This window comes from Rana temporaria, chromosome 7 (genome assembly GCF_905171775.1).
Source record: "Rana temporaria chromosome 7, aRanTem1.1, whole genome shotgun sequence".
Taxonomy (NCBI): domain Eukaryota; kingdom Metazoa; phylum Chordata; class Amphibia; order Anura; family Ranidae; genus Rana; species Rana temporaria.
The window spans coordinates 107,403,345-107,475,433 of record NC_053495.1 but is presented as its reverse complement, the minus strand read 5'-3'; positions in this window follow the sequence as shown (position 1 = coordinate 107,475,433).

Genomic DNA, 72,089 nt, shown 5'->3' with positions numbered 1-72,089 from the left:
GGGCACATGCATGACTAATATCCTCCTGTCTTTTCCCTTACAGGTGACTCAGGATATGCATTGGGACCCCACCTGATGACCCCCTTTAGGAACCCCCAAACACCCGGAGAACGAAAATTCAATGAGGTGCACATCCAGACCCGGGCTATAGTAGAGCGGACTTTTGGTATGCTAAAGTCAAGATTCAGATGCCTGGACAAGACTGGGGGTACACTATTGTATTCCCCAGACTTTGTATGCAAAATTATTGGGGCATGTTGCATACTGCACAATTTTGCATTAAGAAGGGGCATGCATGTGGAGATATCTCCTGACCTAACCCCCCACCCAGGCAATCCCCCCCCCCCAAACCCCTCTACCCGGTCTGCTGAGGGCCAGGCAATCAGGAGACAACTGTCTGAAGGCATCTTTGCCCAGTAAATGCATCCTAATTATATTTTTGTTTTTGATTTGCCAAGACCAAATCACAGAGATTATGTGACCTTTAAATCTTTATTTTGCTAAATAAATGCACATTACTTATATGCCAAAGAGAATGTTTATTTTTATTTACAAAACGCACATTAATTATCTCACAATGAGAATGCATGAATGCACGTCACTGTGGTCCCTAGCACAGACACATCACATGCACATCGAATTGGATTAGATCCAAGTACCCCCCCCCCCCCTTTGGTACTTGGGAGCAGTAACGCCCCGCCACGGCTCCAATTATGTCACTGTGCATTCATACACCATTCAGGAACCTAGGATGACTTCTCCCTGGTCCTGGGGATCCCTACTCCACCAAAACTGAGGGTGACACCCTTATGTTTTCAGGAATGCCATCCCCCCACATTCACACATCATTCACACACATAAACCAAATCATAAGTACAGTGTAAAAAAAAAAAAAAAAAAGTACCCCTGCAAATTAGGGATGTTGCCGAGTGCTCCTTCTGGGCTGCCCACGGGCACGGGCACGGGCACGGGGACGGCCACGGGGACGGCCACGGGGACGGCCACGGCCGACTGGGGGATCTTCACGGGGGGGGGGTCTGTGCAGGGGAGGGAGTATTTTCAGGGGGGGGGGACTGTGCAGGGGAGGGAGTATTTTCAGGGGGGGGGGACTGTGCAGGGGAGGGAGTATTTTCAGGGCGGGGGGACTGTACAGGGGAGGAAGCAGCCTCCCCTGGTGTCTGTCCTCCTGCTGGCCTTCCCTCCAAGGCAACGGCTATCCTTGTCAGACAGGAAGTTATGTCAGCCGTATTGGCCTGCACAGCCCGGGTATTGGCCTGCACAGCCTGGGTGAGGGCAGTCACCTCCTGGGCCACACCTGTTGTGGCGTTCCTCAGGTCCCACAAACAGGTGATGACCCCCACGGAGTTGGTGGCCACGTCACCCAGTGACTCCCTCATTGCACCCAGGCTGCGCTCCACCTTGCTCATAGTTTTTTGTATTGCAGACAGACTGCGGGTCTGCCGGACATTGTCCCTCAACAGACTGACCGGCAGACGCACCAACCCCCCCCTGTTTTCAGGGGTTGGCATCCTACTTGCCCCTGAGGCTTGTGGCCTTGGAGGAGGAGTTGGAGTGAGCCATGGGTGCTGCTGCATGTTGGAGGAGGGTTGGAAGGGGCGACCCATGATGGTGGCCTGACTTCTGGGCGCCTGTGGGGTTCCCTCAGGGGATGATTCAAAGGTCATATCTTGGCCCATCATTATTTCCTGCCCAATCAGAATATTGTCATCTTCCTCCCCCTCATCCTCCTCCCACTCAACATCCAAATTAGGGGAGTTGTGGGCACTCCCCTCCCATGGCGAATCCTGCCCTTCTTGGGACTCTGCATGAGCCTGTCTTGGGGGTGGTGCAGCAGCCTGCCCTGATGGGCCTGCAACCTCCTGACCTGATGGGCCAGCAACCTCGTGACCTGATGGGCCAGCAACCTCCTGACCTGATGGGGCTGCCACCTCCTGGGCTGATGGGGCTGCCACCTCCTGGGCTGATGGGGCTGCCACCTCCTGGGCTGATGGGGCTGCCACCTCCTGGGCTGATGGGGCTGCCACCTCCTGTGCTGATGGGGCTGCAACCTCCTGGCCATCTGGGGAGGACACAAAACAATCACAGGTTGTTTGATCCATACACTTGGCACATCTTCCCTTCCCCCACCCACACATGCTAATCACCAGATAGAAATTCCAAAAAATTACCTGTCCTCATAAGAGGATCATTGTCAAAGCCAGGCAGGCCCACCACCTGCTGTGGGTGGAAACACTGGGCCACTGCCCATTCCTCCTCACTCATCCTGACTGGGCAGGGTCCCCCTCCTCCAGTGCCCCTGGTATGGGCATGCAGCGTTGCCAGCTTGTTCCGGGACACGCTCCTCAAGTCATTTTTTTTTTTTGAACTCCAGCGATGGTCCTGGTCTCCCCCCCCCCGCCGCATTGATCCGATCGGTGATCTTTTGAAGGATCTCCTTCCTCCTGGCCGGGGTGGTGGTGTGGCTCTCAGGGCCATGGAGAAATCGCCCAAATTTAATGACGCCCTGAGCAAGTATATGCTTCTCTGCCAGGGTAAAATTAAGCTTCCTGCGCTTGGGAGCCATGACAGACAACACCCAGCAACAGGGAACTCACCCAAAAAACAAACAACAATACACACACACACCAAAGAAAATACAAACAAGCCAAAATAAAAAATAGACAGACAGCTACTATTAATTCGAAAACAAACAGGCAAAAAAGGAAAACAAAAAATATAAACAAAACCCCAAAAAAAATATTATGAAAAACAAACAGGCAAACAATCAAAACAAAAAACAAATTAGCAAAAACAAACACCAACTATACCCTCCAACTCCACAAACACTTTTCTCACAAAACAATCTTACCAACAAACACTGACAAACGTTCAAAGCAGAAGCAACTTGCTTTAGGAAGGGAACACAGGGAAATACTTTTGCAATTGAAGTGTTTGACTGGGGCTATTTAGACACAGGGCGATCTTCAAACTAAGTACGCTTGGCCTTTTACCTATCTCACTGATTGCGCTGACCAAAGTTCTGCACATGCGCATTGAGGTCCAGATTCGTGCGCGCATGCGCAGTACGGCCGGCACTTCATTTGCATGGGGTCACGGCTCATTACAATGAAGCACGCCCACTTCATTCCCACTTGCCATAACCACGCCTTACGCATTGAAACTTAAGTTAAGGATGGCGCAGTTTTGTGCGCAAATGCACTGAGAATACGGTAGTTACGACACCAACTTAGGGCGCCGTAACTTAAATGACATAAGTTAGATAATCCTAAATTTACACATGGTTTTGAGAATTTGGCCCCATATATATATATACACACAATAAATATAAATGATGGTGAAAGTGAAGGTGAAAAAAGTCCCAATACGTGATAAAATGAATCAGAAGAGTGGAGCTAAAAAATGAGTGAAATAAATGAATAAATAAAAAAATGAGGTGATACGGATGCAATGGATAAATATAATGAAAAAATGAGTGAAAGATGAGTATGAAAGTGTCCCAATAATGATGTGTCAAGCTGTCATATGGTAGCCGCAATGTAGCTGAACTTCCACTAGGTGGATGATTGACAGGTGTATGGTCCACTCCGGCGGAGAGAGGCGGCCTCCGATGCTGTGCTCTGGAGCTCTGGATGCCGGATGATCTTCTCATCGCTGGACCGGAGTGGAGATCACCCGTCGCTGGATACAGACAACGTTGGAGCAGGAAGCCCGGGACCGAGTGGATTACCACTGCTGGATTTTTTTATTTATTTTTTAATAATAAAGGACTTTTTTATATGGTGTGTGTGTGTGTGTTTTTTCCAACTATTTACACTTCCTTCGTGAAATGGTAGGGGTACAATGTACCCCATTACCAATTCACATAGGGGGGGCAGGATCTGGGGGTCCCCTTTGTTAGATTCTGATAAGCCCCCTGCCCGCAGACCCCCACAACCACCGGGCAAGGGTTGTGGGGATGAGGCCCTTGTCCCCATCAACATGGGGACATTCTCCCCATGTTGAGGGCATGTGGCCTGGTACAGTTCAGGAGAGGGGGAGGGCCGCACTCTGTCCCCCCTCTTTTCTGTGGCCGGCCAGGTTAACGTGCTCGGATAAGGGGTTTGGTGTGAATTTTTGGGGGAACTCCACGCCATTTTTTTTTATTTGGGGTGGAGTTCCCCTTAAAATCCACACCAGACCTGAAGGGCCTGGTAATTGAATTTGGGGGGACCCCCACGCTATTTTTGAATGAATCCTCTCTGAATTGCCAGAGCCGACAATTCATTATAGCCGCAAGTCCGGTTTTAAATGTCTTTTTTTTCTTTCAGAAATGACACTTTGTGCAGGGACAGTTCTAAGTACAGGAAACATGCAATATTTCACACGCTAACTTTACACCCCCCCTAGGTACGAAATGTAAAGGAATATTTCACTTTTATTGTTTCACTTTTAGCATTATTAACCACTTGCCGCCCGCCAATGACAAATTGACGTCGGCAAAGTGGTTGTAGAATCCTGACTGGACGTCATATGACGTCCTCAGGATTCTTAGCCGCTGCGCGCCCCCGGGGGAGCGCATCGCGGCGATCGTTGTTTTTGCGGGGTGTCAGTCTGACACCCCGCAACACCGATCTCGGTAAAGAGTCTCTCACGGAGACTCTTTACCATGTGATCAGCCGTGTCCAACCACGGCTGATCACGATGTAAACAGGAAGAGCCGTTGATGGCTCTTCCTCACTCGCGTCTGACAGACGCGAGTAGAGGAGAGCCGATCGGCGGCTCTCCTGACAGGGGGGTTCGCACTGATTGTTTATCAGCGCAGCCCCCCCTCGGATCGCCACATGGACCACCAGGGATGCCCACTAGGGAAGGGCAAAACTAAAAAAAAGGGGCAAAAAAAAAGTAAAAAAAAAAAAAGTCTGAAAAAAAAAAAAAAAAAAAAGTCTGGGGGAAAAAAAAAAATAGATGCAAAAAAAAAAGATGCCAATCAGTGCCCACAAATGGGCACTGACTGGCAACAAGTAAATCAGTGCCGCGCCACAGTGTCCATCAGTGCCACCCCACAGTGTCCATCAGTGCCACCCCACAGTGTCCATCAGTGCCACCCCACAGTGCCCATCTGTGCCGCCCATGAGTGCCCATCTGTGCCGCCTATGAGTGCCCAGTGCCGCCCATGAGTGCCCATCAGTGCCACCCATGAGTGCCCATCAGTGCTGCCCATGAGTGCCCATCAGTGCCGCCTATGTGTGCCCATGAGTGCCGCCTATGTGTGCCCATCAGTGCCGCATACCAGCGCCGCCAATCAGTGCCACCTCATCTGTGCCCGTCAGTACTACCTCGTCAATGTCCATCAGTGCCATCTCATCTGTGCCCATCAGTGCCACCATATCAGTGCCCGTAATTGAAAGAGAAAACGTACTTATTTACAAAAAAAATTACAGAAAAAAATAAAAACATATTTTTTTTCAAGATTTTCGGTCTTTTTTTAGTTGTTGCGCAAAAAAAAAAAAATCGCAGAGGTGATCAAATACCACCAAAAGAAAGCTCTATTTGTGGGTAAAAAAGGACGCCAATTTTGTTTGTGTATAGCATGACCGCGCAATTGCCAATCAAAGTGCGACAGTGCTGAAAGCTGAAAATTGGCTTGGGCGGGAAGGTGTATACGTGCCCTGTATGGAAGTGGTTAAAATCACTGCTCCTGAAAAAACAGCCGTTTTTAAAACTTTTTTTTGCATTGATACATGTCCCCTGGGACAGGACCCAGGTCCCCAAACACTTTTTAGGACAATAACTTGCATATTAGCCTTTAAAATTAGAACTTTAGATTTCAAACGTTCGAGTCCTATAGACTTTAATAGGGTTCTAAAGTTCACATGAACGTTTGGTGTGTTCGCAAGTTCTGGTGCTAACCGAACAGGGGGGTGTTCAGCTCATCCCTAACCAACACCCCTTTCAAGTCCAGGGCCTCCGCTACACCCCCAGTCCAGGGCCTCTGGTGTACTCCACTCCTAGTCCAGGGCCTCCTCTGCATCACCCAGTCCAGGACCTCCACTGCACCCCCCCCCCCCAGTCCAGGGCCTCCTGTGTACTCCCCTCCTAATCCAGGGCCTCATCTGCATCCCCTAGTTCATAGCCTCTTCTGCACTACCCTGCTAGTCCAGGGCCTTCTCTGCACCTCCCAGTCCAGGGCCTCCTGAGTATTCCTATCCTAGTCCAGGGACTCCTCTCCTAATCCAGGGTCTTGGGTTTTGCGCTATAAACAAAAATAGAGCGACAATTTTGAAAAAAAAATCTATATTTTTCACTTTTTGCTATAATAAATATCCCCCAAAAATATATATAAAAAAACTTTTTTTTCTCAGTTTAGGCCGATACGTATTCTTCTACCTATTTTTGGTAAAAAAAACGCAATAAGCGTTTATCGATTGATTTGCGCCAAATTTATAGCGTTTACAAAATAGGGGATAGTTTTATTGCATCTTTATAAAAAAAAATTTTTTACTACTAATGACTGCGACATTATGGCGGATACATCGGACAATTTTGACACATTTTTGGGACCATTGTCATTTTCACAGCAAAAAATGCTATAAAAATGCATTGTTTACTGTGAAAATGACAATTGCAGTTTGGGAGTTAACCACTAGGGGGCGCTGAAGGGATTAAGTGTGACCTCATATGTGTTTCTAACTGTAGGGGGGCGGGGCTGGACGTGTGACGTCATTGATCGCCTTTCCCTATATCAGGGAACAGACGATCAATGACAGCGCCACTGTGAAGAACGGGTTTGCACACACCTCTACCCGTTCTTCAGCTCCGGGGACCGATTGCAGGACTCCGGTGGCGATCGGGTCCGCGGGTCCCACGGTCACGGAGCTTTGGACCAGGTCGCGGGCGCGCACCCGCGACCCACGGCTGGGCGTTTAACAATCATGTACAGGTGTATAAGTGCCCTGTATGGAAGAGGTTAAAAAAATATATTGCATTGATACTTTTTATGTCCCACAGGGCAGTATCCAGACCCTCATACCTGTTTTATGGCCAATTACTTGCATATAAGATTTCAAAATGGACACTTTTTATGTTTCATGTTTGGCTCCCATAGACATCAATGGGGTTCGACGTTCGGGTTAAAACTTTTCCCCTGTTCGGGAGTTCTGCTGTGAACTGAACAGGGGGTGTTTGGTCCTTCTCTACTCCTCACTCTTGAAGGCCCTGGTACTCTCCTCTGCTCCTGTTTGTAGACGGCCTTCACTGTCCTCACCAGTGTTACCAATCCCTCGGAGTGAAATTTACTGGCAGAACGCCAACATTTACAAACAAAAAAATTTTTTTTACTGGCAAAAAAAAACCATGAAATTTGCTGGCAAAGCCACATTCTTTACTGGCACCTAAAATGACTTTTTTTTAGTGCTAAACAGTGCAAATATCAATATTTGAACTACAAACGCATAGAGAGTGCTATTAGCAATGTGTTTAAGTTAAACACAAGTCATAAACCATATTTCTACATTGACATGAAGCTCAGGTTACTATAACTCAGCCAGCACAGAGTTCCCCCTATACATAAGAGTCTGCAGGATCCCCCCTTACAGTGTAATGAAACTCTTATGTAAAGGGAAACGCTGCAGATCATGATGTAAGGGGATACTCTGATGTGGGATGGCTATGGTGAATAGAGACCACCTTCCGCAGAGTGAATACATTATGGTAAGGAGGGTTACTAATATAGGGGGGAACCTTTATATCAGTGCCCCCTTGTATTCACTCCCCTCCTTACATCAGTGACCCCCCTCAGACTGGCCTGGCGGCTCTGTCACTAACCTCCTCTCAGGTGCACTGTGCAGGGCTCAATCAGACATCTCCAGCTTGGCAGCTTTGGTTTTATTCTATAGTCTCTTCTCCACAGTCCACACATGTCTGTCTATTCCCGTAACCCACATCCCGGCGGCTCTCCCACTCTTGACTCCTTTCTAGGATCCTCCCAGAGACTGCAGACATGATAAAAGACAAGAGATGTTTAGAGGCTGCAGACATACTACAGGAGGTTGGCAGAGGCTGTGGACAGACATATTACATGAGGTTGGCAGAGGCTATGGACATACTACAGGGGGTTGGCAGAGGCTGTGGACATACTACATGAGGCTGGCAGAGGCTGCGGACACACTACAGAAGGTGGACAGAGGATTTGAACCGACTACAGGAGGTTAAGAGAGGCTGTGGGCATACTACAGGAGGTTGAGAGAGGCTGCGGACATACTACAGGAGGTTGGCAGAGGCTGCAGTCATACTACAGGAGGTTGGCAGAGGCTGCAAACACACTACAGGAGGTTGGTAGAGGCTGCGGACATACTACAGGAGGTAGACAGAGGCTGCGGATATGATAGTACCCTCCTCCTCTTTCCACCATCATATTACTAACTTCTCCACATCATCAGTGTGCTGTGTTCTCCTCCTGTGCCCCCGGCTTCGGAACGCCACATGCACAGTTGCATGGTCGGCTCATGGCCATCTTTTTTTACGGGCACCGATGCCTGTAACGGACTCTAACGGCAGCCCAAAAAAGGGGTTAAATTTACGGGCTGCCTGTAAATATATGGGCGGTTGCCAACACTGGTCCTCACATACAATGCAAGGATATCAACACTGCACTGTACTTGATGATGTCTTCTTGCAATCATGGCCCAGGACCAGGGCTCGAGTCCTGCGGGAACGCGTGGGAACGACGTCCCTGCACTATTTTTACAGCAGGAACGCGCGTTCCCTTTGCAGGACTAGCCGAGCCGCCCGAGCCGATCAGAGTCCAGCCTGGCCTGTATGAGGTATGCGACACCCTCCTCCTCTGTGGCGTTGCTAGCGAGGGGGGGGGTTGTTGCACCCGGGTGACACCAAGGCAGAGGGGGGGGGGGGGCGTGAAGAGATAACAGTGCGTGCAGTGCAGGCTTAACTGTGCCCGATGGCAGATCAACATGGCATGCACATCCGTACACAGTAACAGATCACTGCCGAAGTCAAACCCTGCACAGAGCTGCAGCGAGGTGCCGAGTGCTGGAACGATCCCTGCACTCCTACATTCAGCAAAGTAGATTTCCATTCCACCGCACCCGACAGATTATTTCTAGTCCCCGCCTCTGACATGATGTCATTCAGAGGCTGGACAGGAAGAGAGAGAGAGGTACCGCGCGGGAACATGCATGTTGCTGGCATTGGGTAAGTGAGCAATGGCAGACTGAGAAAAATATATGTTGCAGTGACTCTTTTCCAGTGCACAGGACTTGTTAATGTTTAATTCAGCACAAGGAGTTAATGAATACTGATATAATGGGGTGATAAGCGCAGTAAAAGTGAGTCTGCTGTGAAATAAGGCAATGATCAGTGAACCAGACCAATCATGACCTGCATAAATCACAGTGACTGAATAAACCAAAAAACAAGAACTAACTAGCAGGTGGCCAGTGAAAAAATGCACACATAAGTAAATGACATTGCTGTGAAATAAACCAGTAAACAGTGAAAAAATGTCTCAAACATTAATACTGGTGCAAATAATGTGCAACCACAGCTAACAGCTATGGTAAAAGAACATAATTAATGCAAGTGAATAAAGTCCCAAATAAAATATTAAATGGCTGAAAATAAATGATGACGATCCTTCAGGAATCTTCCAATATAGTCTTGAATGAGGTGGGCTCACAGAGAGCTTACATTTCCAAAATAATAATTAAGCCTTGTTAACCTGGACATCCATGAGAGGTGCTGTTAAATCCACATCTAGGGTCTGGCTATGGATAGCGTCCTGTGTGATCCTCTGTGGTCAGCTTCAAAACCTCCTGGTGGACATCGATGGTACTCAGCTGACCACAGAGGATCACACAGGACGCTATCCATAGCCAGACCCTAGATGTGGATTTAACAGCACCTCTCATGGATGTCCAGGTTAACAAGGCTTAATTATTATTTTGGAAATGTAAGCTCTCTGTGAGCCCACCTCATTCAAGACTATATTGGAAGATTCCTGAAGGATCGTCATCATTTATTTTCAGCCATTTAATATTTTATTTGGGACTTTATTCACTTGCATTAATTATGTTCTTTTACCATAGCTGTTAGCTGTGGTTGCACATTATTTGCACCAGTATTAATGTTTGAGACAATTTTTCACTGTTTACTGGTTTATTTCACAGCAATGTCATTTACTTATGTGTGCATTTTTTCACTGGCCACCTGCTAGTTAGTTCTTGTTTTTTGGTTTATTCAGTCACTGTGATTTATGCAGGTCATGATTGGTCTGGTTCACTGATCATTGCCTTGTTTCACAGCAGACTCACTTTTACTGCGCTTATCACCCCATTATATCAACACTTTCAGTTATTCATATTCGCATATGTATACACTATTAGATTGAGCAGCAGTACATTATCTTTATATATTCACTCTTTTTATTCTAAGTTTATTGGGTAGGCGCGAGAGTTCCTCCCACACTTTAGTTAATGAATACTGCCATTGATCTCGAATGCAGTAGTGCCCAGTAGAAGTTAATTAAACCCCTTGTGCTGTATTAGTGGTCAGTGTCAGTGTTAATGAACCCATTCATGTTTCAATAAAAAGGGGTAACTAACACTGACCACTAATACAGCACAAGGGAGTTCATTAACACAGCCACTGGCCACTACTGCATTAGTGATCCATTGCAGTGTAAATTAACTCCTTGTGCTGCAGGGCTTTAAAAAAGCATTAATGCCACTGACCATCAATGCCAGGGCTATTATTGTAGTTACTGCACCAATGCTTTGAATCATTGTAGAAATGGACACCAATGTTGACAATTATTTTTGCAGAAACTGACACTGTACTGGCAGCTATTATTGCTGAAACGGGTACTGATCCGGATGGGGGGTAGTTATTTCCTGGGGAGTTCAATTTTTTTTCATATCATATTGTTAGTTAAATGTGCTAATTGCTTTATAGTTGTTAACGGCACTACTATTGGCATTATATGCAGTGTGATATGGGAAAAAATACAATGGGGGGGGGGGGGTGACACCATTTCTTACCGCACCAGGTGACACCAACCCTAGTGACGCCCCACCCTTGGCTGTGTACAACCCCCTACCACCCCTGCCTGTGTCTAACTCCTCTACCACCCCTGCCTGTGTCTAACCCTCTACCACCCCTGCCTGTGTCTAACCCCCTCCCTACCACCCCTGCCTGTGTTTAACGCCCCTCAATACCACTCCTGGCTGTGTTTAACCCCCCACCCTACCACCCGTGGCTGTGTATAAACCCCCACCACCCCTGGCTGTGTCTGAACCCCACCATCACTGTTGCATGTAAATCTGACTTACTGATAAATTTAATTTGGGTTTTAATTGCAATGATATAAAATAATTAATGTGGGGGCCTTTTGGTGGGCAATATTTTTTTTTTTGGAGGGGGGGGGCAGCACTTCATTCCTGGGCCCAGGCAGCACAATGTCTTGGGCCGTTCCTGATATATATATATATATATATATATATATATATATATATATATATATATATATACACAGTATATGTATTTTTGAGGTGGGGAATTTCGGGTGAGTTCCCACACTTTTTTTCCCAGGACTTGACCCCTGCCCAGGACATCTTATAGAAAAGGCTTTGGGGCACCAGTCACATTGATGGAGGGAACCTTTCAGAGTGAGGAGTAAGGTAAGAATTACATCATATTCTTCATTCCTTTGCATTAAGGAGTATTTAACACTTGCATCGGGAGTGCCTTGCTGCAAGGGCAGTTTTTCTGTAATTGTCATAGTTGGGCTTTAAAGCGGAGCTCCACCCAAAAGTGGAACTCCCGCTGATCGGAACCCTCCCCCCTCCGGTGTCACATTTGACACCTTTCAGGGGGAGGGTGGTGCAGTCTCGGGCAGACTGCAGGCAGGACGTCACCTCCCTTCCTCCCCCCGTTGTGCTCTGGGAACACTCGGCTCCCAGAGCACAGCGGGAGCCAATCAGCAGGTGCAGCGCAACTTGCGCATGCGCCGTAGGGAACCAGGTAGTGAAGCCGGAGCGCTTCATATCCTGGTTCCCTCACTGAGGATGGCGGGGGGGTAGCAGAGTGATGAGCGATCGCTCGTCCTCTGCTGCGGACGGCGCTGGACTCCAGGACAGGTAAGTGTCCTAATATTAAAAGTCAGCAGCTGCAGTATTTGTAGCTGCTGGCTTTTAATTTTTTTTTCATGGCACCTCAGCTTTAACAAAGAACTATTTTTATAACTTGTGAGGATCATAAGTATCATCTACAATGGCATTCATCACCTAGGCTTTAAAATAATCCTTACCATCTGCAATGTTCCAGAAAGAGTGTTTTTTTTTTTTTTTTTATATTCTCTGTCCATGTCTCAAAAGAACTACATGTACACATAGGCTAATTGAAAATTAATGGCTTATGGATCTAATGGTTTAACATTATGCAAATCTGACTGTAAAATAATATAGGACATGAAGGGGGTATTTTAACAGATTTTTGCTGGTAACCTTGCATTAAAAAGCTTAAGGTGATTAATTGGTTGGCAGTTCAGCCTTATTTAAAAAGGTCACTGCATAATATGACATTTTAGTTGGATTTAATTTGCTGTCATATAGGTCAGATTGTAAGTTATAAAATAGAAGGGCAAAAGAGGAATGTGCATTTCTGTCCTCAAATGCTATTCTGTTTTAGGTAGGCTGATAATTAATTGCCTAGGAAGTATGATTCATTACTGTAATCCACAGAAACACACACAAACTTTTAACATCTGTTGTTTCATTGTAAAATGCTTCTTTGCAGAGATTTGCAGGAATGCTTATTATGCATATGTAATATGATTTTGATAAAAAGTGTTCACACACACCTCTAAAGCTTTATGAAATATGCAGGCCTTTCAAAAGTTAGAGGGCAACATATAAATTGTAGTACCCTACAGCAACAAAGCAGCAATCATCTTTCATTGTTCTGTTACTATAATATTAAACACCTAATTAGATGCTATAGGATAATTAACTTTGCAGACTTTACAATCTTCATGAAGTAAGTCCATTGTGAGAGATTTTAAAAATGAATACCAGAAAAGTTTAATATGGCTGAATAAGTTCATACTTATTTAAAATGGTTGAAAACCTAGTTACACCACTTTTACCTATAATTAGGCTTTCCTGTAGGTACTGCAAATATCTCCTAAACCTGCATGGTTTAGCAGATCTTTACCATATACTAGGGATGAGCTTTGAGTTCGAGTCGAACTCATGTTCGACTCGAACATTGCCTGTTCGCCTGACATCCTCCCCATGTTGAGGGCATGTGGCCTGGTACGGTTCAGGAGAGGGGGGGCCGCACTCTGTCCCCCCCCCTTTTCTGCGGCCGGCCAGGTTAACGTGCTCGGATAAGGGGTCTGGTGTGGATTTTTGGGGGAACTCCACGCCATTTTTTTTTTAAATTTGGGGTGGAGTTCCCCTTAAAATCAACACCAGACCTGAAGGGTCTGGAATGGATATTTGGGGGGAACCCCACATATTTTTTTTTTAAATTGACGTTGGGGTTCCCCTTAATATCCATTCCAGCGCAAATGGCCCGGCGTAACCCTGCCTAATTCAAAATAGGCAGGTAGGGGGGCGTGTTGTATGTTAATGATTCGTGACCCCATGAAAACGAGGGCTGTTGGTACGGCGCATGCGCGCGCATGCTCAGAATCCTTGCTTTCGACGTGAACGTAACCTACGCCCAGCCACATTCACATACGACTTACGCAAACGACGTAAACAACGTGAAATTCGACGGCTGTTTCGACGTCCATACTTAACATTGGCTGTGCCATCTTTTTGGTGGTTTATCTTTACGCCTAAAAAACACCTTACGTAAACAGCGTATCGGGCGCAAGTACGTTCGTGAATAGGCGTATCTTGCTCATTTACATATTCTAGGCGTAAATCAGCGTACACGCCCCTAGCGGCCAGCATAAATATGCAGCTAAGATACGACGGCGTAGGAGACTTACGCCGGTCGTATCTTAGCAACATTTAAGCGTATCTCAGTTTGAGAATACACTTAAAGATACGACAGCGCAGATTCGGACTTACGACGGCGTATCTACTGATACGCCGTCGTAAGTGATACTGAATCTGGCTAAAAAATTTTAGAAAGGAAGAACGGCCATCATTTTTTTCAGTAGCAGAAATATGATGTACTCATTTTGATTTTGTTTTCAAATTCAAATTGATTTGAATTAGTAACAATTTGAATATTGGATTGTTATTTCTGTCAGCTCAGGTAGCACTTGTACAATGCACATAAGGATGGACGAACAGTTTGGCGAGAGCATTAGTTCTGGCCGAACATTTGCCTGTTCGGCTTCTCGCCGAACATCCAAATTTACAGGGTGTTCACTAGGTGTATGCCCCAAACACTGCACAGTGCATTATGCTCCCTAATTGGGCAAAGCTTTGCCCATTTAGGGTGCAGTGTAAGCTGATTGTTAAGGAGAGACACCAGGAAGCCGGCCCCCACATTCACAACTGATATGTCATCAGCTGTCAGTGGGTTTCTCCACTGACAGCTGAATAAAAAAAAGTGAAGATAAAAAATATAAAGACAAAAAAGACGTAGGGTCGCCCCCCAGTCCATACCAGGCCCTTCGGGTCTGGCATGGATTTGGTGGGAAACCACACGTCATATATATTTTTTTGAAATGGCGTGGGGTCGCCCCAAAATCCATGCCATATGAGTGATTCCCCCTGGAACCATATCGGGCCACATGCCCTCAACATGGGGGGTGAGGACTTTGGGGCAGGGGGACTCTTCCCCCCAAAGTACCTTGTCCCTATGTTGATGGGGACAAGGGCCTTTTCCCAACAACCCTAAGCTGTGGTTGTTGGGGTCTGCGCCCCCATGTGAACGAGTATTGGGTACATAGTACCCCTACCCATTCACCAAAAAAGTGAATGGGTAGGCGTTGCCCACTGAACCTGAAAAAAAAAAAAAAACATGCATCTTTCTCCTCCTGGAAGGCCTCACACCGTATGCCTGCTCCGCGATTTGACATTTCTTATATGGGCGGGGGGCACCCGGCTACGTCACCCAGTGGCACTGCCCCCTTCTGACGTCACGTGGCTTAAAGGGACTGTTATGGACTGGGGAGGGACCCCACACAGTTTTTTTCATTATTTTTTCAATAGCTGATGCTGGACTCTTTTTTGACTTTTTTTTCCTTTAAAAATTTCATTTTTGCTGTAGCATGTTTTATGCATGCAACAAATGCTCCACTTTACATGCACATTAAGGGGGTAATCCACAAAGATCCTGCCTAACTTAATTTTTTCCATTTAAGTTACACTGCCTTAAAATTTCTACCTAAGTGCCCGATCCACAAAGCACTTACCTAGAAATTTTGGGCTGTGTAACTTAAATTCCGCCGGCGCAAGGCGTTCCTATTTTCATGGGGGCGATTCCCATTTAAATTAGGCACGCTCCCGCGCCGGCCGTACTGCGCATGCTCGTGATGTCATTTTCCCGACGCGCATAGCGCGAAATTACGTTACGCCAAGCTTTGTGGATTGCGACGGGTCAATAAAGTTGCGTCGGGAAAAAAAAAAGATACGGAGCGAATTTTTTTTTTAAAAATTAAAAAAAAAATTGCGTCGCTGGACAGAAAGGTCTGTTTTTACAAGGTGTAAACAGTTTACACCTTGTAAAAGCAGCCCTAATTTTGCGTTTTCAAACTAAAACTTACGGAGAAAAAACAAAGCTGAAAAGCTTTGTGGATCTCCGTAAGTGCTAATCTGCATACCCGAGGCGGCATTTCGACACGAAATGCCCCCAGCGGCGGATGCGGTACTGCATCCTAAGATCCGGCAGTGTAAGTCCCTTACACATGCCGGATCTTCTGCCTAACTATGGAAAACTGATTCTGTGGATCAGTTCCATAGTTAGGAACAGGGATACGACGGCGTAACAGGGCAAGAAAAAGCTCTCTGTTTCCACTCACCATGCCTGACATGCGGTCTCCACCATGCAACACAAGAGTCCTTCCTTGTAGATAAAGTTGACAACCAGGACTTGTTTGAAAAACGCCTCCTTGCTGTTGACCGTAACACACTGACATGCAATATTGATCCCTTGAGGGTCGCCTAGTTCTGGATTAGGGTCAGTGTGTCTTTATGGTGGTGGTGCTCCAGCTTTTCTTCACAGTGTCTGTCAATACTAGTCACCGGGAGTTAGCCAGAGTGTTTGTTCACCATACGTTTTTGCACTATTTTTTTCTGTTTTCTCTTTTTCTACTGGGCTGAGTCCACTGAAGTAAGAGCTTCTACACCATTCCATGTTGGATCTCCTGTTGGCTACACCATGGATGGCTCATTTTGATCCTTGGGGATCTATACTTCTGGTAAGGGTCAGCCTGAACGTTTTCACTCGGATATTGTTCCAGCACTAACCACAGAATTGGATTCATTACTTATTTTTTGGACTATTGGGATAAAAATTTTTTTTTTTAATTTCGCATGTGCACACTTATTGGGACTTCTTACATTGTTGATCCTTTGGTCATCCCTACGAGGTGTCTCTAGTACAACTCCTTTTTATTTTTATTTTATATGGTCACTTATATATAATTTTTAGCGCAACTCCCACCTTTTACCATTCGTTTTTATGTTGTATAACATTTTGAGTTTGCTGCTGTTTTAGAGGTTTTTTTTTTTTTTTTTTTTTTGGTATGCGCATTTTTTCACTTCTTACATAAAATACAGCTTAAAATAATATCAGGCATATTTTGTGATAATTCAAATACAAATTGATATACTTTTAAATATCAAAGAATTATGATGATACAGATGCTATTCACATTTCTACGCAAGCTCTTATTGCAAAATACCACATTGGTAAATTTTAAGACTTGGTAACTCTTCAGTGATTAGCTTGCCTTGGCTTCACAGACTTAAACAATAGGGCCCTTGAGCAATCATGAACTCTGATTCAACTTTAGCGGGAAAATGGCTTCCCTCATGTTCATAGCATATATATATATATATATATATATATATATATATATATATATATATATATATATATATATATATATATATATATATATATATATATATATATATGAAAAATATACAATATACAGGCCTTATATATATTCTTTTAACCCCAATAGTTCCGACATGACCTAGATACAACATTTTTAGAAAGGAAGAATGACCAAAATTGTTTTTCATCAGCAGGAATATAATGTACTCATTTCTATTTTGTTTTGAAATACAAATCGATTGGAATTGGTAACAATTCAAATATTGCATTATTATTTCTGTCAGCCACCCTACCCATACATGAAATTTGCCAATCTCTGCTGAATTTAAATCTATTTATGTCTGGCTTTAGTTTATTAATACACACAACACCAGTGGACCAGAAGCAAAGCAAAACGTGAAAAATAAATGTGACAGTGAAGCAATATTGAACCAATAATCTAACTGTAATACACTATATACAAATTAGGGTTGTTCCGATACCGATACTAGTATCGGTATCTGGCCTGATACCGAGCATTTGTGCGAGTACTTGTACTCACACAAATGCTCCCGATGCCTGAGCCGATACCAGGAAGTTGGCGGACGGAGAGGGGGCAGAGCCAGTGGGGTAGCGTGGGAAGCACCATCGCACCGGGTGCAACATTCAAGGGGACGCCAGTCAGTGTGTGTCACTGCCGGATCCGTCCCCCTGTTTACTTCCTGTGTCCCTGGCTGGTGCCCTGTGAATGGTCAGGTATGGCGGCGGGGCGGGGCTATTACAGCGTTGCTGGCAACAAGATAAAAGTGTGCAACGCGAGTGCTGGAAATTGAAATGTTTTGCCGCTCACCGGGAACGTTATCACAGCGTGAGACAAGCAATCAGCCGGCAGAGCTAGGTGTGCCCGATACAATGGATGGAGCCATTCATAGCGGTCAAAGTCATCAGAGGAGAAATGGTGAGGATGGAGATGATAGTGCATACTGATATTGTGTTTTTTATTCAAAGATTGTTTCATGGTGAAAACATATTAATTATCAGAAATTAGTAAATGTGTTTTTACCCGAGGAGACAAGTGAAGAAATGCCATTCTCACTGCCTAACTAGTGTTTGTTTAACGGTACTGCTTTTATTAAAGTCAAATATGTTTCATAGGAAGCTATGAGAGCCTTTAGCAAGAAATATTAATTACATAAATTTTTTCACCCTTACTTACAAATTTTTTCATAGAAGGCAGCATTGGATTAATTCCCTTTTAAATGCACCCTTGCACCCTTGCAAAATGAAGACATATGTTTACTGAGGACTGGACTGAGCCATTCACAGCCCCCGCCAGTCTGTCTGCTGTCACTTCGCTTAAGATCTTTCTGCTTCAAGAAGTGTCATTTTATTCCAAACCCCTGACAGCTCAGCACTACCTCTTCCCCCCTCCTCTGGACACCCTCTCTTCACCTCCTCCAGGCTGATGGAAGACATAAGCTACAGGTGAGACTAAGTCAGCCAGAGAGAGAGATTAGAGAGTTTAGACAAGTCAGTATTGGTCAGTATAGTCAGTATATAGTATAGTGTAGTGGACAGAGCAGTGGTCAGTTGTGCCATCCATCCATCAGTACTCCCTATCAGTGCCATCCATCCGTCAGTGCTCCCTGTCAGTGCCATCCATCTGTCAGTACCCCCTGTCAGTGCCATCCATCCGTCAGTGCCCCCTGTCAGTGCCATCCATCCGTCAGTGCTCCCTGTCAGTGCCATCCATCCTAAGGTTCCCACTGTCAGTACCATCCATCCGTCAGTGCCCCCTGTCAGTGCCATCCATCAGTGCCCCCTGTCAGTGCCATCCATCAGTGCTCCCTGTCAGTGCCATCCATCCGTCAGTGCCCCCTGTCAGTGCCATCCATCCGTCAGTGCCCATTTTTAAAATTGTCACATGACATTAAAAAAAAGTATCGGTATTCGGTATCGGCGAGTACTTGAAAAAAAGTGGTATCGGGACAACCCTAATACAAATGGAGGGAAACTGTCATACAAGGGCATGACCAGAACAAGGGGAGCAGAAATGGGGAAAGATAATACAGGGAATTAAATGTAAAATTCAGGATAAGGCAGGGATCAGGATAATCAGCATGCAGGTATATGGGTAACAGTCAAAACACTGTTTAAGCACTGTTAAAAATAAAGGGAGGTGTTATTTACCTTCTGGGAGACACCCGTCGGTGGCCACCATCGCTGCTCCCTTCAGTTCTGGGAACCACAGTGCCACCAGCAGGTAATTCAGGTCTCGATAGTTCCCCTTCTTAGGGAGCTGCCAATGGATGCTCCACTTTGCCTAGAACATAAATGTCCATGAAAGTGGCTCTTGCACTGGATAAGTCCAAAAAGGATAATATTCCCCACTTTCAGTGTCTGAAAACGTTCTTGATTTCCTTAAGCTATAGTCAAACCCACAGGATACCCCACTACCTGGGTCTGACAATTGGCAAGGTGCTCCACCACCAGGATCTGAAAACTGTCTGGGTGCCTCGCTAATGGTGTCTTGAAACTGGCTGGGTGCTTCGCAGGTCAGATCCTTTAGAAGGTGCAATTCAATGAGGCAGCACATATGCCAACGCTGGGTTTCTAGTGGGCCATCTGAAGGTTTAACACTGGAGTCCTTAACCTTAACACAGGTACCGTGACCCCAGCGTGTGCGATCACAACTGGACATTTCACATCTGAGTTACTAGAAACTGCTTTGCATATTAACAGCCTAAGTTACGAATTATCCATAATATCGAAATTCCATATCTAAACAAATGGAACATAACAAAGTAATTATAATAAATAATAATAACAATAATAATAATAATAATAATAATAAAAACATATTGTTATTATTATTTTTATTTATTAATATTTAGTTTTCTTTCATTTGTTTAGATGCAACATTCTTTATTTCGGATAATTTGTAACTTCAGATAAATTTGTATTGTTACATTCACTAATAGCCAAGATTGAAAGGAAATACCAATAACTATAATTTAATAGTTAGTTATTATTAGTTATTTTGTTATTATTTAGAATTTTGGGATTTTTGCTCTTTCCAATTTTTGGACTTTCCTTTAATATTTTTGGATTTTCTATTTTCGGATTTTTGAATTTTTAAATTTCTGAATTTAGAATTTTCGCTTTTCCAATTTTTCAAATTTACGAATTTTCGAATTCCAAATTTTCAAATTTACAAATTGGCAATTTTCAATTTTTTTGAATTTACGAAATTCTTAATTTACGAATTTTCAAATTTACCAGTTAACCAATTTAAAATTTTAGATTTTCCGAAAACTAAAAAAAAAAATGGCAGTGCACATGTCTATCAGTGACCTCATCATCCCCTCCCTCCTCGTCACTGGAGCAAACATGGCAGTACCTTGGGGAACATGACTGCCAGTTTCCTGTCCTTCTGTGTCACCCACTCATGGGCTCACGTTACTCCCTTCCTCCACCTGGGAACCAATATTGGAGCCTTCAAATTGCTGTGCATTTAACCGACACTGTGGTTGAATAATTCTGCAAAATTAGCAAAACTCTTTAGCGACAACTTGGCTATTTACAGTCTATATACACTCGCCTTTTTCTAGCACATCACTTACTTACAGAAAACAACACAGGCCCAGCTGGAACACTGATGAATCTGGCAAGGCACTCAACTAGATTAAGCAAAATTACATAGGTGAAAACAAAAGGGGTTTAGAACTGCGCCATAGCACCCGGACTCAGAATGATCCAAAAGTCCAAACAAAATGAGTATCTTAACCCTCAATGGGGGCTATGTTGATACACAACGAGTTAATATTCCTTCCAACACAAGCAGGGTCCTGCCAAGCATGAAATAATCCAGTCACCACCGTGATTCCACAGCACACTTCTTGCAGTGAGAACCCACCACCACTAATGTTAAGCAGCTTACCAGATGGATAATCATTAACAACATTCTACTGTAACCCAGCTGCGGCCTTTGGGGAGAGATCCCACTCCCTGGATCAGAACCAGCACTTGGATCCCACAGGCATAACGGAAACACCACCGCATGGTCACATATAAAAAATGGCAGACATAGTGTAATTACGCAAGGATAAAGGTTTATTTTAAAAGGTAATGGAAAATTACTCACATATTATAAAAGAAAAACGAGCATTTAAAATTTTGTTGCCGGCCGGAGCCCTTCCTCCGAATGTGATGACGTCACTGCACGCAACTTAGAGAGGCAAGTGCATTATTCACAAAGAACTTGCGTCCTAAGTTACGGCGGCGTAGCGTAAATGGGCCGGCGTAAGCACGCGTAATTCAAAGTAGGCATGTCGTTGGCGTGTTGTATTTAAATTAAGCGTGACCCCATGTAGATGCATGCCCGAACGAACAGCGCATGCGCGCGCATGCTCAGTATCACGTCGAATTTTCAAATTAAATTACGCCCGCTCAATACTTAGACGATGTGAACGTAACCTACGCCCAGCCCCATTCACGGATGACTTACGCAAACGACGTAAAATACGACGCTGTTCGTACGTTTCCGACGTCCATACCTAACATGACTTACTCCTGCTTTATGAAGGGTAACTTTACGCCGGTCCGACGCCTTACATAAACAACGTATCTTGATACGCCATGGGGGAACGTACGTTCGTGAATCGGCGTATCTAGCTCATTTGTATATTCAATGCGGAAATCAACGGAAGGGCCACCTAGCAGTCAGCGTAAATATGCACCCTAAGATACGACGGCGTAGGAGACTTATGCTGCTCGTATCTAGGCAACATTGAGGCGTATCTGATTCTATGAATCAGGCACCGAGATGCGACGGCCCGCATTCGGAGTTACGACGGCGTATCTGGAGAAATGGGGAGGGTAACAAACCCTGGGATTTTGAAAGGTGTCAAAGTCAATAAATCAAAATAGGTATAGTAAAAAACAAGTTTATTCTTAGACATATATCAACTTTTAAAAATTGAACAGACAGATAATTATCCCAAAGGACACGAAAGGCTCAAACAGCCAAGAAACCTGTAATGGAATCGCCCTACATGTTTCGCTCTGATCGAGCTTCATCAGGAGCTATACAGGTCATGCTGGAAATAGAAAAACAATCCTTAAGGAATAGAGCATTGAAACAATAAATCAATAAATATTCGTTACAGTGTGTAGTTACTTTCATTGAAAATACATTTGAATGATTACTCTAGAAGGATTAGGATAACCTTATTGGATACAGATACAAACATGTGTATGAAACAGATATTTGATATTGAACACCAACTCACCAATCTGGGCCATGTTCAATCCACATTAACCACTTGACCACCAGGCCTATTCTGGCACTTCTCTCCTTCATGTGAAAATCACAATTTTTTTGCTAGAAAATTAATCAGAACATTATATATTTTTTTTTAGCAGACATCCTAGGGAATAAAATGGCAGTCATTGCAATACTTTTTGTCACACCGTATTTGCGCAGCGGTCTTACAAGCGCACTTTTTTTGGATAAAAATCACTTTTTTGAATTAAAAAATAAGACAACAATACATTTTGCCCAATTTTTTTATATATTGTGAAAGATAATGTTACGCCGAGTAAAATGATACCCAACATGTCACGCTTAAAAATTGCGCCCGCTCGTGGCATGGCGTCAAACTTTTACCCTTAAAAATCTTGATAGGCGACGTTTAAAAAATTCTACAGGTTGCATTTTTTGAGTTGCAGAGTAGGTCTAGGGCTAGAATTATTGCTCTCACTCTAACGATCGTGGCGATACCTCACTTGTGTGGTTTGAATACCGTTTTCATATGCGGGCGCTACTCGCGTATGCGTTTGCTTCTGCGCGCGAGCTCGTTGGGATGGGGCGCTTTAAAAAAAATTTTTTTGGTTTTCTTATTTATTTTTATTTAGTTTTATAATTTTTTACACTGAAATAAAAAAAAATAAAATTGATCACTTTTATTCCTATTACAAGGAATGTAAACATCCCTTGTAATAGAAAAAAGCATGACAGGTCCTCTTAAATATGAGATCTGGGGTCAAAAAGACCTCAGATCTCATATTTAGACTTAAATGCAAAAAAAAAAAAAAAATCATTTTTTCAAATGACAAAAAAAAAATGTTTCTTTAAGAGGCTGGGCGGGACTGACGTTTTGACGTCACTTCCGCCCAGCAGAGCTGTGAGGACGGGTAAGGGAGATTTCTCCTTCAGTCCCGTCCCCGCTCAGCTGCCGGACACATCCGATCCCCTCCGCCGCTACCGACGGCTCCGGCAAGCGGCGGAGAGCGCGGGAGAGCGGCGGGAGGGGGGGGCCCATCTCCCGCCACCGATAACGGCGATCTCGTGGCAAATCCGCCGCGGAGACCGCCGTTATCGTGTACACCACCGCCCCCTGAAAAGATGAATATCTCGGTTGTGGCAGCAGCTGCTGCCGTTATCGAGATATTCAACTTTAAAAACAGGACGTCTTTTTGACATGGGGCGGTGGTCAAGTGGTTAAAAATGAATAGGTAGCAACAGTATTGATAGAGATTCTACCGACTCAGTAAGTTGCCACCGCTTGCCAAAACAGGCCGCGCATCTCCGGTCCACCCAAATAAACAACCAGGTTATAGTATATACTGTAGAAATGAAATCTATATATAAAACAAGATCAACGAATTAGCTGCAGCTGGACAGCATGCAAACCAATACATCCATGCTAAAGCATAACAACCATAAATAGAAAATAAAATATATAAAAAAGGTACCTTGGTCCTTTAAAAGGTAGAGTCAATACAATGTAACTAGGATACTGTGTGAAGACTCGAACAGGCTTGGAAGTGGAGATGACACTTGCCATCCAGGTGTCAGCAACAAGGTGCTGTCACACCATTCAGGTAGATGTTAAGAAAGAGCAAAAAACATTACAAATACAAAAATCCAGCAGACTTAAACTGCACAGGGACTTAAAGGTTAATAAATTGAACTAATGTCCAGTAACTAATGCCTCCTGAGCTAGCAGAAACATCCATACATGAGTGTATTGCTGAGTTCTCGGACCAGTATGCAAATGAACAGCTGTGCAAACAGCCATTCAATCCAGAAGAGGACCAGCAGAACCAGAAATAGCGGCCATCACCGCGCTTCTATATACCCACCCGGCAGCATCTCACATCATCCCAGGGAGCGGGCCAATTCGAGATGCCTCAAAGATCAACTCTGATTGGTCACGCTTGCACAATAGGGATGCCGAGGGGCCGCGCATGCACGCCACGCATCAAACGGCTGATGGCCACCCAAAGGGGAGTGCCAAACGATCGCACATGCACACTGACGCGGCAAAGGCGTCACCTGTGGCGCCGATACCCTCGGAACCATCTTAGAAAAGGGAAAATCACCCTGAATTAACAGGGGAACGTGACCTAACTCTGCCAAAACAACAGGCCACCTAAAGGGCTAGTAAATGCACAGGACCAGAGTGTCAGAGGCACTGGATAGGGATCAACAGAGGAAAGACTGGATTGACCAGTAGTCCTCCAAAGAGGTGTGCCCCTGTTGCCCATATAACCAAATAGATAGATGGATGGACCAGAACATCGGCACTGCGACAGCAAGCGGAAATAATAACAAAAAATCTGCAAAAACAATAATAAATCTTAACCTATTGGCCCCAATATTTTAAAGGGCCAGTAATTCAATTGAGGATTCATTTAAAGGAATCACAGAATTATATTCTTCATCAGATAGGATGAACATGACCTGAAAGATATCCATGTCAGCCTAAAAATGTGGAAACATGTGGATTGAGCGCCCAGAGATTGGGGAAGAAGCCCAATGCTGCATCATACTTATACAACAACTTGACTGAATTTGAAACTTAAACATGTTGATAGCATTAAATATACATCCAGACCCAGAAGAAATCTTTAGAAATAAAAGAAAAAGAATTGGAGAAAAAGTTAAAGAAAAGGTTTATAACTAAATGCATCATTGAGCCCTGTGAATTTTAGGGCAGATAACTGGTGAATCCACTTTGCTTCTTTCTGCAAGAGCAATTTGTCATAGTTACTCCCCCGAACACCTGAAGGGATATATTCCAGTGCAGAGAATCGCATCTGGAAACTGTCAAATTAATGGAGTAAACCGATATGACGACTAATCGGAGTTTCCATCTTCTTTTTTGAAATTAGGGATACATGGTGGCAGATGCGGTGAAAAAAAGGCCTCTGTCTTGCCAATGTAAAAGGCATTGCATGTGCACTGCATAATGTAAACTATGCCCACTGATTGGCAGTTGACCGAAAAATTGGGTTTGTGGATGCATCCATCCGGAAGCATAAATGTAGATGCCGAATGGATGTACCTACAGAACAGACAATTGTGACAAGGTCTAGTGCCCCTCAGTCTCGTCGGAGTGGATATCCGAGGAGAGTGATGGCTATGGACCAATTTGTCACGAAGAGAGCGTGATCTACTGAAAGTGATTTCAGGATATGTATTCAAATGCTTGGATACCGCATCATCCCCCATCAACAGATACCAATATTTCTGTAGAACATCACGTATCTGTTTATGGTGGCCAGAAAAGCGTGTAATCAATCTAGTCCCTGGATTGGACCTGTCCGGTTTGGGGTCATGTAAAAGTGAACGTCTGCATTGTTGCTTAGCTCTAGCATAAGCCTTTTTGAGGCATTTATTGCTGTACCCTCGTTCTTGGAAGCGCAGCCATAGTTGTTTTGCTTCCTGTACAAAATCAGACTCCGAGTTACAATTACGTCAGAGTCTGAGGTACTGACCATAGGGAATGCTGGAAATCAATGGTCCAGGATGAGAGCTAGAGGCATGTAACAGAGAGTTCCCTGCCGATGGTTTACGGAATAAGGTAGTGCCTATTGTTCCATCTTTAAGGATTCGGATCTCAACGTCCAAAAAGGTGAGTCTTTCCTGACTGGTTTCGAAGGTAAATTTTAGATTAAACTGATTTTCCTTTAAACTGTCAATAAATAGCACGTATACATCCCTGTTGAAGTATATTCAGACGAAACCGGTCGGGTACACAAGGTCCTACCTCTATCCTTGCACACTATTGGATATACTTCTCTTCATCCATCAGGGTGTTGAAGTTTTTGTGCTTACTGTACCGGTGTGTATTTTCTATTGGAATTTTTAGAGATTTTTATTTTTGGAGTGTTTTTGTCATAGATGTGAAAGAACTTTCTGGCATTTTCTGATAGTGATTTTATTAAATTTGCATACTTTTTTACACTATGAGGAGTTTTTTTCCTTTTTTTCTTTTTACCTCATTGTTATGATCAATTATCGGCACCAATACGGTTCACATTTGCTTACTGGAACATCTTGAACTTTGGGTTGTGAGTACAATCTGCAACCATCTGGATATCCTACAAGCTTGAAAAGGCTACCGGATGACACCATCAGAACGGTGAACAGAGAAGGCAATCGGCCCATACAAGCCCTTGAGACCCGCCCACCGTACGGTGAGTTGTGGGTCCACTGGATCTGGTAAGAGTACCTCACTTAAATACTTTTTCAAGCTGACTGGATTGTGTTTCTAGAAATATATACTCAATCAAGCTCAACGAGTGGAAGGGTTTTATTCATACCACCATCAGGGTGGTTGGACTGATGATCTATTTCTCCTTCACTTTGATATAGTGTTTTGAGGGGGTCTGTTTAAACTACACCTTCCTAGCGTATGAGGTTTGCGGTTATTGTATGTTTATCTAACCTGTTTTCCAGCACCATGTGAACCGTTTGGAAAGAAAAATAATATTTTTTCCAACATACCAGGATTGAAGTCTTGGGTTATGTATGTTTGGATGCACACATGATCATCCTGAGGTTTAATCACTAATTGACACTTTTGTTTTTTTCACAAAACAGCATTGTGTTTTCTGAATTATATCTTCGGGGACACCCGAGATACTCTTGCTTATCACAGCTTATTTATATTGTGATTATTATATTCATCTTATATAATTGGTGTGATCGTTTATTCACTTTTATTGTATGTACATGACTCAGTGCACTAGAGTTACCTATTTCATCATTTTTTATGGTAGTCCATTAACCATAGATAGTGTGAGGAATATTTTTCTCCCACCACACACGGGTCTCTTCAGTGTGTCTGACCTGTTTGTTTAAGCACAGGGTTTTAAGGCCTTCCCTATTTAAGCGGATCCACCTACAAGTGGACCTACTGATTTGGCGCTACACTTATAATCACATTCAATAAATGACACAAGGTCCTCCCGAGAGCCAGTCCAGACGAAAAAAATGTAGTCTATGAAACAACGCCATAATGGTATTTGCTCAAGAAAAATCTGTATAGCGTCCTGATGGAACAGGTCGCGCTCCCACCCCCCAGGTACAGGTTTGCATATGAGGGGGCACATTTGGTCCCCATAGCAACTCCCTGCACCTGGAGGAAGTGGGAGCCACCAAACAAAAAAATATTGTTGGACAAAATAAAGCTGAGCAAATCCAGGATGAATTGGTTATAAGGAGGTGAAGCTTCATTGCTCTCCGAGATGAAGCCCCCCACAACCCGCAACCCCTGTTGATGGGGGATGGAGTTGTAGAGGGCTTCAACATCAAGAGCAACCAGCCAGGAACCCGGAGGGACATTGATACCATCCAGAGTCCTTAAAAGGTTGCCCGTGTCCTGTAAATAGGACACGAGGCCCTCTACATGTGGTCTCAAGTACTCATTCGCTGCCCTGCTCAGTCAGCGACCCATTCCCCGGGACTATAGGGCGTCCCGGGGGTTGATGAGCATTCTTGTGGATTTTTGGAAGCGCATATAGTGTCGGTGTGCGCGGAAAAGGGGACATTTAGAAATTCCCAAGTTTGCTCGTGATCAAGCCCTTATGGTATGCTGAACCAATCAAGTTTTTGTAGAGAGTAGAAGTCAATTTTAGATGGCTTTCTGATACCTTGCGGTACCACTCTTTATTGTTTAGTATAGCATAAACCATTGATTCATATTGTTGACTATCCATGACCTCTAAGTTTCCGCCTTTGTCAGAAGGCTTGATCACTATATTGGGATTTTGTTGTAAAGTTGTTAGAGCTATTTTTTGGGCAGGCATTAGATTCACTTGCGATGGACTTGGCCATTTAGTTTGGCAAATTTGTTCAGTGACCTGATTAGTGAATGCCCAAACGCTAGGATTCCTCTGCAAAGTAGGGAACATCCTAGATTTGGGCTTGTAGTTTTTCTGTTGTGATGTTATGGGAGGTGGATTGATCTCAGGGTGGGAGGGAGGAGAAAAGCCACAGGCACCATCAAGTTGGTTTGCCTCATGTAAGTCCACTTCATCAATGTGACCTTCCTCCCATAATTCCATGAGTTCCTCCAAGGCCCTAACGTCATCAATGGTCATTTGATTCCACAAAGGGTTATCAAAGTTAGTGGAATTGATCAAAGGTTTAGGCTTATCAAACTAAATTTTCAACATAAGTTTGCCAGAGAATAAGTTAATATCTTTGATGAGCTCAAAGCAGTCGACACTTTGGGTCGGGCAAAAGGACAATCCCAAACTGAGGACTGAAATGTGGTCAGCAGATAATTGGAAAGATGATAGATTGATCACTTGGAAATTGTTTTGGGAGGCACAGGGTTCACTGCATTCAGATTGACTACCTTTTTGGGGTCCGTCACCGGTTGGGTGAAGATCTGTGCTAGACGAAAATCCAATTGTGATAAGCATTGACCCGGATCATTTGCTTGTAAAACTAAAGATATTTGAGAAGAGTTAGAGGTGTTGGTACTCGTAGAGGGTTCAGAAGAACCTGGTGCATTAATACGCTGACTTTTGTCGGTGGCTGCCCGTATATTCACCTGCCCTCTAGGGCCCGTGGTGCATTTGGAGGTGCTCGTTGAAGCAGCACATTTACCAATTTTGGGTTGAAAAAAGCCATGTGTTTTAATGCTTTGCGAGGAATTCAATATCTGTGTGGAAGGGGTAGAAGAGAGAGAAGAATCTGAGTCAATGCAATCAGCAGAGGATTCGCGTTGATTCTGTTTATTTTTATTATTTGGACGTCTGTGGTTTTTAGCAACAGATCCCCAATTGTAGACTTGGCCATTGTCATAGGACAATTTGTCATGAATAAATGTATTTTCTTTATTTTTCAGTATGGTGGAAACGTAGGCTTCAAGGTCTGTTTTTAGGGTTAATTCTCTAGTTTGAAAAAGCTTGTCAGTTGTGATGGAGCTATTTTCATTGTATAAGCCTTCAATCTCCATGTCTAAAGAAGTGAGATCGGATGAATATTGATGGCACAATAGGTTCATCATTTTTGCAGAACACCCTTGAAGATTACTTTCTCACTCTTGTTTGAAATCAGGGTTAACATTGAATAAAGCAGGCATTTGAATTCTAAGATCCCACGGAGTTATATTATCATCCAAATATTTCAAAAAGTACCATCTATTCCAAAACAATCTTGATTTGCGTTCCAACATACGTTGTAATCTTGCAAAAAAGCGCTCCATAGAAAGCTTTGTTCTGTGTTTTTTTTTAATTTGTCCATAAGACCTTCAAATGCATTTCCACAATAATTAGCCATGCTTAGTGCAGAGAAAGAGGGAAATGAGCAGAGTGGAGGGAAGAGAAAATACTTTTTTCAGGCTAGGAGATACATGTCATATAATAACCATATCAAATTCAAGCAAAACATACGATTTGGAAACAACTGTGCCTCCGGGGAGTGATGGGTGGATGACACCCTCAATTGGAAGACAATGTTTTTTAGGCACAGAGGGTCAAATCATGACACCACATCCCATAAATAAGGCAAAAAAAGGAAATGGGGAGGGTAACAAACCCTGGGATTTTAAAGGTGTCAAAGTCAATAAATCAAAATAGGTATAGTAAAAAACAAGTTTATTCTTAGACATAGATCAACTTTTAAAAATTGAACAGACAGATAATTATCCCAAAGGACACGAAAGGCTCAAAGAGAGAGCCAAGAAACCTGTAATGAAATCGCCCTACATGTTTTGCTCTGATCGAGCTTCATCAGGAGCTATACAGGTCATGCTGGAAATAGAAAAACAATCCATAAGGAATAGAGCATTGAAACAATAAATCAATAAATATTCATTACAGTATGTAGTTACTTTCATAGAAAATACATTTGCATGATTACTCTAGAAGGATTAGGATAACCATATTGGATACAGATACAAATATGTGTATGCAACAGATATTTGATATTGAACACCAACTTACCAATCTGGGCCATGTTCAATCCACATTAAAAGAGGGATTTTATACCTTCCCAGCAGCTGGCATTGGTGGGAGCCTAATTACTGGCCGGTTGCTGGCTGCTGAGAGACACCCACTGCAATCTTCAGCTCTGGAAACCACAGCATCACCAGCAGGAGATCAAGTTCCTGACACAGATGCTGGCTGCTGGGAGGTTATTTAACCTCACTATTCAATGAGTACCTTAACATTTTGAACCTGAACCTCCCTGTATCCTGTACCAGCCTGATGCTCTGTCACCAATACCTGTCCTGAGCTATATATATGAATTGTTTGTATATTAACCACTTTAGTCCAGGAAGAATTTACCTCCTTCCTGACCAGAGCACTTTTTGCAATTCGGCACTGCGTTGCTTTAACTGACAACTGCATGGTCATGCGACGTTGCACCTAAACAAAATTGACATCCTTTTTTTCCCACAAATAGAGCTTTCATTTGGTGGTATTTTATCACCTCTGTGGTTTTTATTTTTTGCGCTATAAACAAAAGAAGAGGGACAATTTTGAAAAAAACACAATGGCCCAGATTCTCGTAGAATCGCGCAAAACTGTGCGGGCATAACGTATCTCATTTACGTTACGCCGCTGCAAGTTTTACAGGCAAGTGCTTTATTCACAAAGCACTTGCGTGTAAAGATGCGTTGGCGTAGCGTAAATCACGCGGCGCAAGCCTGCCTAATTCAAATTAGGCGGGTAGGGGGCGTGTAGTATTTAAATTAAGCGCGTTCCCGCGCCGAACGTACTGCGCATGCGCCATCCGTAAAATATCCCAGGGTGCATTGCTCCAAATAACGTCATTGGTTTCGACGTGAACGTAAATGGCGTCCAGCCCCATTCAAGGACGACTTACACAAACAACGTAAATTTTTAAATTTCGATGCGGGAACGACGGCCATACTTAACATTGGTTTCCCCTCATATAGCAGGGGCAACTTTACGCCGGGCAAACCTAACGTAAACGTTGTAACTTCGGGAATTCGCGTATCTAGCTAATTTGCATACTCGACGGGGAAAACGACGGAGGCGACACCTAGCGGACAAAAAAAATTGCATTTAAGATCCGACGGCGTAAGAGCCTTACACCTGGTGGATCGAATGGATATCTATGCGTAACTGATTATAAGAATCAGTCGCATAGGTACGACGGCCCAGATTAGGACTTACGACGGCTTACATGGCGTTGCGCCATCGTAAGCCCTTTGAGAATCTGGGACAATATTTTTTACTTTTTGATTTAATAAATCACATTCACTTTTTTGAAAAAAATAAATAAAAAATTCCTCAGTTTAGGCCAATATGTATTCTTCTACATATTTTTGGTACAAAAACATCGCAATAAGCATATATTGATTGGTTTGCGCAAAAGATATTGCGTCTACAAAGTAGGGGATAGTTTTATTGCATTTTTATTTTTTTACTAGTAATGGCGGCACTCACGCCGCACTGACCAGGAGCTGGAGGAGTTGTTTGGAGCCTCTTCCCTGCACTCGTTGCTAGCGCCTGGGCCACCTGGCTTCTAGCAATGAGTGACGTCATTGAGTCACGTAGGACTCGAGTCTTAGACAAGTGACATCAGTGACTCGAGTCTCAGTCGATGTAACAGGAGCTGGAGCCACAAATAGGGGAACAGTTGTTGCTGCAGTTTAGAGTTTAGACAGACTAGTTAAAATGTCCAGCATCCACTGCCAGTGGCAGAGTGCTGGCATTCTTCCTTCTCCGCCCCTGAGTGTGTTGGCCCCACCCAACGGCACCTCCTTCCTCCATCTTCTCATCACTACAGGCCTCTGCTGCCCCTGAGTGAATTTTGGCTCCACCCACCTCCTCCCTCCATCTTATCCACCTTTCAGTTTACAGAGTGACGTAACAAGTGGACATTCCGCAACTTGTGGCAGGTGACATGGCAAGTGACAATCTGCAATTTGTGGCAGGTGACGTGGCAAGTGGACAATTCGCAATGTGTGGCAGGTGATGTGGCAAGTGGACAATCCGCAACATGTGGCAGATGATGTGGCAAGTGACACACTCTGGGCTCCCACTGATTCTGCATTATGGTGAGTTGAACAATTTCATTTTATATTACAATTTAATAATAGAAATAATGCAATACAATCACCCTGACACCATAATAACCATGGTGCCGTGATGATTGAAGTGCCAACACCAGCCATTTCCCCAATAAAATGCCTGCAAAAAATCGTATTTTCTGGCAGGGCCCCTCCCGAGACTAGACTGTGGATCTGCCCCTGGGGTAGAGAGATGTGGAATACTTTGAAACGTCAAGCACAACTTGCAGAGGACACTTCAGTGGCAATAGCACAAAGATAGTTTGACAGTCTGTAGGTGCACAGAAGACCATACAGGAACATGTAGCGTTAGTAGTTATATTCTAGTACAGTCTATGCTTGCACAACTAAAGACCATTCAGAACAGTATGAGTCCAAATAGTGGTAGACTGGAACAGTTCAAGCATCGACAGCTGGAGACCATCCCCAAGAAGGTAGGGTGGGGGGGAGACAATCTCCTCGGGTCTACCATCTGGGCACATCTCCCCAGGGATTGGCCAGGCCCTAATAAATACTCAGCCCTGTTATCGGAATTGCACCTCCCTAAACTCTAGACAATTATTCTAGAGGCAAGGGGAAGCAATCAAACTCCCAGCCTGGGAAACCCTGAAATGACTAGAGCAAACAATCACTGCTCCTCTGATTACAAAGCCAAAAACAAAATGTACCTAGTAGCCTACTAAGAGAGTGCTACATCAGAATATTTAAGGAACCTCTCATTTAGTTTAAAAATATCTGTGTGTGTGTGTTTTACATTGCACTGCTCTGTTACTTCTGATCTCCTTCCCCACGCTTTGGCTGAGTAAAGAATTAAATATATGGATGGAAGAATTCAGAGAAAGTCAGGAAAATTACTAAAACACCAGAGGAGGGCTTTTCTATAGATAAAGCATTGTTTTCAGTTTATTCTACTGACTGGACTGTTGCTTTCTTTTGGTTTACTGCATTGCACCTTGACAGGTCTCAGCCTATTCTGTAAGATTGCATGTTTTCAGTCTGTTCTGTGGACTCAGGCTTTCTTTTGTTGTCAATTTGAAAGCTTAAATCAATATTTAAAAATCCAATGCTCGGTAACAGTGTAATTAAAAAGTTTCCTGAATAAAAGGTATGTTTGAAAAAAACTGCAACAGGATAGAACAGCAATTACAAGTGTGTGCTGGGGAGAGTTAACCTGTTTCAGTGGCCATTTTCAAGATAAATCATTATTATTATTATAAAGGATTTATATAACAGTTTGCACAGCGCTTAACAACATGATGGCGGACATTACAGTTACATCACAATTTGGTACAAGAGGAATCAGAGGGCCATACTTGTTAGATCATGGTAGATAACTAGTATTTGCAATTGCACATTTTAGGGACTGTGAAATTAGTTGTCTTGTACATACACTAATAATTTAAACTCCCTATTACTTCTATTTTGCTTATACCTGCACATTTACATTGTTACAATGTTACATAGTCAAAAGAAAAAAGAAAAATCCTGGGAACCTCCACTAGCCCAATGCCTAATTAACACCACAAAACAGCTGCAGGAGTTAAACACGTCTCATAAACTTGTGCAAATGTGAACCGATTAAATATTGCGCTTAGATGTACTACACAACAAACCAGGTAAAAAAAAAAAAGTGTGTATCAAAGAAATAAAATAAATAATGAATAATACAATTTTTATCAAATGCATACAATAAATAGCAATAAATAGCATACAATAAATAACAATTGTGTAAAGTGACATCAGTGCCAAAACAAATTAATATATGTAACTGAATAAATAAAGTTCTTCTGTGCATACAGGTGGTATACATGTATACCACTTAAGATTGTGTCCAGAGGGATTAACAACATCCATGCTACTCAATTATGCCTAAGCCGTATGGTGTCCCTAGAGGGTCCACTCGGACTCCTGCAAAAAATAAATGATAATAGAGTATATGGTGTCCTTTTATGAAGCAGTGAAATCTATTCACCACTTTGTTCCCCGGCATTCACGGAGGAGATTTTTCTCCTGTTGCCATATGGTTTTTGGGTAATCTAAATTAAATAGAGATATGTGTGTATATATATATATATATATATATATATATATATATATATATATATATATATATGTGGCTGTGTCTGTGTATTAATATATATATATTGTAATTATGAATATATTTCTCTTAGTAGTGGCTGAAGACATTTCAGTCAGAGTACATAGTATATTGTTCATTTAGCATGCTAATTCATGGCATTTAGCACATAGCAAAGTTCTTTGTTTGTTACCAGACATTTCGTAGTCAGTGAATTAAACCACCTTATGTGATGGACCCCATGCTGGGATGTTCAATCAAGACAGCCCCACCCTTTTTAAACCTGGGAAAGTTCACTTTACTCTGCTGCCGGATATAGTCACCAGGATTTGCATGAAAGGGGGCTGACTTATGTAGTCAGGCCTCCAATCGTGATCCTAGCTAGGCCAACCAATGGGACATCAGCATAGAGAGATATACTCGACTGCAGAGGGAAAGGGAATTCACTTTGATGGAAGCATCACTTTATGAAAGGATGACTTGATGGAGAGATGGCCTAAAGGCATGGGTCTTAAAAGGGTAACTATGGTATAAGCATGTGATAATTACATGTAGCAACTGCACACGCTTGTAATCTAATGTTTTAGAGGAATATACTCTAGATTCCTTCATGTAAATGTATGTATTTTAACCTATGGTCTTGTTTGAGACTATAGGTTCTGTGTGTTAGATCAGACTTTGTATAAGCTCTAATAAATGTGTGTTATGTTAAAGCTTTCGCTCTGGACAATAGAACTCTCTTATTTTAACCATATATCATATATGTGCAGGGCCGGATTAACAATGGGGCTGATGGAGCTGCAGCTCCAGGCCCCTTTCTCAAGATAGGCCCATTTGCCCAAAAAAAAAAAAAAAAAAAAAAAAATTTTTTTTTTTTTTTTTAAGATCGAATTTGGGGGGTTGTAGCTCGATGACCAGAGGTCACAGAAACCCTACATTTGGGGGTAGGCATGGGAAGACCTACCCCACAACTGGTTAAAATATGGGACGGCTATCATTTATGGTTCAGGAGATACGGGCCTGCTTGCACAGCCTGTCAGAAGCTACTTTCAGAGCGGCCAATATAAATACAAGCTGACACACTACAGCAGACTGATAGGATCACAGTGCTTATAATAATTATTTGTATATTACTCATGGTAATTAACCCCTTGCCACCCAGGCCAATTCTGACACTTCTCTACTACATGTAAAAATCATCATTTGTTTTTTGCTAGAAAATTACTCTATGGTGGTCTTTGCACTTTTTATGTTGCTCGGTACAGAGCTGCACGATTCTGGCTAAAATGGCTCACGATTGTTGCGGCGTAACATCATCTTTCACATTAAAACAAAAAAAACAAAAAATGGGCTAACTTCACTGTTTTGTTTTTATGGTTTTTATTATTCATTAAAGTGGGAAAATGCAGTGTGACATAAAATATTTCAGCAATAGCCATTGTATTCCCTAGAGTCTCTGCTAAAATATATATAATGTGTGGCAGTTCCAAGTAATTTTCTAGCAAATAATATTGCTTTTTAACTTAAGAAACAAGTGTTGGACTTTAAGTGGTTAAATTTAGTTACAATGTTAGTTAGTTACAATGTTTAATTTTGTTTACAAACTTCGCAGACTGCCCAGATTTGTTCTTTACACACAGAAGTGTATCCCTTTGATCTAAGAAGGAAGGTTAGTTACAATGTTTCCTGTTAAAAACTTGGCAGACTGCCCAGATATTTTCTTTTGACAGCTGAAAGTCTCTCCACTTGTTATATGAAAGAATCAGCAAACTCTGCATTGAAGATCGTCAGGGGAGTTGAATCGAGATCACGATTTTTTTAACAATTAATTGTGCAGCTCAAACATGTTTTTTTGGAAAAAAATGTTTCATTCATTAAAAAAACAGTTAGTTAAGTTAGCACATTTTTTTTTGGTATCCTAAGCGATGCTTTACATTTTTTTAGGTTACATGTTTAGAGTTACAGAGGAGGTCTAGTACTAGAATTATTGTTCTCGCTCTAACGATCGTGGCGTATGTAACCTGTGTGTCTGGCTCTGATACTACCAGTGCCTACCCAGCCACTGACTAGTATCTCTCCCCAGCCTGTCCCCACACACCCTCTCACCTGCTGACCTGTGGATGGGGGAATCACTCCTGCAGTGTTATTGTGTTCTGCCAGAGCGTACAATGATCAGTGTTGCTAACTTTAGCTGGCAGCACTGATTGTTTTAATTAAAAAAAAAACAGGCTGGTTGTACTCAAGTTGATTAATAGATTGACTTGTGTAAAACCAGCTAGCCCATACATAGATTGACTATGGCTGGTCTCTGCATAATTGGCGTAATTTCAATCCATGTATGACCCGCTTAACCACTACTCAGTCCCTAAATATCCTTCCACTCCTGTACATAGTGCTCACTGTCGTACTCTCCATACTCCTCTCCTGTACATAGTGCCCACTGTCATACTCTCCACACTTCTCTCCTATACATAGTACCCACTGTCATACCCTACACACTCCTCTCCTGTACATAGTGCCCACTGTCATACCCTCCACACTCCTCTCCTATACATAGTGCCCACTGTCATACCCTTCACACTCCTCTCCTGTACATAGTGCCTGCTGTCATACACTTCTCTCCTGTACTTAGTGCCCACTGTCGCACCCTCCACACTCCTCTCCTGTACATACTGCTCACTGTCATACCCTCCACACTCCTCTCCTATACATAGTGCCCACTGTCATACCCTCCACACTCCTCTCCTATACATAGTGCCCACTCTCATACCGTCTACATTCCTCTCCTGTACATACTGCCCACTGTCATACCCTCCACACTCCTCTCCTGTACATACTGCCCCATCATACCCTCCACACTTCTCTCTGGTACGTACTACCCTCTGTCATACCCCCTCACTCTTCCTGTACATACTGCCCATTGTCATACCCTTCACACTCCTCTCCTGTACATAGTGCTTTTTTCCGTACCCTTTGTACTCCTCTCCTGTACATAGTGCCCACTGTTAGACCCTCCACATTCCTCTCCCTCACCTGCACATACTTCCCACTTATATACCGTCCATACTCCTCCCCTATGTCGCTTACCCACAAAAACATTTCTTTAAAATTATACTGAATATCCTCAATGTTACCAGCTCTAGAATGGACACACTTTTGTTAGTTCAACTAAAGGAAATATCAGTTCTCATATTTGTTCTGCCCCATTATTAGTACTCATTTAATTTTGTGATTACTACTATGATGTATAGAGGAACATCGGGGATCTCAGCTACTCTAAATATAGCACTTATATAAAAAAGTGGCCCTGAAAATATTTTTTAAATGTTGGCAACTGTGCACTTAGGCACTGCCCAAGGGCCACCGTCCACCGGGTCAGTAGGGGGCCCCATGAGAGGCTCCTGGGATCCTGTGATAATAAAGCGGTAGTAAACTTTCCTGACATTACTACTTTTTAGAGGCCCTGGGGTAGGTTATGCCACAATGTACAAGTATGCACAGCATATTAGCACATTAGTGTACACTTACATTTTCAGACTGAGCCCTCCAGTGCTGCGATGAATCAGGCGGGGCCTGGACACTTCCATCTTCACCCGGTCTTCCTTCTGGGTTCTGTGCCTTTGGTCACTTGTTTTGGCTCGGCTGCGTTCATGTCATTCCCACGCATTTATTTATTATTTATTACACCCCATTCACACCTCCGCGACAAAACGCCCGACGCCGGCCGCTCGTGCCGCTGGAGGGGAGAATTCCCATTGCTGTCTATGAGATGGTTCACATCTCATAGACGCCGTACACCTGCGGCATTAAAAAGTCCCGGACCCTTTTTTTCAGGCGGCATTGGCGTTCGGCCATACAAAGCAATAGGAAGGATTTGTAAAAAAAAAAGTTATACTATTCGCGGCAAAATACGCCGCGTACGCGGCGTTACTTGTCGCGGAGGTGTGAATGCAGCCTAAAAGGCCCCACCAAAATCCTCAGCACCAGGCCCATGATGTTCTTAATCTGGCCCTGTATATGTGAGATATTAAATCTTGACTTCGAATCAGAAGATTGAGGGTTTGAGTCTCTTCGTGGTCGCCAAATGTTCCAAAATAATTGTATATTTAAGATTTAATATCTCACATATATGATATATGTTATACAGTTATAGAGTTCACTGGCATCTAATTTTTAGCATTAATAAATAAAAGGGGGTTGAACCTCCATTGATTATTATTATTATTATTAGTTGATTTCCAAATAGATTATGGCCTTATAAAAATATTTAAAATTTGCTTTTTTTTATATTTATTAATTTATGTATTTTTTCTAGTATATATACTATATATTAATAAATATATTATATTTATTATCTAGCTGTAGAATGAGCGTTGTGCGTAATCATCATATGGGTTATTATTGTTTGCATATGGTATTTATATTTTAAAATTATTATACCTATGCTTATACTTAATTTATGTTATATATTGGTTAGGATGAAGGAAAAAAGCTGGGACAGCCGCACTCCAAAAAAACTCCTCCTTTAATTAAAAATCACAAAATACATGCCACAGCAAAAAACAGCACAACAAAGCTTTGAGCTATGAAGAAGCACTAAGGCATAGTGCGAAACGTCAGCTTTTCTTTTGTTGTGCTGTTTTTTGCTTTTGCTGTGGCATGTATTTTGTGATTTTTAATTAAAGGAGGAGTTTTTTTGGAGTGCGGCTGTCCCAGCTTTTTTCCTTCATCCTAACCTGCATTTTGATTGCACTGCCTGCACCCTTGGCTCGGACCACAGGAATCAGATTACCTGGTTCTCTTTGAGCGGTTACCCACTCTCTCATATGTTATATATTGGTTGACGAATTTGATAAATAAAGTGTTAATATTATATGTTTTTTATTCTCCCTTTTTATGTGCATTGATAATTTGATATATCTGGTTCTTTATGTATATTAATACATTTGTTGGCAATGTATGACACCAGAAGGAATGGTATGTTAATCCTCTGTGTCCTTCCTGGGCATTTTATTCATATCTCTATTTGTATATTGTTTGGATATATACTTTATTATCATTTATTTTTTGTTGCTACCTTCCTTGCAGGAGCCCGAGCGGGCCCTCTAGGGACACTGTACGGCTTAGGCATAATTGAGTAGCATGGATGTTGTTAATGCCAGCAGATGTATTGTGGCAGTAAAAATCCCATATAGCACATCCATCGAACACATAGACTATCACTATAGTGTCCTTAAGCTACAAAAAATGGCCGCGGATGCTCGATTTAATTGACAGATCAGCCGTGCAATTAGAATTCATCCTGATGAAGATACATCATCCTGGTATCAATAAAAAAGCAGTGCAGCGCTAAAAACCTAAAACTAAAACAAACAACACATGAACAAGTCCAAGGGTGTAGAATTCTGAGGCCTGAGGATGATGATAATGAAGAGCAATCAGAGACAGGAAAGAAGACTCCTTAACCACTTCAGCCCCGGACCATATTGCTGGTCAATGACAGGCCAATTTTTGCGATTTGGCACTGCATCGCTTTAACTGACAATTGCGCGGTCCTGCGACGTGGCTCCCAAACAAAATTGGCATCCTTTTTTTCCCACAAATAGAGCTTTCATTTGGTGGTATTTGATCATTTGATGGTTTTTATTTTTTGCGCTATAAACGAAAATAGAGCGACAATTTTGAAAAAAAATATATATATATTTTACTTTTTGCTGTAATAAATATCCCCAAAAATATATAAAAAACTATTTTTTCCTCAGTTTAGGCCGATACATATTCTTCTACATATTTTAATAAGTGTTTATTGATTGGTTTGCACAAACGTTATAGCGTCTACAAAATAGGGCATAGTTTTATGGCATTTTTATTAATATTTCTTTTTACTAGTAATGGCGGCGATCAGTGATTTTTATCGGTACTGCGACCTTATGCCGGACACTTTGGACACTTTTGACACATTTTTGAGACCATTGGCATTTTTATAGCGATCAGTGCTATAAAAATGCATTGATTACTATAAAAATGACACTGGCAGGGAAGGGGTTAACACTAGGGGGTGAGGAAGGGGTTAAACATGTTCCCTAGGTGTGTTCTAACTGAAGGGGGGTGGGACTGACTTGGGGAAATGACAGATCGCTGTTCATACATTGTATGAACAGCGAACAGTCGTTTCTCCCCCTGACAGTAACGAGCGATTGCGGGTGCCTGGCAGTGATCGCGACCGCCGAGCATGCGCGTCGGGACCAGGGGCAAGTGGAGGCGTGTGCGAGTCTCCGGCGGCGTGCACACGCCCCTATTGGCTGCATAGTGAGATGACGTATAGCTACGTGATCAAGCCAACCTGCCACCGTATAACTGCGGTGGCTGGTCGGCAAGTAGCTAAACAGTGGACAGGGTGCTTGAAAACAATCAATGTGCATCCATTTCTGTGTCTCCTCCACCAGAGATGAAAGCCTCTTACCTTAGCAAATGGACCTCTGAACAAACAGGAGGTCATGCAAGCACTCCCTTATCAAGGGTAAATGTGAAAATGAGAGGGAAGCTGTCTTCATACATAATCCTTCACTCTATCGTCTCAGTCTGTTAATGGCCTCCAAACTCACTCATAGACATTCATGTAAATATGTAAAAAAATATACACAGTGCTCTCCATATGTATGTGTAAACACTAATTTATTAAAAAGATGAACTACTCACAAAACAGGCACTGTGTCCCAGTGCACGGATTGAGAACATGTAGGATATAGATAAGAACCAGGTAGGTGGCTGTCCTGACATCATATAGCCCCTCGCACGCCTATCGTCCGTGGGTAAGGACTTCCTCAGCGAGTATACCATCCCGATACCGGTATATTTGTTTATGCTTTACATAGAGTGGTGCACATGGTATAAGTGAGTACCCCAGTTGGGAGGGTCTTTTGCTTTGTTTAATAAACCTTTAAAAACTATATTAAACTATCAAGGCCTTTTATTCCCTATATTCCCGATATATTGCATTGAAGAGCCCAGGATCCCTGTACCAGTACAGAGCTCAGAGGTGGTTCACACGCGTGTTTTGACTGAGCATAATTGCTAAGTCACATGCTCTGAGATGAGCGTTTAATACCTAGGGGGGTCACCGGAGAAAGAGCACCAATGCATGGTCTATAGCACCAATTAACAATATTTATCGCATGGACATCTAAGCACATTACAGTGTTATAGCTGGAAGTCATAAATATGCACTGAAGCACTTTTTTTCCTTGTCAAAATTATCTTTATTTGGTGATTGTAAAGTTACATTGTACATGTAGCAAACTTTTGGTATAGTGAACAAAAGGTTGGCATTCCATATTCTCAACAAATTATATCATCTTTAGAATTAAATGCAAAATAAAACAAAGAAGAGTATAACCAAATACTTCTGGCGACAACTGGAGAAGCTTGAGTATTTAGATGTGGAATGCATACAGTCTGTCCAAGTTGCCTCGTTTCCAGATTAGCCGTACATTAAAGGCTACAAGTTTCTGTTTAACACAACCTTAAACATATTAATTATAAGTTACAAAAGTACGCTACCATCTCTGCGTTGATTGTAAAAAATAAGAGGATATAGTCACATACAATAACTAACCAGGGGAAGGGAAAAAGGGAAAAAGGGGATAAAATAATAGGGTCTGCAGGGATGGGCTTGGCTCTGTTGTCAATATATACCTTATATAACAAATGTGTTTATTGAGCAAGCTACCATGGCATCATTACTCCTTCGTTAAAGTTTCCTGGTGCTGTGTATTGCGTACACGGGTACCATATATTTTCAAACCTGGCGATCGTGTCCGTGTCCAATGCTTCCATTTTGGCATGTGACATCGCAGTATTCATTCTATTTTTTGTTTCCGTCACTGAAAGATTTGGGGTTTTCCAGGCTTTAGCAATGGTCTGCTTGGCCGCAGTAAAGAGTTGTGTTAGTAGTTTAAATTGTGCGCGTAATAAGTTACTGGGCTTTAAATTCAAAAGGGCTAATTTAGGGTCTGGAGGAATTTTCAATTTGGTCAGGATATTTGCTATCTCGAAAATCTTTTTCCAGAACTTCTGTGCTTTAGGACACGTCCACCATGTATGAAAATATGTATCCGCGGTTGTACAACCCCTAAAGCATTGTCCAGAGTAACTCGGTACATATTTGGCTATTCTATCAGGCACCAGGTATCATCTGGTTAACACCTTATAATTCGTTTCCAATGCTAATATGTTGGAGGAGGCAGATTTAGTGTTTTGCCATATCTGGTTCCAGTCAGAGGTATTGAGTACAAGATTTAGGTCATCTTCCCATTTCTGTACATATGGGAGTTTTGCCATACTAGTTTGAGTCGTTGCCTGGAGATATAGGGTCGATATTGTACCTCTTGCGTGTGGATTTTCCTTGCAAACTCTTTCAAATGGAGACATCAGGTTTTTCGGTGTCACATGGGTCATGAGTGACTCTACACATTTTTTTATTTGGAGGTATCTAAACAGTTCTGATTGGGGGATACCATATTTTTTGCACAATGTTGGGAAGGGCATGATGCCTGATGGGCCTAGGAATTTATAAACATATATACAATCTCTTTTCACCCATTCCTTGAATGTGTTAGGGAAGATCCAAGCTGGGTAGAATGCATGATTTTTGTAAAATGAGAGCAATGGATTAAGGGGGGACTGTAATAGGTATTTAGTTTTGAATTTGTCCCACAATGACAGCGAGTGTTTGATAATGGGGTTGCAAATGTTTCTGCGTGACTTGGGCGAGATCCATAGTAAGTTAGCTGGTGGGACGGGGTCACATTCAGCCGCCTCTATCGCTATGAGATTTGGGCCTGTTACTTGTGGGGAATAAAGAAATAAAAGGATGTCATCCGCAAATAAACATAATTTATGCTTAAAGCCACCTATTTCAATGCCTAAAATAGTGGGATCTGATCTAATTTTTTGGGCAAGCGGTTCTATGAGTAGGGCGAATAGTAATGGAGATAACGGACATCCCTGTCGTGTCCCTCTCCTGACATCAAAGGTGTCCGACCCATAACCTGCGTATTTAACATAAGCCTTAGGTTTATTGTAGAGTTCCATAATCCATTTAATAAAGTTCGGGCCAAAGCCCCATTTCTGAAGAGTATAACTTAAATACGACCAGGAGATGGAGTCAAAGGCTTGTTTGATGTCCAGAGAAAGGAAACACGCCGGGATGCCCCTTTTTTTCGCTATGTGTGCTAGTAGGCAAGCCCTACATACATTATCACCTGCTTGTCTGGAGGGTATGAATCCTACTTGATCTCGATGGATCAAGTTGCCAATGAATTTGTTGAGGCGGGTGGCTAAAATCTTACCTAACAATTTTATGTCCGTGTTTAGCATGGAAATGGGACGATAATTGGTGCAGAGTGTGTCGTCTGAATGCGGCTTGGGAATCATACATATCGTCGCTAATAATGATTCTGGTCTGAAAGATTTTTGGTTTAATAAGTCATTGAAGGCTTCTGCCAGTCTAAGAGAGAGTATTTCACTAAAACTTGTGAAGTATTGTGCTGAGAACCCGTCAGGTCCTGGTCTCTTGTTTATTTTGAGATCCTGAATGGCAATAGTTACATCTTCTTGCGTGATTGGCTCTTCTAATTGTATTTTTTGTGTTTGGCTTAATTGTGGGAGATTAATTTCTGAGAAGAAGGAATCTGCTTCCGTCTCTTTGAATGCGTTAGATTCCGCGTAAAGTGTTTTTAGGTGCGAGCTAAATTTTTGGACTATTTTGATTGGATTGCTAGAAACTACATTGTTAGCTATTTTTAGTTTTATAGGCTTAAAAGTCTTGTTAAGCGAATTTAGCGCTCTGGCTAGGTATGCCCCCGGTTTGTTCGCGTGTTTATAAAATTTGTGTCTAGTTCTGTTATGTGTTCTATTTGCTGAATCAGTTAAAAACAAATCATATTCCAGGCGTGCTTTTTCAAGGCGAATTTTATCTCTAGGATTTTGGTTGTCTTGTAGGGCCAGGAAAGCCATGTTATATTCTGTTCCTAGTTTCTTTGCTATTTGAACCCGTTCCCTTTTAAGAATTCTCAGTTGCCGCTGACATGTTCCTCTGAGAACTGGCTTATGTGCTTCCCATAAGGTGAGTGCGGATATTTCAGGACTAGCGTTGTGGTCTATGTATTCTTTTAGAGCCTGCTCAATGCTTTGGCAGTGGATCGAGTGTTTGAGCAAAATCTCAGGGAGGTACCAGGTGGGGTCATGGCATTTCGGAATGACAGAAGCTATTGTGGTATATACAGTGTTGTGATCTGACCATGGGATGGGTATAATGTTTGAATGTAATATTTCCGGAGCCATACCGATTGTTACAAAAATATGATCTATTCGACTGAATGATTGGTGTGGGTTCGAAAAATATGTATAATTTTGCTTCGTGGGGTTGGCTTCTCTCCATGTATCTACTAGATTGTGTTTGGATAGTAGATTGGGGAGAGTCCATTTGGCTTGATGCTTAGGTGGGGTGTAGGGGGTTTTATCTAGGAACGGGAGAAGGACTTGGTTGGAGTCTCCGCAGATGAAGAGGGTTCCTGTTTTGTGCAAATTAATTATTTGGAAGAGATGTGATAAAAAGGGTATTGGATTGAGGTTAGGGGCATAATATGATACTACAGTGATTTCAGAATCCATTATTTGGCCTGTTAAAATAAGGTATCTACCTTCCGGGTCTTTGATTTGAGATTTTAGTGTAAAGGGTGTGGTGTGATGGAATGCGATTAGGGTTCCTCTTTTTTTGACTGAGGCAGGTGCTGTATCGACTTGTGGATATGAGGGGTTGAAAAATGTAGGTGTTGAGTTAGTGGTGAAGTGGGTTTCCTGTAGGCAAACAATGTGGGCCCTTTTGGCTTGGAAAGTTCTAAAAGCTTTGGTACGTTTCTGTGGTACATTTAGGCCCTGCACATTTAGAGACAATAAATTCAATGGTGCCATGTTAGCTTTACCTCTCTGCCCGTCTTACCATGATGATTCGTGTGGCAGTTGGCCAGCTCATTCCCTGCAGACTTGGGGAACGGAAGGGGGAGGGGGGGTCCGGTGTAATCAACCTTGGAGAGGGGGAAAAACACAAAACAAATTAGTAGTTGAACAATCAACAGTACACAAATGAAGTACAATACATTTACCCGTGGCTGGGAAAAACCTTTCCAGCCAAGGGGAAAGGGGATCTCGTAGATTCCCCGCTTAATACTGCGGGGACCCGAGGAGATCATGGTGGGGCGCATGTTGTTTCCGTGCGGTGGGGGACCGCTTTTTAAGTAATCAGTGAAACACTGTGTGAGGTGTTATGTACTTTGTTTAATTTATAAACTAATTTCGAACAGGGTAATCCACATGTCCTGTACTCTTTTGTACAAGCAAGTGGCACGGGGGGGGGGGGATTTTGCAGTAAAGCTCTTAACTAGATTGCTGCACATAGATAGATTCTATATCATTCTGACGGTGGTGGTACGTTAGGATATGAAATTATGTTGGGGTGTTGGGGGATTATTCCTCTGGGATTGCTGGTATCGGGTTCGCTGGAGTACTGATTTTATGCTACTAGAATCTATAAGCTGGGTGGGGGTATGGTTGTGCTAGTTGTAACAAAGTGTTGAATAGTGCCCAATACCCAGTTCTAGGTTGATTCCAGCAATCCTGAGGTAGGAAATAAAAGGAGGGTGCTTATCTTAGATCAGTCCGAGTAAATATACAGTATAGCGAGAAGTGGTGTTGGTTTTGCATGTAGGAGCATACTAAAGTTCTAGGCATTTATTGAGTAAAGGATATAAGAAGTGGTGGGGTGTGACAGTGAGAATATAGGTGTTAAGGATGAATGATATGAAGAAATTGGATGTAGTGTGTGCTAAGAGAGTATAGGGGGAGAAACAGATTGATATGATTATCATGGATTAGGAAGATTTTAATGAACAAAAGGTCGGCATTGGCTCCCTCCCCCCCCTGCCCGAAGGCGAGGGGGGGGGGGGGAGAAAAAAGGAGGGGGGGAGGGAGAGAGACCAAAATAGAGAGAAAAAAAAAGGGTTTAAGAAGGAGAAAAAAAAATAAGAATGGAAATAAGAATCCACAATCAAAAATCGCCAGACTCTTAGTCCAATCAAACTGTTTATCTCTTCCTATGGGACTCCATTGTAGGTAGGGCAAGAAGTGAATTTGGAAGTTCTTCTAGTAGGTGGTCAGTCCATGGTGTCCTCTTGGTCATGAGGTTGGGGCACAAACCTGCCCCGTTTATTGGCATGCTGTAATCCGTTGCTTTTCTCAGGTTGGGTGGATTCATTGTGGGAAGATGCTGATGCTGATCTTCTGCGTGAGGAGTTATTGGCAGTGGTTTGGTCAATAAGCTTTAGATCCATTAAGGCTTGGTGCAACTGATCAGGTGATCTGCATACTATTTTAGAACCCTGATAAGTGAACCGTAGGGAAAATGGAAATCCCCATTGATATTTGATTTGGTGTTGTTGAAGTTCCATCAAGAGGGGCTTCATTGCACGCCTTTTGGTGATTGTCAGCTGAGAAATGTCAGCGAATAACTGGTAGTTGTGCCCCTGGAAGGTTAGACTGTTCTTTTCCCTGGCTGCTTCAAGGACCTGTTCTTTTGTCCTATAATAGTGGAATTTTACGATGATGTCCCTGGGAGGTCCCTCCGCTTTCCTTGGGGCTAGTGCCCTGTGGACTCTGTCAAATTCCAGTCTCTCTACTGTCATTCCCGGTATGAATTCCTGGCATATAGCTAATATAGTACCTGGAAGATCAAGGACTGTCTCAGGGATGCCCCTAAACCTTAAGTTTGACCTCCTGGCGCGGTTTTCAAAATCTTCTAATTTGGTTTGAAGTGCCATGTTCTCCTCTTTGAGTGTTTCTAGTTCAGATTGGTAGTCCTGTGTATAAATTTCTAATTCTTCCATCTTAGTCTCCAAGGTCTCAGTGCGACTACCCAGGTCCCTTATTTCTTTAGTGAGGCTTGAGGTAATTTGATCTGAGGTGCGCTTTAATGCTTTCTTCAGCATCCTCTCAAATTGCTGTATAAGTTCTGAGGGGACAGCTGTGCTTGATGCAGCAGCCTGTGAGGTGTCAGAAAGCTCCTCATGTTCACTATCTGAGCTTAAAGGACTCAGGGAGATGGCTGGCTTCATTAGCTTTGTTGTAATTCTTTTTCCTTTCCCTGCGGTGTGGACTTCTGAGGTAGCTGAGGTGGCTGAGGTGTTTGGCGCTTTTTTAGCTGAGCCCTTTGTGTGCTGTTGGGGCTCGTTTTTTGTCTTATTTCTTGCACCCCCCAACACCATTTTGGTATTAAAATGTTCCCCTCACCTCCCGGGGTGGTGTCCTCTCTGTCCTGTTCTTTTGCGGCTCCGGTTATTTATTAATATCCGCGGTAAATTCCCTTCACGGAGCGGAGCTCTAGCTCGGCATGTCCGTGCAGCTAGACCCCGCCCACATGCCTCCTGAAGCACTTTTTTCAACAGAAAATCTCTGGAAATCACTTCTTTGCACAGTAGCACTTTTTGAACTCAGAAAAAGTGTCATTACTGTTGTCCTTCATGTCCCTCTGGACACGTTCTCAAGTGGTATACATGTTAACCACTTGTATGCACAGGAGCACTTTATTTATACAGTTACATATAATCATTTGTTTTGGCACTGATGTCACTTTACACAATTGTTATTTATTGTATGCTATTTATTGTATGCACTCGATATAATTTTTATTATTTATTATTTATTTTATTTCTTTGGTACGCACTTTTTTTTTACCTGGTTTGTTGTGTAGTACATCTAAGTGCAGTGTATATATTTAATCAATGTTACATAGTCAGGTTGAAAAAGGATGCAAGTCCATCATGTTTACCCAATAAAAAAAAAAAAAATACAATAAATAGGAAACCACCATATATAGAATCCTGTAATCATAGTTAATCCAGAGGAAGTCAAAAGTAAATAAAAAAATGTATGGTCCAATTTGCTCCAGCAGGGGAAATGTAACCTGATCCCTTAGTAGGTCATTGCATATTCCTTAGGTCAACAATCCCCAGTGTTATTACCTAAAAATGTTAATATCCAGTTATATTTTGTGAATTTAGTAATGTATTTGCTTTATTCTTTTCTAGAAATGTGCATATTTTGGATTAATACATTTCTGCTTAGGGCTTTCCAATAGTTGACAGTAGTTACCATAATACCACAAACCTTGTATTTTACAGATTTTACTTAGTTTGTGCCAACTTTTAAAGGAATTGAATGAACCAACATGCATGCCTGTGTCTTTGGACATCTAAGAAATGTTAGTGTAGTCAATGGAATGTATTATTTAAAGAAAACCTGTAGTGAAAGAAATATGGGGTCGATGAAGAAAGTCAGCTTATTATTTACCCTGCAATCTGTACTTTTAGTACCTTCTGATTACAAATTGTAAGACATTTTAATTCCCACCATAGTCATGTTGAATCATAAAAAAAAACACATTAAACAGGCATCCTACAGGGAAACATTACATTTAGAATATAAGCCCATGCTTGTTACGGAGGAGGGCAAAATAAGGGGATGAATAAGACCTAATATGCTAACGGACATGTAGGCATTAAAACCAGAAAGATGTTTGGAGAAATTCCATACACACAGACATCTAACTTATCTAGTCAACTGACCTTTTTCTGTAGTATTTTATTTATAATGTTGCTACTTCACAGAGGCTGTTTTGTCTAATTTGTGATGGGTAAATTTGCTTGGGTTCGATTTATGAGTGGGTTCAGTGAACATGGCCAAAAATATGCATATTGCAAACTTTAATTTAAACCTCATTGAAGTCAGTATGAGGCAAATCTTTCTCATTAGCCAATTAAGGCTAATGGGCAAGTGATTGTAAAACAAATGGGGAGCTGGGTACTGTACCAATGCAAGAAAAATAAACAAAAAAACTTTAAAAAAAGCTTAAAGTGAAACATTAAAATTCAGAATTCCTTTAAATAAAATGCCTGAAGGATGCTTTAAATCTGTCTGTGAAGTGACTCAACTGTAGGTATTGCTAAATGTAATGGTATTTTTTAATTTGCCTTTAAGGGCAACATTAAAAATACACAAATCCTTTATGTAACATTCACAGGGATGCCTTACATCTAATTTACCAAAGCAAAAGTGACATTTACAAAAGAAATAGCAATCACTGCTAAATTATATTTTTCTACTGCTTCATTCTGTTTGTGAGCAAAGTGTTCAAGATTCCCCTTAACAATCTTTTAATGCAACCCAATGTGAAAAAAAAATTGAATGTGGCCCCAGCCATAACAGACCCTTAGGCAAGCATTAAACTGGCTGGAAAGGAAAGGTGGATATTGGAACTGTGCCCCTCTCTTGAACTATATTAAGCCACACATCATTATGGCGGGTGCTTTACCAGGTCCCCCAACCTTTCCCCTATGCTGATGATGATCAAGTCTTCTACCCCACATTTCTTAGCAGGTGGATGTAGGAATCTGTGCGGGGGACTTATCTGAATATTGAAGCTCTTTTTAAAGTAAAGGGCCCACCTTGATTTGTCTTTTGCTTGATGTAACCTGTTAAAATCCAAACTGAACCCCTATCTAGGATAGGGGCCTGGTATGGTTTTTAAGGCTAATTCCCTGTCCTTCTGGGCAGTTTTCCACAGTATCATCAGTTGTTTTGGTGCATCATAACAACCTTTGATAGTGTTATCACCTGCTTCCTGGCAACCATCATCAGTTGCAAATTGCAGGCAACCGGCTCATACAGCATTCTTGATTGTTAGGAAGCAGGTGGCCACCAACATCCTGGGAACCTCCTGCGTGGAGAGCTTACATTTATTTGTGAAAGTAATACCATCAATAAAAGTATAACTGCTTTTAGCAACAACCATAGACTCACTTAGACAGGCTAACAGGCTATTCCAGATTCCTGTAGGACAAAGAAAGTACATTCTATAAAGTATAATGTTGTCCTGCAGTGATTGGTAGCCATGATGAAAAGGGCAAAGATGTCATGATATGGACTCACCTAAATAAAAATTTTAAATGATAAAAATTATATTTCAATTATCACAAATATACCTTTTCATTCAGTTTTATGTAACAAAGATATCATACTTTCAGTCTGAGTTCACATTTATGCAAATTGGATGTGGTGTACCCTTAGCTGGAAAGCTTGCATGCAGACAAGAATGGTTGCAAAAAGGCAATAGGAGACCTGTATTCACTGCAATACAACAAAGGATGACAAATACATTTAAATAAATATGTTATGTTAAAAATAGGGGCCTTGTTTCCGTTCTAAATGTCATTCACTTAATTTTCACATCTACTTAAAGTGGAGGTTCACCCGAAAAATTTATTTTTAACATTAGATTGATGCTCATTTTGTCAAGAGGAATCGGGTAGTTTTTTTAAAATCGAAGCAGTACTTACCGTTTTAGAGAACGATCTTCTCCGCCGCTTCCGGGTATGGGCTGCGGGACTGGGCATTCCTATTTGATTGACAGGCTTCCGACAGGCTTCCGACGGTCGAATACATCGCATCACGATTTTCCAAAAGTAGCCGAACGTCGGTGCGCAGGCGCCGTATAGAGCCGCACCGACATTCGGCTTCTTTCGGCTACTAGTGACGCGATGTATGGAAGCCTGTCAATCAAATAGGAATGCCCTGCCCTGAAGACCATACCCGGAAGCGGCAGAGAAGATCGCTCTCTAAAACAGTAAGTACTGCTTCGATTTAAAAAAAAACTACCCGATTCCCCTTGACAAAATGAGCATCAATCTAATGTTAAAAAAAAAATTCGGGTGAACTCCCGCTTTAACAGGGGGCAAATGAAATGTATTGATGACTTGTGCAGCAGTGAATTGACTCACTTATCTCTGCTAATAATCTAGAAGGATATTCTGATTTTACACAAGACATGCAACCTTTTAAATATTTAACATGTTGATAATTCAAACAACTTGCATTCATTTTTAGTGTGTAAAAATATACCAGTATGTACTTGGGGGGCAATCACATTTATCAGGCTCTGTTTCTTGATAATCCTCTTTTGGTCTATTTAATTGGAAACCGTTTCCAATCATGTCAAACACCTACAAAATGCTGAGGCTGTCCCATGATATGGATTATTATTATTTCAGTTACTTATATAGCGTCATCAATTTACGCAGTGCTTTTACTTATACATTGTACATTCACATCAGTCCCTACCCTCAAGGAGCTTACAACCTAAGGTCCCTAACACACCTTCATACATATACTAGGGCAAATTTAGACAGGATCCAATTAACCTACCAGCATGTCTTTGGAGTGTGGGAGGAAACTGGAATATCCAGAGGAAACCCACGCAGGCACAGGGAGAACATGCAAACTCCAGGCAGATGGTGTCGTGGTCGGGCTAACCACTATACCACTGTGCTGCAATAATTGCAAAGTCCAGCTTATATTATTCTGTTATGATTACAGTCTAATACAAATAGCCAATTGACATTGGGATAAATTAGCAAATTTAAAAATGACTAGTTTTAAGACTCAACACAGTAAACTATTTCCTAAGAAAGAATATCTGTACTAATATATCACAAACACTTTTTCCCTTGTTTCCCAGATGTTTACTGTATGCAAGCTGAAGAAATAGCAGATCATTACCTAATAACTCAGTCAGCTGACTGGAATAAAGTCCTTTTTGCATGTATTTTAAAAATCACAGAATGTTGATAAGACTCCACTGGGTGCATGAACAGGCGAGTGGAGTTTATTTACTTTAGCTTGTTGTGTATGAATGGAAGACTCGCAGATGTAAATCACCTCACAGAGCCTTCAAGTAGGTTTCCTCTTGAGTTTCTAAGATTTATGGTGCAGAAGACTGAATTAAAATTTACCTCAGGCACTCTCCAAGTATACTTTTCCATTTTGCTTTTGTACACTGAATACATAATACAACTTCCTATCTGCAGTTTTATAATATGAAATTTAATAAGTGCATATGCCAGAATTCAAATGTAATTAATGACTACAAAATGTAAAACTGATCATGTCTGTTTATAAATTTATAAATAGAATTCCAATCTAAGGATTTTGTGGCCATCAGTATACATTACATTTCAGTTTTTGGTTAAGCTGTTTAAATATATATATATATATATATATATATATATATATATATATATATATATATATATATATATATATATATATATATATATATATATATATATATATATATATATATATATATATATGGCTTCTATAGTCAAATGGGAATTAGTGAAAAATGTATTGTCTCCATTTGCACAACAACAATAAAATTGTGAATCTGAAAGAAGCCAAGGAATATAATAGTAGGAGAAAGAAAATGTGTTGTAAACCAAAACTAATTCCAGGGTTTCTTGATGGAATTGTCAGCTTTGCAAAAGCAAGGATAATAGGTAAAAATGCCACTGTTTTTTTCACTTGGTTTTATTGTAATGCATAGAGATCTCTTGTTTTTAGTTTTTTAGTTTTTTTTTCATCTTTGGTTCATTTTCTTATAAAGATGTGTGCATTCCTACCTAGATGTACCTAGCCATTGCTAAGGCCAGAATTCAAATGTAATACCCTTAGTGGAAAACTATAATGGTATTGGATCAACTTTTGGTGCATTTTAGGCATATATCTTGTTTATAAAAAGCTTTTTTTTTTATTTGTTTACGGTATATAAACAATATTTTAAATAGATGACAACGGATTCCCAAAACTAAAAAGGAAAGGAAATATTTTAAATGTTCTTTTTTTTCTTGTTTTTTTAGTTATAACTAAAATAAATGAAACAAATATTTTTTTGGCCATACTTCTATGGATCACAGGAGTGCAGTTCACTCTGCACTTCATAGATGCATTTTCAACCAACAGTGTGCTAAAACCCACTATCAGCTGATGTCACTCAGCCTGTCCAAGCAGGGGAATTATTCAGACATTACAGTTGAGATCCACCCAGATCCCTTGACTGGCAGCTGGCTCAGCCTCTCAGCTGTGCTGCTGGGAGACTGGGCCAACTGCTCCCTCTCCTACCCAGCACACCATTGAGCACTGGAGGGGCAGAGCAGAGAGTCAGTGACTGACAGTCATGGCTCTCTGCTCAGAGCAGAGGGGAGAACTGAGTGATCAGCAATGTTTTATCGCTCAGGTCTCAGTGCAGAGCAAGTTCAACAAGTGCAACATCGGATCGATGCTGCATCCACCCTGGGGAGTATAAGATTTTGTTTTTTTTTAAAGACCCCATACTTCTCTTTTATGAAAATATATAAAAACCCTATACTGTACATTCCATATTTTCTGTTAACATTCAGTATTTTAGTAGTTCACTTTGCTATTCTAAAGACCAATGAGCAGTAAACTAGAAGAAATATCTGTTTATCCAATATGGGTCAAATAAAAAAAGGCATAGCAAATAAATGCAAAGTATTGTTAAACTGCCATTTTCTTTCAAGCATGCAAGATCTGGTTAGCAAAGCAAACAGAGATTTGTAATTTTGCATCTGGAAACCGGTATTCAAGGTTTAGCAGGAATACATACCACCACAGATACAGTATATTATAAAGCTAAGACTTAAGCAGCCTTTGCTGTGAGAAATATGTAGGCCACAATTGTTGATGTCTCCTTCTAATAAACCCAGTTTCCTAGCTGTCAGGATGATCCTAGGAGTCACTGACCTAGAACAAGTATGCAGATTAAGAGTTACCACTTTATTTTCTGCATGTATTGTGGGTCAATGACTAAGCAAGTATTATCAGAGAAAGCCAAGTAAATAGCATTTTAAGAAGGAAGTCAACAATGACAGTCTACATAGTCTTCCCAGGTTTCTATTAATTACTTGCTGTTCAAACACTGAAATACTATTTTGTCATTCAATTTGAGAAAGCCAGAGTACTCTGAGATGTTATTTTAGAATTAATAAGAAAACGTATTTCAAAGCTCATCAAAATGAACGGTATATGAAAATAATGGGCCAGATTCACGTAGCTCAGCGGATCTATAGATCTGCTCGATCTACGTGAATTAAGATCCGCTCCCGCAAGTTTAGGAGGCAAGTGGCTAATTCACAAACCACTTACCTCCAAACTTGCGACGGCGGATCCTAAATCCCCCGGCGGAATTCAAATTCCGCGGCTAGGGGAGTGTACTATTTAAATCAGGAGCGTTCCCCCGCCGATTTAAATGCGCATGCGCCGTCCAGGGAATTTCCCGGCGTGCATTGCTCCCACTGACGTCACTAGGACGTCAGTGGTTGCGACGTGAGCGGGACTTGCGACGCGCGTGTTCGTGAATCGGCGTACGCAAACGACGTAGGAAAATTCAAATTCGACGCGGGAACGCCAGCTATACTTAACATTGGCTGCGCCTGATAAAAGAAGGGGTAAGTATACGATGGAAAACCGCTACGGAAACGACGTAAGAACACTGCGACGGGTCCGCGTACGTTCGTGAATTTGCGTATCTCGCTGATTTACATATTATTTATCGTAAATCAGCGGTGCCATTTTTAAATTGAAAAAAAGATCCGACAGTGTAACACATTGTAACACTGTCGGATCTAGCCCTATCTATGCGTATCTGATTCTATGAATCAGGCGCATAGATAGGACCAGTGTAAGTCAGAGATACGATGGTGTATCTGTAGATACACCGTTGTATCTCTTTGTGAATCTGGCCCAATGAGTGTAAAGCCAAATTTACACAGCCATTAGATAACCACTGGTCTGAAGAGCATCAGAAAAGGAATAGAGTGGAAATCAGAGGGGGACACTTAGTCCAGTGACACCTGTTTAGGAAAATGTTTTCCTTACTATGGACCTTTTCCTTTACGACTTCCTGTTGTATATACATAATGGCAAAAAGGAAATCCCCCCAATGGGACACAGATGGGAAAACAAAACAAAAAATTACGGTGGTTTTAAGTTTTTCTGACTTTATCCATAAATGGAAAAATAGGTTTAGCTTTAGATACACTTTTTGCAAGCAATAAATGTATCTGAGCAGCTGTATTGAAACCCCTGGATTGTGTATACTTATCATAAACCTGGGTAACTCAAACTGACCATATAGTACAAAAAATGTTTTACCTTCAGTTACCTTCAAAACAATCTGTGGATCCAGAGATTGACTGTTATGCCGCGTACACACCATCACTTTATGTGATGAAAAAAAACGACACTTTCTGTGAAGTAAAAAATGACGTTTTTGAAACTTCAATTTTCAAAGACGAAGTTGCCTACACACCATCGTTTTCTCACAATGATCTTGCAAAGTGAGGTTACGTTCCACCACGTTTTACCATTGAAGCTTGCTTCATAAGTAGCTTCTGGGCATGCGTGGATGAAAAAACGTCTTAGAAAACAACGTTTTTTGCTACACACGGTCAATTTCTGTGAAGTAAAAAGTGCACTTTTGAAAAACGACACATAAAATTGAAGCATGCTTCAATTTTTTTTGGTAGTTTTTTACAAGACATAAAACAACGTTTTCCCCCACACACAGTCAATTAAAGTGACGTTTTTAAAAACGTCATTTTTTTTCATCACATAAAGTGATGGTGTGTACGCGGCATAAAAGTTTAGCTTGGTCCCCCTGCCACTAGCTTCAACAACTTAGCTGTCAGTAAAGTCTGTCCATCATAATACAACCACAGCACAGAGGTTTCAGAGTCAGAACAGGAAGGGGCCAAGCTTAACTTTAAATTTTAAATGTGCATATAACCTCTGTCACCTATATTTTTTAATCTAGCAATTGTCTAGCAATTGTTATAAGAGGCCATGTTTACTTAATATAGCCTCTGCTTACAGTATGTCACAAAAGTAAGTAAACCCCTCACATTTTTGTAAATATTTTATTATATCTTCATGTGACAACACTGAAGAAATTACCCTTTGCTACAATGTAAAGTAGTGAGTGTACACCTTGTAAAGCAGTGTAAATTTGCTGACCCCTCAAAATAACTCAACACATAGCCATTAATGTCTAAACCGCTGGCAACACAAGTGAGTAAGGGGTGTACTCACTTTTGTGAGATACTGTATGTATTTTTTTAGCACCTAGTCATTATTAGTTGCCCTGGTTTGAGATAAATTTAAATCACCATTCACCTTTGCGTAATCTGAGTCAGGGTTACTTTAGATCAGGGCTAGGTGAGTCAACCTAGCAGCTTCTCTGGTACCTCCCCCTGTTCTGGGACAGTGGAGAATGTTCTAGACATAATGGGTGGAGGTTATGAGGAATATTTATGAGGGCCTCAGCCATTCCTCAGTAAAGGGCTAACAGGGGGCAGGCCACCTCATAAATACGCGTGAGTCATGCAAGGGAGGGGCAGTCTGGTGGAAGATGGAGATGGAATGCTGAAGAGGCTGTTGGTGGCCTTTGAGGGTGCTCAGTAGTCTAAGTTGTTGACATTGGGCCTGGGGCTCCGGTACTGCAAGATTTCTACCAAAACACATGAGGGAAACCTTTCCTGGAGGCACAGGAGCAAAGAGAAAGGACAGCAGGAGCAGGTCAGCACATCTGTGAGATCTCCTGAGAGTCAGTCGGGTGGGCTGGTGAGTGTCAGTCTGGGTAAGTGTCAGTCTGAAGGACTGTGGGGAGAAGTTAGCCTGGAGGGCTAGTGAAAGGGGCAGCTGCAGCCTGGTGGGCGGCTGTGCCTGAAGAGGTGGTGCTGGGATCAGTAGATACAGAGTATGCAAGCTGGACACTGAAATTCTGCTATACAACTAAGGGCCCTTGGGTTCCTGCCTGTAATAGGCCATTGCTTCATCTGACTGAGGGACTGTCATGTATACACAGTGTTCCAGCTGGGTTCTACAAGCAAGTGTGTGCTGGAGTGAAGAAGAGGAGCTGTATAGACAGACTGTATATAGGAAAAGTTGTCCCTGAAGTTGTTGTTGAAGTCAACTGGGCATCCCATAACTTTCCATCTCTATCCAAGTTATTACCCTCAATAAAACAAAAAAACAAAGTCACAAACGGTTGACTGACTAAAGTGTACCTGTAAAAATTTTGTGTGCCTGGCTGTGCAGGGTGGTCATCGCACTTTACTGTGCGATGACCAAGCTCAAGCACAGCTGTTATGTATAGTTGTAACAGTTGTGTATACATTGTGATCATGTGATCGCTTTGAACAGTCGGGTATCTGAAGCCATGTCCCAGGGGGCTCACCAGTGCGCATGTGCCAAGAAATGCATAATGTTTCTGAGCCTGCCAATGCAGCTCACCCACAGTAAAAGTACTGTGGCCAGTGCAAAAGTCGTTAAGACACATGTGGCATCCCCTTGCCAGAAAGCAAGCTATTCTGCAAGGCCCTTCTATTTATAAATTTTCATATATAACAATTATCTTCAGGGCCATGATAGGATATATTGACTGAGTATGTATGGACAGTGCATTTTATAAGTAGATTAAGAATGTGCATGTATAATATTGGGTCTTTTTAGGGTCTTTGTGAATATTAACCCTCTTGACGGTAATCCCGAGTGTGGCTCTAAATTAAATTTCAGTACTATTAGTGGTAACCCTGAGCCACACTCAGGATTGCATTGCAGAATCCTGGTCCAGGTAACTTACAGTAGCTTGTCACCAGGATTCTGCGATGTCCCCCCGCTTTTTCCCTTGCCGGATCCTCTGCCCGATGCTCTGTGTTCCAGACTCCGTTCCCTGAGAGCATGGCAACGCATGGGGGTGGAGCCCAGCGGCAAATTCAAAAAGTACGAAATACATAACACATACAGTACAGTGTAATCTTACAGATTACATTACTGTATCAAATCATTTCACCTCCCTTTTGTTCATAGTGTTTTGTCCAGTGACCTGCATGCAGTTTTATATTATATATACTGTTCTTTCTGCCTGAAAACTTGAGACTGTCCATGGCAACCAAAAAGTGTCCCTTTACGTCAAAAGTGGTTTTCGACCAGCTAGAAAACAGTGATAGAAAATTAGAACACTTGCAGAATACTCACTCAGATAGTAAATCGTGAGGAAATGTGTTTTATTAATATTTTTTATAATTATTTATAGTTATTTATTATATTATAATTTATGATTTTCTGTTTCAAACTTTATCATACCCAGGATGTCTACTAGCCTCTTGTTTGGACAGATTTAAGTGTGTTATTATTAAGAATTACAGGCCTACAATAAAAAAAGGCCAAATTTCTATGCAAAACAATGTATCGCTTTGAGACTCAAAAATCTGACATATTCATACCGCTAGGGAGGTTAAACACAAAGATTTGTTCCAAGATTGGCAGGATTTGCTCCCCAATCTATTTATTATACAGGAAGCTGATGGATGAATAATGTATAACTGAATGTTGCAGTTTCAAATGCTGCTGAATTAAATCTTATTCAAGTGTTAAAGATACAGCTTTTTTTCATTTCTGGTTTGGAAAAAAAGTTCTGGTGAATCTTTTAACATAAACAGGGATACCCTCTCATTTATTAGCTAACATTTAAATCACTAGAAAGGTTAAATCTAATTTAGAAAAATATGTTTTAAAAGAAAAACATGCCCTCCAGAGCTTACCAGCCCAGCATATTAGGCATGCAGGGTGGTATTCCCATAGCAAGAGAGCTGCGAGCTTGCAGACCCCTTGTTCTGCTAATACAAACCTACATACCTTTTAGCATTGGGGGTGCTATGAGAGGGATTCCTCCAAAAACAGAGATGCCCCCAAAGCACCCTAATACCATGTTTATGGTGGCGGGCTGTTTGGCATCCCTGGTGTCCAGAAAGGGAAGGGTTCATGTTCCAGCTTGCCATCATGCTGGATTCATGTTCTCCCATACATCAGAGTCTGCAGGATTCCCCCTTACAATGCAAGGGAACTATAAAGTAAAGGGAAGTGTTGTAGATCAAGGGGGAACTCTGGTGTAAGGGGGGGGGGGGGCTCTGGTGTCCAGACACTACCTTAAAGGATCACTAAAGGATTTTTTTTTAGCTAAATAGCTTCCCTTACCTTACTGCAGTACTGGTTTCATGTCCTCATTGCTCGTTTTTGCTTTGATGTTGCTATAAAACTGCTCTGATCTCCACACTTCCTGGTTGTCTATTTCCTGATAACCATCATACTGGGAGCTTTTCACGATGGTCTAAGCTGTCATTACTGTGTGTCTAAAACTTAACAGAACCAATCAGATTCATTTTAAAAACAAAACACTGCCCTGGATTTGTTTGTTTTTGTTCTGTGGGTCTCTTTACTTCACAGAAACATGAAACCAGTTTAAAAACAAAAGTGAAACTGTAGGCACATTATATGATTGAATTTAATCTATGTTTAATAATTTTTAAAAGGAATCAGTTAACTTTTATGTCTCTATACCCTGTAAACAGTCATTTCAGCAAAAAATTGTTTTTCCTTTAGTGACCCTTTAAACCAGAATCCACTGCGTTTACCTTTACATCAGAGTTCCCAATTATATCAAGGTCTGCAGCATTGCCTTTTACATCAGGATCTGCAGAGTTCCCCCTTGCAATGTAAGGAGGAATTCTGCAGACTCTGATGTGAAGGGGAACACCAGGAACTCTGATCTGGGGTGGTGACTCTGGTGACCAGAGCCACCTTTCGCAGAGGGAATACACTAAGGTAAGGGGGGGGTTACTCCCCAGAGGAGCCGCTTAATGTATATTTGGTTTTGTACTCTGCCTCTCAACCCCAAGAACAGTCACAACCCCTCTGGCACATCTACTCGGCTATATTAGTGCGAAACACAGCAGTAGAGAGAACCAGAAGGTATGTTTACTGAGAAAAAAGTGAGACAAAGAAATATATATATATATATATATATATATATATCATAAACATGTACGTCCAATGAAAATCTTAGTTTAAGTGACAAATTACTATTAGTGATTCAGGAAAACACAGTGCAGTTAAACACAACAGAACCTCAACTCTTACTATTGATACCAGGTTAGAGGCAGAGGACCGACCCTTTTAAGTTGTGTCAAACCTCTCCTCCCTGTACCTCAACCCACAGGCCCACAACCAGGCAAATAAATATTTAGTAAGAACAATTATAACCGTGGCTTGATTGGCTCCTTCAAACAGATTCCAGCTATGTGAAGGATCACCTTTATTATGCAACAACAGTCTGTTGTAAAAGGATAAGGAAGACCAAAAGGGGGTTATCAGTAACTCTGTAGTAAAGATGAATCTTATGGTCTTTAGCTAGCACTTTAAGAAAACTGTAATCCTGAATGGTAGAGCAATGCAGTGGAGCTGATATGAACTTAACCAGAAGAGAATGCTGGATCTTCCAGTGTAAGCTAAACACAAGGTGGGGCTGTGACTGCTTGCTGGAAAGTTATTGTATGCAGAGGGTCTGTAAATACCAGCAGTATGGAATACAGATGTCTGTATACAGCGTCAACAAGGTTAAATAATCTGTATCCTGTGGCACTATTGGCAAAGCAACAAGAACAGAGACGTCTGTATACAGTGTTCGTAATAGTATAAGAACTGACTTCCAGTGGCACTACAAGTACCACTAAGCTGAACTGAATGACTGATGTCTAAAAGCAGTGTCTTAATGCAATAAGATGGGCTATGCCACCTCACCACTCTGGACCCAGATAAAGCTGGCAATGATGTAGGTGATGAAGAAGACTCTATCAGGAACTTTCTCTGTATCATGGCTCTGGGAAATGGTGTCCGCCACATCACCCTTCAGCCTACTTGGATCTGAAGTGCAGGCGTCTCTGGATGACCTGGAACACCCTCCTGTCTGCTGCAGGGAAGAAGCAATGCTGTCCACAGAGGTCCCCCTGGGTATAGCTGAAAAGCTCCCCCCTGTGTAGGCCGCAACTTAATAGCAGCTCACTGTCACACAGACCTCCTGCTGGCAGAGTCAAACGGCGTCCCAAGAGAGACACCTTAATCAATCCCTCTTATAGTCTCCCCCAGAAGTCTTTTCTTCTCTCCTCTGCAGTCTGGAAGTTGTAGTCCATAAACAGTGAAATCCCAATGTGAAATTTGAGTCCTTGAACTACACTTCCCTGTATGCTTTGCTTTCTGATATTCAGTCTGCTAGCAGGATGTGATGACACAGTCTTTGCTACCACTAGAGGGAAACAATTTCACTGTAGCAATGTTACAGAGTGTGTTCTGATTGCAGGTATATATGTATATTTAGATCCCTGCTACACTTACATTATTGTATTCACTCCCACCTTACATACCGTGACCCCCCCCCCCCCCTCAGACTGGTCTGGTAGTACTATCACTGACCTCCTTTCAGGTACACTGTGTAGGCGTCAGTCAGACGGCTCCAGGTTGGTGGCTCTGGTTTTACCCTATAGTCTCCACAGCCCACACATCTGACTCCTCCCATGGCCCTCATCCAGGCAGCGGTCCCACTCTTGACTGCTCTCCATTCTCCCCCTCAAAGACTGCTGTCAGGGCTCTAGGACCCAGCATCTCTCAGGACACCAACAGTAGGAGAAGGGCTCTAGGACCCAGCATCTTACCAGCACTTCACATGGGCCTATAGAAACAAGCCTGCCATTGATTTCAGTTTCTGGTTGATCTTTGGCTCCTCCAGTGCATTATCTGTGATATTCCTGTACCTGTGTATCCTGTTACCGAGCCGGCTTGTCCTTGACCTGTCTCCTGCATGCTTCCTGTGTTCGACCTCGGCTATAATTCTGACCGCGTATGCTCTGATACTCACCTGGCTCCTGACCTTGGCTATCCATCTGACTACATCCTCTCTGATACCCACCTGGCTCTTTACCTAGGCTTCCTTCTGACTACGCTCAAGTCTCTGCATTATCAGAGTCCTGCAACCCCTCATGGGTGCCACCTGTCTGCTGATTCTGTGCCAGCACACCAGCTGTACTCTGGAACCTCCTGCACCCCGTCCAGCAGGCGACTAATGCTACTTTGGGCCTGACCTCTTCTGTTTTCACCCTTAGGGGGTCTGGAACTTAGCTGCAAGGGAAGCCCTCTCTCTCCATTGGCCTCCAGCACCAGGTACATGATACTGCAGATATGATACAAGACAAGAGATGGTCAGAGGTTGCGGACATGATAGAGGAGATGGTTAGAGGATGCGGACATGGTACAGGAGGTGGTCAGAGGCTGTGCAGACATGGTACAGGTGGTGGTTAGAGCATGCATACATGGTACAGGAGGTGGTCAGAGGATATCACTTCTGTGATTTGTTCACCAATTCATTAGGCTTATTTACATAGCATAATTGTTATAATTTATGGGGTTTTTCCCTGGTGAACCATCACAGAAATGACACCAATGTGTCCGGACTGTCTGAGTTTTATTGTTATATGTTTGTTATATGTTTTTTGTTTGTCAGTCTGACATAACTATATTGCCTAGGCGATAGCATACCTTTTCACTTATCAGCTCTGCCACGTTTTTTACGTCACTATATATATTGACATTTTTTATCTTGTTTTGTAGTACCTTATATTTAATAAATTATAGAGATTATTCGCACCCTTGAGTATAGACCTTGATTTACCAGTAGTAGCCTCTTTCTGGGGGCGACCTTTCTTTTTAAGGGTTCCCTCCCAGGTTCTTGTATATTTGCTCAGTTGGTTTTGGTTACGGTAAACAACCCCACCACTGGGGGAGTGTCTCCTCGGTGCCGTTACTACATTACTTTATCTAGTTATCATATGGGACACTTTTTGTTTTTTCTTTCAGAGGATATAGACATGGTACAGGAATTACCACCTCCACAGCAATCATGGGATCTGACTGTGCTGGAAAGGGAGGATACAATACAATACGTTCAATACACAGATACCTAGTGAAAAAAAGATGTAAAACATTGGAAAAAGAAAGAATATTTTATTCCATTGACCCCTGATCTTGGGACAGTCCCACCAGATGTGTAGAATCGACCCAATATGCAGTTGCGAAAGCATAAGGGTGAGGCGTTTGAATACATTTTGGAAAGTTTTAGGGGGACCATGTACCACCTCATTAGGACTTTCAAGTGTGTTGCAAATCATTTTCCCAGTCTCTCATATAGAGTGACTTAGGCTCAGCCCTTCCTTCTCTGTGCTGGCTCAGCTGTCAGCTAATTGCCAGCTCCCATCTCTCCACAGTGATCCACCCGTTAATGATCCTGCTCATCAGCTCTGCCTACTTTAAGCCTTCCAGTTTATTTGCTCTTTGCCTTCGCCTGTGTTAACATCACAAGAGACTTTCTCCTGTGTTCCTGTTGAAGACCTACTTGTCTGACGTTCCCTCTGGCTACATGCTGCTTGCTGTACTACTACCTTTATCGCTGGCTCTTGGACATTAGGCTTGGCCGACTGAACTCTGGCTAAGTTTTTTTTTTTTTAAGTGTATTTTGTGCGTGTACTCGAGAGAGGAGCCGGACTGCAGGAGTTGGGAGTAGGCAGGCCTCCCCAGAGGCAATCTGCCACCTTTCTCCATGCCCCGGGTGGCAATGGTGGGTGTGTGAGGGTGTCCTCCCACACAGCCCGCCCTACCTGCTCTGCTTTGAAGCCCAACGGGGCAGAGGGACTCCCTATAAGGGAGTGAGAGGATTTGCCCGCTCAACCAGCCCCGTTAGTCCTTCGCCTCTCTTTTTAGAGACCGCGTGGTCAAAGTGCGTGCATGTTAACCCAATTTCGAGTGCGTGTAAGTGTGGTGGTTTTTGTGGGAGGGGGGTGGGCGTACTAAGCGCAGGATTACCTCGCATAGCACACCCACCGGGAGCCAGGCTGAGACCACCAAACTCAATTTACATGTAGCCGAGACCGGGATCCGAACCCCTAGCTGCAGAGGTGAATGGCTTGTCAGTGCAGTGCCAATCGCGTTGAGCCACCACAGCTCCTCTGGCTATGTTTTGACTATGCTTACTCTGTTTACCTTTTTATTTTTATTATTAAACAAGTGTGATTTAACTGTACTTCTGTCTCGGTCTGATTCATGGTTTCTGACAGTAGGCGAAGGCCATGAATTCAGAAGATGCAGCCAATCCACTTGTTAATATTTTTTCCAGTTTGGATGACCTGGATCACCACATGGATCAGTTTGCCACGGCGATACAGAAGCTCCTGAGTCGCATGGCTCGTCTAGAATCTCCCACTGTGGCCGCTCTGGTAGTCTCTGTGCAGGCACCCGCCTCGAGTATTACCTCTTTAAGAGGTATGTCTGGTTCCGCTCCGCTTCCCCAGCGATTTGGGGGTGATCCAGTTCAGTGCAGAGGGTTTCTCAACCAGGTATAGATATACTTTGAGATACTGCCCCAGTCGTTTCCAACGGACAGAAGCAAAGTGGGTTTTGTGATATCTTTGCTTTCTGACAGAGCCTTGGCCTGGGCAAACCCTCTATGGGAGACGCAAAAACCTGTGGTCCTGAGTTGCCCAGAATTTGTGGATTCCTTCAAAAGGGTATTTGATGTTCCCGCATGCTCCGATTCTACTGCAAAGTGCCTCATGTCCATTAAACAGAGTACGAGGACGGTTGCCGATTACACCATTGAATTCCGTACTCTGGTAGCATAGGTTGCTTGGAACAATGAGGCCCTTGTGGCTGCTTTTTCTCATGGTCTCTTGGATAACATCAAGGATAAGATAGCAGCCTGAGATATACCCACTGAGCTGGAGAGCTTGATCACATTTGCCATCCTCATTGACTCCAGACTCAGAGAGACTCTCTCTTAAGGAAACCTCCTGTACATTTGTCTCCAAGCTTTGCAGTCCCACCCTTGCCTCCCTCACCTCCTATGCCTCCTGGTACCAAGCCGGTCTGTGAAGATGAACCCATGCACTTGGGCTTCACACGTCTCTCTGCGGACGAGAGAGCCTTTAGGAGGAGGGAGAGATTGTGCCTTTATTGTAGCCAGGCCGGTCACTTTTTGAAGTCTTGTCCTACACGTCCAGGGAACACCCGAACCTTGAGGTCCTATCATGGACGGACCTTAGGTGGCATTGTTTCGTCTCCAGTTTCCCAGAAGGATAAGCCCCTGGTTTCAGTTACCCTGTCGAGGGCTGAGTTGTCCGTCGAGATACAGGCTCTAATCAACTCGGAGGCTGCAGGCCTGTTCATTGATGCTGCCTTTGTATCGAAGCACTCGTTTCCGCTGCAGCTGCATGACACTCCACTTGCCATTGAGGCTCTTAATGTGAGACCTCTACAGCCTGTCCATGTGACTCATGAGACTGTTCCTTTGCCTATGGCCGTAGGGGCTCTTCACCATGAGATATTACAATTCCAAGTTATTTCCTCACCTAAGTTTCCGCTGGTTATTGGCTATCCTTGGTTACAGAGGCACAAGCCCTGTTTTGATTGGCTCCGTGCTGAGATTCTGTCCTGGTCTCAACAATGCAGTAAGAGATGCTTCCAGAAGGTAGCCAAGGTCCTGTGCACCTCTTCACTCTCCTCCCTGCCGGAGGAGTACAACGATTTTAGCGATGTCTTTGACAAAGGTCAAGCCGGTACTTTGCCTCCACACCGGTTGTATGATTGCACAATTGACCTTCAACCTGGTGCCATACCCCCTTGTGGCTGGGTTTACCCTTTGTCGGTCTTGGAGGATAAGTCCATGGAGAAGCATGTTTAGGTTCGAGGTTTCATCTGCAAATCCTTGTCTCTTGCTGGTGCTAGTTTCTTTTTTTGTGAAGAATCAGAGTGGTGAACTGAGACCTTGCATTGACTATAGGGGTCTCAATTGTCTCACCATTAAGAATGCCTATCCGATCCCGTTGATTACGGAATTATTTGACCGCCTCAAGGGAGCCACGGTTTTCGCAAAGCTTGATTTGAGAGGGGCATACAATCTCGTGGGGATTAAGGAGGGCGACGAGTGGAAAACTGCCTTTAACACCAGAACAGGTCATTATGAGTATCTCGTAATGCCTTTTGGCCTCTGTAATGCTCCGGCAGTTTTTCAGGAGTTTATTAACAATGTCCTGCGAGATTTGTTGCAGTTAGGTGTGGTGGTCTATCTCGATGGTATCCTCATATTTTCCAAGTCCCCGGAGAGCCACCACACAGATGTCTGTCAAGTGCTTCAGAAACTAAGAGAGAACAATTTCTATTGTAAGCTGGAGAAGTGTGAATTCCATCGGGAACAGGTCAAATTCCTGGGTTATGTAATTTCCATGGCTGTTTTTTCGATGGACCCAGAGAAACGTTCTGCTGCCCCACAGTGGCCTTGACCCATGGGTTTACGTCCTCTGCAGCGATTTCTTGGCTTTTCTAACTATTATCGGAAATGTATTCATAACTTCTCATCTCTGGTTAAGCCCCTGACTGATATGCCTAGAGAGGACGGTAACCCACAGAGTTGGTCTCCAGAGTCCATTAAGGCTTTTGAGAGTCTTAAGGCTGCCTTTGTTTCTGCTCCTGTGTTGGCACATCCTGATCCCACATTGCCTTTTATCCTTAAAGTTGATGCTTCTGAGACTGGAGTTGGCGCCCATCTGTCGCAATGTCCTAGCTCTGACAGCTCTATGCATCCGTGTGGCTACTTTTCCAAGAAATTGTCACCTGCGGAGTGCAATTACGAGATTGGTGACAGAGAGCTGTTGGCGATCATTTTAGCCCTGAAAGAATGGAGACATCTCCTCAAAGGTACCACTGTGCCGGTTCTCATTCTTACTGACCATAATAATTTTGCATTCTTGTCTGGGGCTAAGCGCCTCTCTCCCTGAAAGGCACAATGGGCTCTTTTCTTGTCGAGATTTAATTACATTGTCTCATTATTACCCAGTACTGAGAATGTAAGGGCTGATGCCTTGTCACGACAATTTTCCTCCATTTCCAAGATGGAGACGGTTCCGGTTCCTGTGATTCCTCCTGATCGCATTCTGGCTATAGTTTGCACCAGCATCACTTCTCCTTTGGGAGACAAAATTCTTGCTGCTCAGGTCGATGTCCCTCTGTTCCCGAGAGTCTCCATCCTGCCGTGCTCCAGACTTACCATTCTCCCAAGGCTGCTGGTCACCCTGGGAAGAATCAACTTTTTTGGGCCATTTCCCAACAATTCTGGTGGCCTATGTAAGCGCCTTCGTAGCTGCCTGTTCCGTGTGTGCTCAGAGTTAGGCCTTGTACACATGACCGAACATGTTCGCTGAAACTGGTCCGTGGACCAGTTTCCGCGGACATGTCCGACCGTGTGTAGGGCCTAGCGGACAGTTTTCCGGCCTAGCGGACAGGTTTCCAGCGGACAAAAGTTTCTTAGCATGCTAAGAAACTTGTCCGCTGGAAACCTGTCCGTCGGACATGTCCGCTGGTTAGTACGTCTAACCAGCGGACAGAAATCCTGTGCATGCGTCGAATTGGAGAGAGGCCCTGGACCCACCTGCCTATGAATTTCATTGTGGAGTTACCCAACTCCCAGGGCAACACAGTTATCCTTATGGTGGTAGACAGGTTCTCGAAAATGTCTCACTGTATTCCACTTAAGAAGTTGCCTACGTTTAAGGAACTGGCTTCCATTTTTGCTCGGCAGATCTTTTGTTTCCTTGGTCTACCCAAGGTCATTGTCTCTGACAGGGAAAGTCAGTTTGTGTCATGGTTCTGGCGAGCCTTTTGTGCACAGTTGGGAATTCAGCTTGCCTTCTCCTCTGCGTATCACCCGGACTCTAATGGGGCTGCAGAACAAGCCTATCAGTCAATGCAATTCCTGCGTTGCTATATTTCTGACCATCACAACAACTGGTCAGACCTCTTACCTTAGGCGGAGTTTTCTCACAATAGCGCTCTGAATTCTGCTTTCCGTTTGTCCCCGTTTATGGTGAACTATGGTTTCCAACCTTCCATGTTGCCTGACTCGTTTGTTCCTCAGAGTATTCCTGTGTTAGAGGAACATCTCCGTTGTCTTCGTTACACTTGGGTAGAAGTCCAGGAGGCTTTGCGACAGGCTAACGAGAGGTACAGACTCAATGCTGACTGCAGACACCTGCCTGCGCCTTCCTACCAGGTCAGGGTCTGGCTGTCATCTTGCAACCTCCGACTTTGTGTTCCTTCTCTGAAGTTCGCATCTCGGTTTATTGGGCCTTTCCGTATACTTCGCAGGATAAACCCAGTGGCTTACGCGTTGGACCTTCCTTCCAGTATGCGTATTTCTAATGTGTTTCATGTCTCCTTATTGAAACCTTTGATCTGCAACCGTTTTAACACCTCAGTGCCATGTTCTCACCCTATACAGGTTGAGAACCATGAGGAGTATGAAGTACAGTCCATTGTTGACTCCGTAGGTTCCGTGGGCGCATACAGTACCTGGTGCATTGGCAGGGGTACAGTCCAGAGGAACGCTCTTGGGTCCCATCCTTGGACGTACATGCCCCTGTCCTCCTCTATGATTTCCATAGATGTTTTCCCCTCAAGCCCGGTGGTCTTCCGAGGGGGAGGGTTTGTTGAGGAGGCGGTACTGTCATCGCTGGGCTCAGCCCTTCCTTCTCTGTGTTGGCATCTCAGCTGTCAGCTAATTGACAGCTCCCATCTCTCCACAGTGATCCACCTGTTGATGATCCTGCTCATCAGCTCTGCCTACTTAAGGCTGGTTTCACACTTGGCTGACAAATGCTCCGACATTGCATGACGTGTGAAAATCAATGTTTCCCTATGAGAGCTGTCTTAACTGGTCTGACACAAGTCGGTCCAACTTTGAAAATGCTCCCTGTACTACTTTGGTCCGACTTTGATCCTACTTCAGCCCATTGAATATCATTGAAGTTCATCTGATCCCCCTATAGGGGAGAGCGGAGAAAAGACAGGGCGGGCCCTGCACAGTGTGCGGGGACCGCCCTGTCAGCCGCCGGCTCAGCAGGGATATACGGAGCGATCCCCGCTGAGCTTACGGACACACGGAGGCGGATCATTACTGATCCGCCCTGTGTGAAAGGGACCTAAAGCCTTGCAGTTCATTTGCTCTTTGCCTTCACCTGTGTTAACATCACAAGAGACTTTCTCCTGCGTTCCTGTTGAAGACCTGCTTGTCTGACTTTCCCTCTGGCTACAGATCCTGCTTGCTGTACTACTACCTTTATCGCTGGCTCTTGGACATTAGGCTTGCCCGACTACCCGATCCAGTTACTGAACTCTGGCTATGTTTTGACTACGCTTATTTTGTTTACCTTTTTATATTTATTATTAAACAAGTGTGATTTATCTGTACTTCTGTCTCGGTCTGATTCATGGTTTCTGACACTCAGCCCTAGCAAGTGATCAGTAAATCACAGATATTCCCCTCCTCTGCTCCATTACTTGACCACGCCACTTTTCAAAGTCCATGATTGAGAGTGGGATGGGGTTAAAGGACCGTAGGGACCGGAGAAAGTGCACTATTTGTCGGTATCTAAATCTTTCCGTTCTTGGCATGTCGAGTTTACTAATGCAGTGGGCCATGGTGAGAGGTCCCACAGGGTTGATAAAATGTCATATCCTATATAGTCTCTTATCTAACCACCACTGGAATGCTTTAATGTCCATCCCAGCAGGAAACAGTGGGTTTCGGAAAATATGTAACAATGGGTGCCAGTGTGAGATCAGATGTAAATTAGTTTTGAGAGAGTCCCATAATAAAAGGGAGTGGGATAGTGTGGGGACCATGATGGCAGGTCTAGATTTAGTCGAGGACCAGAGAATGTAGTCCAGAGTAAATTGAGGGATAGCTTGTTGTTCCATGTTTCCCCAATCAGGGTGTGCAATTTTAGAATAGATAGTGGAGAGTTGGGAGTGCGGTGCTGCCTGATGATACCAGAGAAGGTTAGGTAAATCTACACCTCCCTGATCTCTACACCTGAAAAAGGGTCTCTTTGGCTATCCTATGCCCCTTCACTCCCCATATACATTTTTTTATTTTAGATTGGAATTTCCAGAGGTGATCCTTGGAGATGGGGACGGGTAGTGATCTAAATAGGTGAAGATCCAGGGTAATTTTCACCAAATTGACTCTGCCTAGCCAGGACAGCCCCAGTTCATCCCAGCGTGACAACTCTTCCAGTTTATGAAAGATTGGGGGAAAATTAGCAGTATAGAGTTTGTCTATTGATGCCGTGAGGTTAATACCTAGATAGGGGATCATGGACTCACTCCATCCAAGCCGGAAGTTGTCCTTAAGCTGTGCAACCAGGGTTGCTGATAAGTTGATGTTTAGTGCTAGAGATTTTGAGTAGTTAACCTTGAGGCCAGAGACTTTGCTGAAGTCATTGAGAACCCTGCATAGATTTGGTAATGAGGTAAGTGGTGAGGTGATAAAAAGTAATATATCATCAGCAAAAAGAACGCACTTGTGGCTTTGTGGGCCACAACACACTCCATGAATGTCAGGGTTGTCCCGAATGGCAATAGCTAAGGTCTCAATGACCATGGCAAAGATCAGTGGAGACAAGGGGCAACCTTGTCTTGTACCCTTGAAGATTGGAAAAGGATGCGAGTAATATCCCTGCATTTTAATTTGTGCTTCTGGATTGGAGGAATGACCAAAACCCCATTTTTGCAATATCGGAAACAAGAAAGCCCAGAAGAGTCAAATGCCTTCAAGAGATCCAGTGAAAGCAAAAATCCCTTCTGCGGGGGTCCTTTGTTCCAGCCAGATCCCAGTAGAGAGACTATGTCAATTGCTCTTCTGATCTGATCGGGTCCCTGTCTTCCAGGTATAAAGCCTACCTGATCTTTGTGGATATACAGTCCAACAAAGATGGATATTCTATCTGCCAGAATTTTCAATAACATTTTAAGATCATTGTTTATTAATGATATGAGGTGATAATTAGAGGTGCAACTAGTGTCCTTGCCTGGTTTTGGTATTACCATGATGAAAGCTGAATTTAATGCCTTATCGAGCTGTGAAACCAGCTTGAAGCTGGTTAAAAAATGGGTCAGATAGGGGGACAGTAGTGGGGCAAAATGTTTATGATACGAAACCGAAAAGCCATCAGGTCTGGGGGCTGAATCATTTTTAAAGTTCTTAATGACCAGAGATACTTCCTCCACTGAGATGGGGATCTCTAAGCTGTCCCTGTGGTGTTCCCGGGGGTTGGGGATCTTCAGTTAGCTGAGAAATGAATCAATCAGGCTGGGTGCGGGTTCCTTCCCATTTTTACTGTACAAAGAATGGTAGAAATCATGAAAGCCTCCATGATGTGAGACCTTATTTTAGGAGTCAACCTATGTGCCAACATAGCTCCCAACTTGTCTTTTTGATGATAAATCCTCCCTCCATCCCATCGCAAGCTTGTTTAGGATATGGCAGTGAGGACCAAATTAAGAGCTTTGAGAGCTGTTTCAAGTTTTGCTGCCAATCCAGAGGTGGGGTTGTGTTTATGTTGTTTGCTTAAATACGAGAATTCCTGCTCCAGCCTGTCTATATCTAGTTTGCGGGCTCTGCATATCCTAGAGGACATTTGGATCAGTTTACCCCGAATTAAGGTTTTATGTGCCGCCCACAGAGTGGTGGGGAAGATGTTATCAACATCATTGAGTAGAAAATATTCCTGAATGTCTTTTTCAATCTCACTGATGTGGAATAGATTGCTAAGGATTGAGGCGTTTCATCTCCAATTGAACCCTTGTTTTCAGGCCGTCGGTCTGTTTATTATCAGGAGAAGGAAGGAGTGGTCCGACCAGGCAGAGTCTTTAATGATTGCATTGTGAACAAGTTGGGTATGATT